A 72089-nucleotide genomic window follows, 5' to 3' on the forward strand; every position below is an offset into this window, starting at 1 on the left:
GCACCACTCAGCATCACCACATCATCACTCAGAGCTACCCCAGCATCACTCAGCACCACCACATTATCACTCAGCTCCACCACATTATCACTCAGCACCACCACAGCATCACTCAGCACCACCACAGCATCACTCAGCACCACCACAGCACCACTCAGCACCACCACAGCATCACTCAGCACCACCACAGCATCACTCAGCACCACCACAGCATCACTCAGCGTCACCCCAGCATCACTCAGCAGCACCCCAGCATCACTCAGCACCACCCCATCATCACTCAGCACCACCACATTATCACTACGCATCACCACAGCACCACTCAGCACCACCACAGCATCACTCAGCACCACCACAGCATCACTCAGCCCCACCACTTATCACTCAGCATCACCCCAGCATCACTCAGCACCACCCCAGCATCACTCAGCACCACCACAGCATCACTCAGCGCCACCCTAGCATCACTCAGCGCCACCCCAGCATCACTCAGCGCCACTACAGCATCACTCAGCACTACCACAGCAATACACAGCACCTCCACAGCACTACTCAGCAACACCACAGCATCACTCAGCATCACCACAGCACCACCACTGCATCACTCAGCACCACCACAGCACCACTCAGCACCACCACAGCATCACTCAGCACCACTCAGCACCACCACAGCAGTACTCAGCACCACCACAGCACCACTCAGCACCACCACAACACCACTCAGCACCACCATAGCATCACTCAGCACCACCCCAGCATCACTCAGAAGCACCACATTATCACTCAGCATCACCACAGCACCACTCAGCACCACCACAGCATCACTCAGTTTCAGTTTCAGTTTATAGTTTATTGCACAGTTAATTAAAACCAATGCAATACAGTAACACGCAATAAGGAAGTTAAAATAGTCATAAAAAAACATGCGTTTAAAATCAATTCTATGCTATAGTACAATAAGCATAAACAGTTCAACATAAAAAATGATTTTGTTTGCTGACCGCCCACATTGGCCGTTCTGTACTTCTCTTCCACTTGTAGGCCTGTTAGTCTATTGATGTTTCCCATAGAATTCATTAAAATTTGCAACATAGATAGTTCATCTATGTAAGTTAAATCATATGTCCTGTTTGATGAATTATTCATGGGTCAATTTTTGGTCGTTTTTTTTCCACTGCTTTTAAAAATTTCACAAATCTGCAGCTCAGCTGAGGGTCCTGTGCTGAGAAGCAGGTTAACACTGCATTCCTTCGTGTGCGTACCCCCTGTAGAATGAAATGGTGTTTCAGCAGGAGCTTCCTTTCTTCTTGCACTTCCTCACACGAGCATAGCAGGTGCAACATGTCTTCTGCCCCAATGCCGCATAACCTGCATAATATTCTTGCTTTTGATCTCAGCCAGTGAGGAAGATGTAGGATGCATGGTAGCAGGCCCAATCTATATCTTAAAAAGCACAGTTTGATTTTTTTTGTGTAATCTAGGGCAAGGTAAGGCTGGGAGGCTTGTGTCAGGTATGTATTTAATACCATCCATGCATGAGATCTTTTTGATAGGATGGCTTTATCCTGAACCCATGACTGTAGCTTGATCGATTTTTTCACCAATTTGTTTAGTTTTTTATGGTCTGCAGGGGACGCCCAGAGCTCCGCCAGCCCGGTGTTCACTATGCTTTTTTCCAGGTATTTTGCAGCTGGTGAGTTTTGGGTCTGCTCTAGCTCTTTCCATAAATATTCGTTCAGCGTCCCTTCGGTCATTTTTCTTACTTTATCCCAAGAGCAGATATATGCCCCCTGTCGTGCACACACAGCATCATTCAGCACCACCACAGCATCACTCAGCACCACCACAGCATCACTCAGCGCCACCCCAGCATCACTCAGCACCACCAAAGCACCACTCAGCACCAGTCAGCACCACCACAGCCTCACTCAGCGCCACCCCCACATCAACAGCACCACCACAGCATCTCTCAGCGCCACCCCAGCATCACTCAGCGCCTCCACAGCATCACTCAGCGCCACCCCAGCATCACTCAGCACCACCAAAGCACCACTCAGCACCAGTCAGCACCACCACAGCCTCACTCAGCGCCACCCCCACATCACTCAGCACCACCACAGCATCCCTCAGCGCCACCCCAGCATCACTCAGCGCCTCCACAGCATCACTCAGCGCCACCCCCACATCACTCAGCACCACCACAGCATCCCTCAGCGCCACCCCAGCATCACTCAGCGCCTCCACAGCATCACTCAGCACCACCCCAGCATCTCTCAGCGCCACCCCAGCATCACTCAGCGCCACCACTGCATCACTCAGCACCACCACAGCATCACTCAGCACCACCACATTATCACTCAGCACCACCACAGCACCACTCAGCACCACCACAGCACCACTCAGCACCACCACAGCATCACTCAGCACCACCACAGCATCACTCAGCACCACAACAGCATCACTCAGCGCCACCCCAGCATCACTCAGCACCACCACAGCACCACTCAGCACCACCACAGCACCACTCAGCACCACCACAGCATCACTCAGCGCCACCCCAGCATCACTCAGCACCACCCCAGCACCACTCAGCGCTACCCCATCATCACTCAGCACCACCACATTATCACTCAGCACCACCACATTATCACTCAGCACCACTCAGCACCAACACAGCACCACTCAGCACCACCACAGCACCACTCAGCACCACTCAGCACCACCACAATATCACTCAGCACCACCACAACACCACTCAGCACCACCACAGCACCACTCAGCACCATCACAGCACCACTCAGCACCACCGCAGAATCACTCAGCACCCCCACAGCACCACTCAGCACCACAACAGCATCACTCAGCACCACCACAGCACCACTCAGCACCACCACAGCACCACTCAGCACCACAACCGCATCACTCAGCACCACCACAGCACCACTCAGCACCACCACAGCACCACTCAGTACCACCACAGCATCACTCAGCGCAACCCTAGGTTGTAGGTGTCATATTTGCGAAAGTTATAGCTATTGGCATTGTAAATGACAAAGCTATTAATTAGCTAATTTCAAAACCAACACATAAATAAAAAAATTGTCATTTTCAACACCAATAGCTCAAACTTTCCTAATGCGAGACCTATTGCATTGCAAATGCTTGTTTCGAATTGAAGCGGGCTTTATCGTAGATCATCTCTCTAAGAAGGAAGTTTCCGACGTACACCAGAAAGATCCTTGGATGTCCTCCAGCCAGATTATGTTGTCGCTTTAGATGAAAAGGGAAGCAATGTGCCCTCTGCACCTCATGATCCCAATCCCATCCTAGTTCATCAGGGAAGGACTCTTGAAGCAGCTTGACGATGAAGCATCTTGGGTCGTCCCCCTCCTTTCCATCAGAAATGCCAAGTAAGCGTAAGTTGTTTTGATGCTGGCGATTTTCCTGATCCTCCATCTTTGTCATTATGTCGACCATGCATGCCGTGTTGGACTCCCCACGTTCTTTAGTGGCCAGGCTTTCTGTTTGTAGGTGTTCTGTTCGTGCCTCAACCATGGTAACACGATCGCTGATGTTGGAGAAGGTTTTATTCAGGCGCCTTAGCCCCCCTTTCAGTTTCTTGGCGGCGTTTTTAGCTGCGCGGTTATCTGTCCGGACCTCTTCGTGGACCTCCTTGATTGAAGCTAGTATGTAAGCTAAGGAGGGCTCAGGTGGTCCGCAAGCAGATTTTTGGAGCTCCCCCACTGGGTAGAGTTGTGGTCATCCTCATCTGGTGGATGTGACATTTGGGAGTCTGAATAATCCCACTTTAGCTGACTGCGCAGCTTGCTCTTGCTACTATGCTTTTTAGGTCTCTGAACAGTGCCAATGTCTTTATGTGAAACCTTACTGTCTCCTTCACTGGCACCTTCGGACACGTCATCATTGGAGGACGAAGGGGTACCATCTGAAATGGAGTAAAAATGTTCCAGTCCTGCCTCTGGTGTCCAGGGGTTTTGAGAGCTGGAGGGCACCAGCAGATTTTGAATAACCTTATCAATCCCCTCTAATTGAGAGTCATTGATCCCCGTGGGTTAGGAGCGAGAGTTGGAGTCTCCGGGCTGGGATATTTGCTACCTGCATCCAATACTAAACAAACAAGAAATGTGTGTGGAGGGTCCCAGGGGAATGTTTTATGACCCGTCTACTCGCTCCCCTTCTGTCAAGATATAAAACACACAAAAGAGTAGACCAGGTCGAGGGATGGTGTAGGACTGTGCTGGTAGTGGTAACCCACTTGTATGTATGTGTGCGTAAGTAGGTGAGGAACATACGCTAGATCCATACCCATCAGACCAGCCTGTTTGCTGGAGTTTACGTCATGTGGGTTTGTTTAGGTCATTCAACAACGCATCCGACCATGTTGTGCCGGTGCGAGCAATGAATGGCCGTGCTCTAGGCATGAGGCTCATCATGGAGTGACCCTAGATAAGTGCAGTGCTCAAAAAAAGAGAAATATGGTGATGAATAAAATTGGCTACTCAAAGTCACCAATGAGTTTGGGTGTGAGTTTGTGTGCCAAAAGTAAAAACACGCCGAGTAGTAAGACTACCCTCTGGCGCTGTGCAGGACGGTCGACATGTTTCAGCCAATAGGGGGGTTTCCCCAGCTTTCTTCAGGACCTTTAAACATGGAATGGCTACTGCAACTATAGAAAAAGTGTGAAGTGAAAAGTAACTAACATGTACTTAAGATAAAGGTACATATCTACCAGGGACTGTTGTCGGTAATGTGTCCACTGGAAGGAGAGAAGATTGTCTTCTTCCCATCTTTTTAGTGGGTGATGACCTCACCTCACCCGGCAAGCGCTCGGGACGATGAGGCCCCGCTCTGTCCGTCGGTACCTCCAGTCTAGAGCCGAGCGGAAGGGGGAGGTGTTTTATACCTGCATCCAATACCTGAGGTAAAGAGTGGTCGCTGGAGGTTTGATCTGGCAGGGAGTTTTAGGAAAGAGTATCTGTATTTTTAGCTAGGGACTGAGCGGGGACAGGAGAGCTACCTTGGAAACAAGGTGTCTAATGCCTAGGGCTGTTATCTCACACTCTGAGAAACCTCAGAGGTCAAGGATCACGGGGAGGACTGGTACCTGGCTCTTGACACTGACAGTTGTCATTGGCCTCTGTTGGTTGTTATCCTTATGGATCAAATTTTCCCTGGGTTAGGACCGAAGTCTGATCCAAGGGTGGAATGGGGCACATAATGTTATTGGCCATGGTGGTACTGTCTGCCTACTGGGATACATCTGTAAGCAAATCATGGTTAGATGCTACACAGTTGGGATCCACAGGTTAGGAGAAAGGTTCCCCATGGTTCAGGTCGGTGCCTTAGGGGAGTGTAGACAGAGGAATTCAACTGATTTCATAGGGGCAAAGAACTGAGACAGGCTGCAGGAGTAGAGGTCCAGTGTCCATGTTCTATCATCTAATCAGGGGAGTCCATTAAAGCATTGAATAATATTATGTGGGTTTACACTGGAAAGGGGTCATGTTGGACCTGGCCCCCTGTTCAGGGTTATCCCTAAACATTTTGTCTTCTTCCTTTAATTTGTATTCTGAATTAATGTTGTCTGCCTTAGGAGTCTGTGTACTTTTCAATTGATAGCCAGTGATAATGTTCTTGTGCTGTCCCACTAAAGCATGGTGCAATTGGTTTATACTCAAGTGGCATCATTAATTTACTTGAAGTCCCTTTTGGAGTGGTGTACCATTTGGTATTGCACCGTTACATTGCAACTTTTACAACGGAATTCCATTACAACGCAACTTTTACAACGCTGGTTCCATTACATCGCATGCCTTTACAACGCATGTCATTACATAGCAGATGCTATTACAACGCATGCCATTACAACTTAAGTATAGGTACGTATATAATTTTTTTAAATGTTATTTAATATTATTTATTTAATTTAATTAATATTAATGAATATATTTATTTATGTTTTTTTATATTATAAATTAAATATATTAATTTAAGTAATTTTAAAAATAAGTATGAGTATAGGAGTATATGTTTTGGGGTACTGAGGTATATGTTTTGGGGTGTTAGGGAATTTTTAGGTTTCAGGGCTGGGTTTGGGTTTTGGGGTACAGGGGTATTTTTACGTTTCAGGCTTGGGGTTGGGTTTTGGGGTACAGGGGTATTTTTAGGTTTCAGGGCTGGGTTTGGGTTTTGGGGTACAGGGGTATTTTTAGGTTTTAGGGCTGGGTTTGGGTTTTGGGGTACCGGGGTATTTTTAGGTTTCAGGTTTGGTTTTGCGTTTTGGGGTACAGGGGTATTTTTAGGTTTCAGGGCTGGATTTGGGTTTTGGGGTACAGGGGTATTTTTAGGTTTCAGGGCTGGGTTTGGGTTTTGGGGTACAGGGGTATTTTTAGGTTTCAGGGCTGGGTTAGAGTTTTGGGGTACATGGGTATTTTTAGGTTTCAGGGCTGGGTTTGGGTTTTGGGGTACAGGGGTATTTTTAGGTTTCAGGGCTGGGTTTGGGTTTTGGGGTACAGGGGTATTTTTAGGTTTCAGGGCTGGGTTTGGGTTTTGGGGTACAGGGGTATTTTTAGGTTTCAGGGCTGGGTTTGGGTTTTGGGGTACAGGGGTATTTTTAGGTTTTAGGGCTAGGTTTGGGTTTTGGGGTACAGGGGTATTTTTAGGTTTCAGGGCTGGGTTTGGGTTTTGGGGTACAGGGGTATATTTAGGTTTCAGGGCTGGGTTTGGGTTTTTGGGTACTGGGGTATTTTTAGGTTTCAGGGTTGGGTTTGTGTTTTGGGGTACAGGGGTATTTTTAGGTTTCAGGGCTGGGTTTGGGTTTTGGGGTACAGGGGTATTTTTAGGTTTTAGGGTTGGGTTTGTGTTTTGGGGTACAGGGGTATTTTTAGGTTTCAGGGCTGGGTTTGGGTTTTGGGGTACCGGGGTATTTTTAGGTTTCAGGGTTGGGTTTGTGTTTTGGGGTACAGGGGTATTTTTAGGTTTAAGGGTTGGGTTTGTGTTTTGGGGTATAGGGGTATTTTTAGGTTTCAGGGCTGGGTTTGGGTTTTGGGGTACAAGGGTATTTTTAGGGTTTAGTTTTTAAAAAAAAAAAGACTTTTAATAAATTAAATTAATAAAATTAATTAAATTAAATTAAATTAATTAAATTATATTATTTACAATTTTAAAATTAATTAAATTAAATTATTAAAATTAAATGAATTAAATTAAATTAATTACAATGTTATTAATTAAATTAAATTTATAGAATTACATTTATTAAATTAAATTAATTACAATTTTAAAATTAATTTAATTATATTAGTTAAATTAAAATAATTAAATTAACTTAATTACTTTTTTTTTAAAAAGATATACTTACCTATACTTACGTTGTAATGCCATGCGTTGTAATAGCATCTGCTATGTAATGACATGCGTTGTAAAGGCATGCATTGTAATGGTTCCTGCGTTGTAAAAATTGTGATGTAACGGTCTGCGTTGTAAAATAACGCGTTGTAACATCATAGATCCGTACCATTTACACAGGGTCTGTAAACTGAATGCTAATAGTGGACTTGCAGCACTGATTGTGCCACCTACTTGAGTAGCCCTTCAAACATGTCATAAGCCTGCCACTGAAGCCTCAATTCAGGTTTAAACTGCCATGTTGACTTGGAATTTAAATCCTCTTGCCAAACCTTTAAAAATTCCCCTATAATTACATATAGGTCACCTATGAGGTAGGCCCTAGGTTGATAGTGTTGATACCATGTGCCTGCTCAAACATGTGTTCCAGTGTCCCCCCTTAAGTTCCACAGGAACTCTTATTAGGCTTGACCATGATTTGTGTTGATGATGATAATGCCATGATGGTTGGGTCAAAGAAAGCCCATCTTTCAAATTATAGGTGGTTCAGAATACAGTGGCACTTTTGGTCTGTAATCTTCATCCTGGCACCCCATCAGCTCCCACTGCTGCCTGGCACAGAGAAGGAAGCCTAATCTGAAGAGGCAATGTGTAAAATATGTGTGCAACTCCATACACAGTAACACAATGAAGCCACCACAAACAGACTCCGTGAAATATATTAAGATTTTTTGAAAAAGACAAGACCAAAAGGACAAAAATCCAATACTTAGAAGTGGAGATGTGACATTTTTAAAGATTAAATACAGTTATAGTGCTTAGGAGAGAATAACACTTTAAAGGGCAGCACACAATAGAATGCAGGCTGGCTACAGGACCCACCCAGGGCCCGCTGAGCTAAATTCCCTAAGTCCTTGTCATAAACACGAGATGAGGGATGTGTCAATTGATGCGTTGATTTCACTCCCGTAGTTGAACAGATGAGTTCATTTTCTCCACGCACTGATGGAAATGCGCTAATTTTCGAGGATGAAACGCCAGGTCCGTGATTCATTGATTACAAGCCGATACACCAGGTTTCTCAATGCTTATCTATGGGATTTGTCAATCATCCTTCAGTGGTGAGAGCAATCTGTGTTGCATCAGTAGCCGATGCACCAGATTTCTCCACGCTTTTTGAAGGGATTTGTCAATCATCCTTCAGTGGCGGCATCGATAAGGTAGCTGATGTGGCAATTGCAGTGGCGCTGCTCGAGTTGCAAGTATAATGTGCTGATTCTGCTCTTGCAACAGGGTTGATGCGTCGGTATGGCTCCAAGCAGACAGGACATCAGCACTTTCTATGGTGAAAGCATATGGGCCCACTTTCAGTCAGCAGAGGTAGAAACGTTGATAGCCCATAGTCTCAAGCAGCATGAGGCAAGCCAAGATGCCCTTTGAAATCACTTTGGTTGCAAGGCAGAGTCCAGCTCTCCCTCAGCAAGGTTAAAGAGCAGAAGGCAGCAGTGCAGCACAGTAGAAAAGCAGGTCTTCCATATCAGCAGTCCAGCAGAGTGTCCTTGTAGAAGCATAGCAGGTCTTCTGACAATGATTAATTACAGGCCCAGCAGTGTCTGATGTGAGGTGGTCAGAGACCAAGGATTTATACCAGTTATGCCTTTGAAGTGGGTGTGACTTCAAAGAAGGGTCTTTGAAATGCACAGAAGCCCTTTTATCCGAGCCCTGACTCCAAACTATCTGCAGTGGGTATTCATTTCTTTGTGTGGGGACAAGACACTGCCCATTCAGTTTTAAGTGTCAGCTAGAGGGAATGCACAAAGTGAAGCTGTCACCTACCCCAGACCTGTATTGGGAACAGGCTGTTGACACACAGAGCTGTACGATCAGAGAAATGCCCACTTTTTAAAAGTGTACACATATAAGGAAACTCAACCCTCGTGGTGGTTCAATGCATGTTTTGAATTAACGCATTGAACCGCCACGAGAGTTGGGTTTCCTTATATGTGCACACATTTCTAGCCCTACCCGGCCCTTGTCCCTACTTGGGCCAAACTCCCCATTGCAGCACTTTTTAAAAGTGGCATTTCTAAAATAGTAATGTTAAATCGAACTATACCTGTAGAGAGGATATATCATTACCATTCAAAAGATATAAAACATAACTGAGCCACTCCTTTATAATGATAACCCTTAGTATTAAGGAAATCTCAATGTTAACCTATGAGCAAGCAGGCTCCCCCAGTAATGAAAACAAATTTAGGTGTTTTTCACTTCCAGGACATTTAGAGCTCAAAAGTACTTGTTCTACCTTTTACTTACCCAACACCCTGCCCTATGGGCAAATTAGGGCCTACCTTAGGGGTAACTTATGTGTAATAAAAGGAGAGTTTAAGACTTGACAAGGGGTTTTAAATGTCAAGTCAAAGTTGCAGTAAACTGCACGCACAGGCTCCGGAATGCCAGGCCTGGGCATGATTAAAGGGCTACTTGTGTGGGTGGCACAATAGGTGCTGCAGGCCCACTAGTAGCATTTAATTTATAGGCCCTTGGCATAGGTAGTGCACTCTACTAGGGTCTAGCAGGTAAATTAAATATCCCAGTTGTAAATATACCAAATGTAATCATGTTTTGGGGAGAAGCCCATGCACTTAAGCACTGGTCAGCAGGAGTAAAGTTCTAAGAGTCCTCCGGCTAACAAATAGAGCCAGCAAAAAGAGGAGGTAATCAGGCAAAATGTTTGGGGCAATGCCACCCTAAGGCTGGCAAGCCTAACAGTGGTCCTTGTTTAAACTTCTTTCTCTTACTCACAAATTGTTTGCTGGCAAGAATCAGATCTATTTACAAGGGAAATCATTCCCTACTGCCACCATAGACACTTTAGTTCTAATGACAAAGCCCTACTCCTTGCCCGGTGTATTCACACCTCAAGATTTGGTGGCTGGCCCTTTTCCTACTTTGCCCCCTTTCACTGTAATACATTATTTTTCCATATTTGCCCTTTTATGGACTTTTGCAGATTAAAATAAAACGTTTGGAGATTGGCTATTCTGATTCAGGAGTGAGTCACGTGTACTATATCAAGTTCAGTTAACATAGGTACCCATAGGGCATGGTGTGGTTTAATGTAAAGGTTGGCCATATCCTTAAAGGTTTTACATGTTCGAGTAGTGAAACACTCCCTGTACCAAAGTGGGTTTCTGTTTCAGTAACCCCCCCCCACACTTTTTGCCAGACTACTGATGCACTTTCACTTGATGTGCCCTGGGTCCCTGCCAATCAGGTTCCCAGGGCCTGTGTTCTTCCCCAAAACTAACCAAATTGGCATCTCTGGCCACAGGTCAGCCCCTGGTAAATGGTACCACTTGTACTCATGGCACTGGGACCAGGGAAGACCTCTAAGGGCTGCAGCATGTATTGCGCCACCTTTAGAGGCCCTGTACCTTTACACTTTGCAGGTTGAGTGTTTTGGTACAGAACAGAGTAAAGAATCGAATTTGCACACATCCCTGTGTGCTATGCCTACAACCCAATGCCCTGGCATAGATCAGTCACCCCTCTAGCTGGGTGTCCTATGCCAATGGTGAGGGTACAGGTGCATGATCCCAGTACCCCTACAGTGTCTAAGTCCATTATTAGACAGTGCACGTGCAGTGCTTCCATTAAGAGTATATGGTGCTGGGAGCTTGTCATTACAAACTCAATAGCACCATAATGACTATACTGAAAACTGGGAAGTTTGGGAAGAAACTTCTCAGTACATTAAACCCACACAGATGCCAGTGTGAGGATTAATGAAAACTGAACACACAGGGCATTTTAGAGATGCCCTCTGAAAAACGACCAGCCTCTGGTGGGTTCCTTTACTGGTACACACCAGCCTGTCATCACAAGACTTGTTTCTGGACCACTAGGGTGGGAGCCTTCGCTCCCTGAGCCCAGAAACAAAGTCTATTCTGAGTGGTGGTGTACACAGGCAGGGGAGCTTCACAGGCCAGGCAGCCTTTGTAATGCGACCCCCAGCCTCTCCTGCTAACAAGATCAGGCCCCCTTCCTGGCCACCCATCCTTTTCGGTGGCAAGACAGGTGGGAAAAACTAGCTATCTAGAAGGTGTGCCCACCTCTGCCAACTCCACCCCTCAGGTGGGGAAGGCGAGGTAAAGCTCCCTCTTCAGTGCCTGCCATTTTAGGGATGGCAGGCACTCCGCAATCAGGATTAGGGATTGTGCTTACTCCCCCACATGGGGTAAGCACACCAAGGATCACGTTGCCCTAAGGTCAGGAGCCCAGTGGCTACTGACCCAGAGACCCCTAAAACACCCCCTAAATACAGTATTTAGGGGGCAGCCCTGAACCAAGAAAGCAGATTCCCGCAACCTAAAATGAAAAAGGACAAAAAGAAGACTCCCAGCAGAAGAGACTATAGAGGACAACTGACTTGGCCACAGCCCTACCGACCCATCTGCAGTTTCCAGATATCCTGTGCCAAAAATCGTCTTGTCCTGTAGCCAGCAATCTCCAGAACCCGTGGGTGGACTGATTGCCTTCAACAAAGACCGGATTTCCTGTGAACAGCAGCCTTGTTCAAAAGAAACTCAAAAAACAGACTCTAAAGAAACCCAAACCTGGAACTAGCACTGCACCAGTCGCCTACGGCCTGGGTTTGAGTGGCCCACCAGTCCCAGCGAGGTCTCCCAGCCCTCCAGATTCTGAGACGACCTTGAATTGAACTCTCCAGGACTCCCTAATGTCACCTGCAGCCTCTGCACGGAGACCCCCCCAACTGCGAGTGGTCCGGTAAGGTGAAATCTGACCTCAAAAGACACCTCTGCATCCAGCTGCCCTGCACCCTAGAGAAAAGAACTTGAGTTGCACCTATGTCCCCGAGCTCTCCAACTTACCTGCCCAGCTGTTGGTTCCTCCCTGAAGTCTTCCTGGACCGAGCCTGCAGCTGAAAACCAAAACTAAAAATCCCCATTGAAAACAACAGGGCAACTAAAACCAAAACAGCACTGTGCACCCAACCGCATCAGCACCACTCAGGGTGCACCTTTTGTGTTGGCTTATTTCCCCATTTCCCCTGAGCTAAAGTTCAGGAGATTTTCCTAAGCCAAGTGGCCTGCTCGTCAGAGGCCACCAACCGGAGGCTCCCTATCCCCCATTGGATAACATTGGGCATCAACATTCTGCAAACGGCTGCCCTAGTGCTACTGAGGATGCAACAAGAGTGCATCACTGACCCTGGGGGACCCCTGAGTCTACCCCCAGAACCTCAACTCCCACTACCAAATACTTACATCAAAAACGATAACACAATTTTCCTTCATAGGATAACATTGACTGTTTTTCTGTGAAAAGTTTTTAAGTGTGGAGTTTGAAAACCTAAATAAATAATTTGAAACTGTACTGATTAACAAAAACGATGTTACTTGCCTGTTTGCAGGAGATGTCCCAGTGTAGTATCCAGGTATACTACACTGTATAAGAAAAGTAATCTCAAAAGTAACTTACCTGTAAACACTATTTTCCTCTATAGGATAAGATTGACTGTTTTTCTGTGAAACATTTTTAAGTGTAGAGTTTGAAAAGCTAAAATAATTCTTTAAAATTACACTGTTTAGCAAAAAACATGTACTTACCTGTTTGCAGGATATGTCCCAGAGTAGTATCCAGGCATACTACTCTGAGTAAGAAACGTAATCCAAAAAGTAACTTACCTGGTATATTACTGAAAATCCTATTCAAGTCTATGTACTGGATATACAAATCATTGCATTTCTCTGATACAATACTGTAAGTCAAATCAAAGTACATTTAGTATTGCAATCCAAACTATTTACAAACTGCATTACTACTGTAAAGTATTTATTGCTTACCTGTGCCAGGCTTGCTTGGTTCTAGAAAAGAAAATAACTAAAAGAATATTTTTATACAAAAACAATTGGTCTGAAGTTCAATTAATTTGCTGACTGACTGTATACAAGAAATGCTTAACACTGTCCTCTGATACTGCCTCACCGCTCAACCACACTACCACAAATAGAGAGTAAGGTTCTATATAGCTTTACCTATGCCTGGGGAGAGGTGTGGCGCCACGGCCAGGGCGACTGACGCTGGACGCTGGGGATCACGTTTCGATCCCCGGCTCTGGTGGCAGGGGTCTGCCCAGCACCATGCGACTCTGGGCAATAGCTCGCTTGGAAGTCCAATCACTTCAAAGAACCAATGCAGACATTTCTCCCATCTCCCAGAAGAAGGACACCAGAGTATAAAAATAGGGATTTCAGACCCACTCTTGAGTACACTTCTGGGCCTGCGGGAAGACTCCAAGAGGACTTGCTGCTGTTGTGACCAGGTGTGCACTGGAAGGACAGCTTTGGTACATGCAGCCTGTGTTGAACCCTCAGCGGCCAACCCTACAGTTGAGCCGTGTATCTACACCGTCACCCAAGACTACCAGAAGGGACTCCAAGACTAGTTTGTTGGACTCCTGTTTAGAGCTACAGGAACATAACAGGCTCACAACATCTTGAACCCGCACTTGGACCCAGCCTGAGTAAATCCTAAACCTCCAAGAGGTGTCCCACCAGTTGTTGACCCTTGGTTGTGGTAAAGGTGCAATTTCCAAAACTGAGGACAAAACTTGGCCAAAGTGTGCTATGAGAAACAGGAGTAGACCAGGACCAAACCTGCTCACCTATTTACCCAAGGGTCATCACCAATCAAATTGACTTCATGTCTTCTCCTGCTACATTCTTCTCTACGATTCAGAAAAGGGGGTGGTGATGGACAGAGTATCGTTTTTGGCCACTATAGGTGTGGCAGGGTATACTCAGACATGAGTTCCTTACTCACTGCTCCATCAGGATTCAAGCAAGCCGGGTCGACGACGGCTGAAATGCCAGAAACCGGTCCCCCGAAGCTTATCTCCTTTCTGGTGAAGAATTGGCTTGGTAGTTTGGTCTGCCCTGTTCCCATGATGCACTGGGCCAGGGACAGACTGATTTGCATATAGCCATGTTCTGAGCTGGGATGGGGCAGTGAGTTAAATAACGGTGATGGATCAAGCCCTGATCTTTGGACTGGGTAAGAGTGGTCTGCTTAATTCAGACACTCTGTTCATCACCACCCCCTTTTTTTAATCGTTTTTGGCCACTATAGGTGTGGCAGGGTATACTCAGACATGAGTCCCTTACTCACTGCTCCATCAGGATTCAAGCAAGCCGGGCCGATGACGGCTGAAATGCCAGAGACCGGTCCCCGGAAGCTTGTCTCCTTTCTGGTGAAGAATTGGCTTGGTAGTTTGGTCTGCCCTGTTCTCATGATGCACTGGGCCAGGGACAGACTGATTTGCATATAGCCATGTTCTGAGCTGGGATGGGGCAGTGAGTTAAATAACGGTGATGGATCAAGCCCTGATCTTTGGACTGGGTAAGAGTGGTCTGCTTAATTCAGACACTCTGTTCATCACCACCCCCTTTTTTGAATCGTTTTTGGCCACTATAGGTCTGGCAGGGTATACTCAGACATGAGTCCCTTACTCACTGCTCCATCAGGATTCAAGCAAGCCGGGCTGACGACGGCTGAAATGCCAGAAACCGGTCCCCGGAAGATTGTCTCCTTTCTGGTGAAGAATTGGCTTGGTAGTTCGGTCTGCCCTGTTCCCATGATGCACTGGGCCAGGGACAGACTGATTTGCATATAGCCATGTTCTGAGCTGGGATGGGGCAGTGAGTTAAATAACAGTGATGGATCAAGCCCTGATCTTTGGACTGGGTAAGAGTGGACTGCTTAATTCAGACACTCTGTTCATCACCACCCCCCTTTTTTGAATCGTTTTTGGCCACTATAGGTGTGGCAGGGTATACTCAGACATGAGTCCCTTACTCACTGCTCCATCAGGATTCAAGCAAGCCGGGCCGACGACGGCTGAAATGCCAGAAACCGGTCCATGGAAGCTTGTCTCCTTTCTGGTGAAGAATTGGCTAGGTAGTTTGGTCTGCCCTGTTCCCATGATGCACTGGGCCAGGGACAGACTGATTTGCATATAGCCATGTTCTGAGCTGATATGGGGGAGTGAGTTAAATAACGGTGATGGATCAAGCCCTGATCTTTGGACTGGGTAGGAGTGGTCTGCTTAATTCAGACACTCTGTTCATCACCACCCCCTTTTTTGAATCGTTTTTGGCCACTATAGGTGTGGCAGGGTATACTCAGACATGAGTCCTATACTCACTGCTCCATCAGGATTCAAGCAAGCCGGGCCGACGACGGCTGAAATGCCAGAAACCGGTCCCCGGAAGCTTGTCTCCTTTCTGGTGAAGAATTGGCTTGGTAGTTTGGTCTGCCCTGTTCCCATGATGCACTGGGCCAGGGACAGACTGATTTGCATATAGCCATGTTCTGAGCTGGGATGGGGCAGTGAGTTAAATAACGGTGATGGATCAAGCCCTGATCATTGGACTGGGTAAGAGTGGTCTGCTTAATTCAGACACTGTGTTCATCACCACCCCCTTTTTTGAATCGTTTTTGGCCACTATAGGTGTGGCAGGGTATACTCAGACATGAGTCCCTTACTCACTGCTCCATCAGGATTCAAGCAAGCCGGGCCGACGACGGCTGAAATGCCAGAAACCGGTCCCCGGAAGCTTGTCTCCTTTCTGGTGAAGAATTGGCTTGGTAATTTGGTCTGCCCTGTTCCCATGATGCACTGGGCCAGGGACAGACTGATTTGCATATAGCCATGTTCTGAGCTGGGATGGGGCAGTGAGTTAAATAACGGTGATGGATCAAGCCCTGATCTTTGGACTGGGTAAGAGTGCTCTGCTTAATTCAGACACTCTGTTCATCACCACCCCCTTTTTTGAATCGTTTTTGGCCACTATAGGTGTGGCAGGGTATACTCAGACATGAGTCCCTTACTCACTGCTCCATCAGGATTCAAGCAAGCCGGGCCGACGACGGCTGAAATGCCAGAAACCGGTCCCCGGAAGCTTGTCTCCTTTCTGGTGAAGAATTGGCTTGGTAGTTTGGTCTGCCCTGTTCCCATGATGCACTGGGCCAGGGACAGACTGATTTGCATATAGCCATGTTCTGAGCTGGGATGGGGCAGTGAGTTAAATAACGGTGATGGATCAAACCCTGATCTTTGGACTGGGTAAGAGTGCTCTGCTTAATTCAGACACTCTGTTCATCACCACCCCCTTTTTTGAATCGTTTTTGGCCACTATAGGTGTGGCAGGGTATACTCAGACATGAGTCCCTTACTCACTGCTCCATCGGGATTCAAGCAAGCCGGGCCGACGACGGCTGAAATGCCAGAAATCGGTCCCCGGAAGCTTGTCTCCTTTCTGGTGAAGAATTGGCTTGGTAGTTTGGTCTGCCCTGTTCCCATGATGCACTGGGCCAGGGACAGACTGATTTGCATATAGCCATGTTCTGAGCTGGGATGGGGCAGTGAGTTAAATAACGGTGATGGATCAAGCCCTGATCATTGGACTGGGTAAGAGTGGTCTGCTTAATTCAGACACTCTGTTCATCACCACCCCCTTTTTTGAATCGTTTTTGGCCACTATAGGTGTGGCAGGGTATACTCAGACATGAGTCCCTTACTCACTGCTCCATCAGGATTCAAGCAAGCCGGGCCGACGACGGCTGAAATGCCAGAAACCGGTCCCCGGAAGCTTGTCTCCTTTCTGGTGAAGAATTGGCTTTGTAGTTTGGTCTGCCCTGTTCCCATGATGCACTGGGCCAGGGACAGACTGATTTGCATATAGCCATGTTCTGAGCTGGGATGGGGCAGTGAGTTAAATAACGGTGATGGATCAAGCCCTGATCTTTGGACTGGGTAAGAGTGGTCTGCTTAATTCAGACACTCTGTTCATCACCACCCCCTTTTTTTAATCGTTTTTGGACACTATAGGTGTGGCAGGGTATACTCAGACATGAGTCCCTTACTCACTGCTCCATCAGGATTCAAGCAAGCCGGGCCGATGACGGCTGAAATGCCAGAGACCGGTCCCCGGAAGCTTGTCTCCTTTCTGGTGAAGAATTGGCTTGGTAGTTTGGTCTGCCCTGTTCTCATGATGCACTGGGCCAGGGACAGACTGATTTGCATATAGCCATGTTCTGAGCTGGGATGGGGCAGTGAGTTAAATAACGGTGATGGATCAAGCCCTGATCTTTGGACTGGGTAAGAGTGGTCTGCTTAATTCAGACACTCTGTTCATCACCACCCCCTTTTTTGAATCGTTTTTGGCCACTATAGGTCTGGCAGGGTATACTCAGACATGAGTCCCTTACTCACTGCTCCATCAGGATTCAAGCAAGCCGGGCTGACGACGGCTGAAATGCCAGAAACCGGTCCCCGGAAGATTGTCTCCTTTCTGGTGAAGAATTGGCTTTGTAGTTCGGTCTGCCCTGTTCCCATGATGCACTGGGCCAGGGACAGACTGATTTGCATATAGCCATGTTCTGAGCTGGGATGGGGCAGTGAGTTAAATAACAGTGATGGATCAAGCCCTGATCTTTGGACTGGGTAAGAGTGGACTGCTTAATTCAGACACTCTGTTCATCACCACCCCCCTTTTTTGAATCGTTTTTGGCCACTATAGGTGTGGCAGGGTATACTCAGACATGAGTCCCTTACTCACTGCTCCATCAGGATTCAAGCAAGCCGGGCCGACAACGGCTGAAATGCCAGAAACCGGTCCATGGAAGCTTGTCTCCTTTCTGGTGAAGAATTGGCTTGGTAGTTTGGTCTGCCCTGTTCCCATGATGCACTGGGCCAGGGACAGACTGATTTGCATATAGCCATGTTCTGAGCTGGGATGGGGCAGTGAGTTAAATAACGGTGATGGATCAAGCCCTGATCTTTGGACTGGGTAAGAGTGCTCTGCTTAATTCAGACACTCTGTTCATCACCACCCCCTTTTTTGAATCGTTTTTGGCCACTATAGGTGTGGCAGGGTATACTCAGACATGAGTCCCTTACTCACTGCTCCATCAGGATTCAAGCAAGCCGGGCCGACGACGGCTGAAATGCCAGAAACCGGTCCCCGGAAGCTTGTCTCCTTTCTGGTGAAGAATTGGCTTGGTAGTTTGGTCTGCCCTGTTCCCATGATGCACTGGGCCAGGGACAGACTGATTTGCATATAGCCATGTTCTGAGCTGGGATGGGGCAGTGAGTTAAATAACGGTGATGGATCAAACCCTGATCTTTGGACTGGGTAAGAGTGCTCTGCTTAATTCAGACACTCTGTTCATCACCACCCCCTTTTTTGAATCGTTTTTGGCCACTATAGGTGTGGCAGGGTATACTCAGACATGAGTCCCTTACTCACTGCTCCATCGGGATTCAAGCAAGCCGGGCCGACGACGGCTGAAATGCCAGAAATCGGTCCCCGGAAGCTTGTCTCCTTTCTGGTGAAGAATTGGCTTGGTAGTTTGGTCTGCCCTGTTCCCATGATGCACTGGGCCAGGGACAGACTGATTTGCATATAGCCATGTTCTGAGCTGGGATGGGGCAGTGAGTTAAATAACGGTGATGGATCAAGCCCTGATCATTGGACTGGGTAAGAGTGGTCTGCTTAATTCAGACACTCTGTTCATCACCACCCCCTTTTTTGAATCGTTTTTGGCCACTATAGGTGTGGCAGGGTATACTCAGACATGAGTCCCTTACTCACTGCTCCATCAGGATTCAAGCAAGCCGGGCCGACGACGGCTGAAATGCCAGAAACCGGTCCCCGGAAGCTTGTCTCCTTTCTGGTGAAGAATTGGCTTTGTAGTTTGGTCTGCCCTGTTCCCATGATGCACTGGGCCAGGGACAGACTGATTTGCATATAGCCATGTTCTGAGCTGGGATGGGGCAGTGAGTTAAATAACGGTGATGGATCAAGCCCTGATCTTTGGACTGGGTAAGAGTGGTCTGCTTAATTCAGACACTCTGTTCATCACCACCCCCTTTTTTTAATCGTTTTTGGACACTATAGGTGTGGCAGGGTATACTCAGACATGAGTCCCTTACTCACTGCTCCATCAGGATTCAAGCAAGCCGGGCCGATGACGGCTGAAATGCCAGAGACCGGTCCCCGGAAGCTTGTCTCCTTTCTGGTGAAGAATTGGCTTGGTAGTTTGGTCTGCCCTGTTCTCATGATGCACTGGGCCAGGGACAGACTGATTTGCATATAGCCATGTTCTGAGCTGGGATGGGGCAGTGAGTTAAATAACGGTGATGGATCAAGCCCTGATCTTTGGACTGGGTAAGAGTGGTCTGCTTAATTCAGACACTCTGTTCATCACCACCCCCTTTTTTGAATCGTTTTTGGCCACTATAGGTCTGGCAGGGTATACTCAGACATGAGTCCCTTACTCACTGCTCCATCAGGATTCAAGCAAGCCGGGCTGACGACGGCTGAAATGCCAGAAACCGGTCCCCGGAAGATTGTCTCCTTTCTGGTGAAGAATTGGCTTGGTAGTTCGGTCTGCCCTGTTCCCATGATGCACTGGGCCAGGGACAGACTGATTTGCATATAGCCATGTTCTGAGCTGGGATGGGGCAGTGAGTTAAATAACAGTGATGGATCAAGCCCTGATCTTTGGACTGGGTAAGAGTGGACTGCTTAATTCAGACACTCTGTTCATCACCACCCCCCTTTTTTGAATCGTTTTTGGCCACTATAGGTGTGGCAGGGTATACTCAGACATGAGTCCCTTACTCACTGCTCCATCAGGATTCAAGCAAGCCGGGCCGACAACGGCTGAAATGCCAGAAACCGGTCCATGGAAGCTTGTCTCCTTTCTGGTGAAGAATTGGCTTGGTAGTTTGGTCTGCCCTGTTCCCATGATGCACTGGGCCAGGGACAGACTGATTTGCATATAGCCATGTTCTGAGCTGGGATGGGGCAGTGAGTTAAATAACGGTGATGGATCAAGCCCTGATCTTTGGACTGGGTAAGAGTGCTCTGCTTAATTCAGACACTCTGTTCATCACCACCCCCTTTTTTGAATCGTTTTTGGCCACTATAGGTGTGGCAGGGTATACTCAGACATGAGTCCCTTACTCACTGCTCCATCAGGATTCAAGCAAGCCGGGCCGACGACGGCTGAAATGCCAGAAACCGGTCCCCGGAAGCTTGTCTCCTTTCTGGTGAAGAATTGGCTTGGTAGTTTGGTCTGCCCTGTTCCCATGATGCACTGGGCCAGGGACAGACTGATTTGCATATAGCCATGTTCTGAGCTGGGATGGGGCAGTGAGTTAAATAACGGTGATGGATCAAGCCCTGATCATTGGACTGGGTAAGAGTGGTCTGCTTAATTCAGACACTCTGTTCATCACCACCCCCTTTTTTGAATCGTTTTTGGCCACTATAGGTGTGGCAGGGTATACTCAGACATGAGTCCCTTACTCACTGCTCCATCAGGATTCAAGCAAGCCGGGCCGACGACGGCTGAAATGCCAGAAACCGGTCCCCGGAAGCTTGTCTCCTTTCTGGTGAAGAATTGGCTTGGTAGTTTGGTCTGCCCTGTTCCCATGATGCACTGGGCCAGGGACAGACTGATTTGCATATAGCCATGTTCTGAGCTGGGATGGGGCAGTGAGTTAAATAACGGTGATGGATCAAGCCCTGATCTTTGGACTGGGTAAGAGTGGTCTGCTTAATTCAGACACTCTGTTCATCACCACCCCCTTTTTTGAACCCCCCTTTTTTGAAACATTCTTCTCTACAGCATCAAATCTGTTTCAGAAGGGGAATTTGACCTTGTGGAATTGTCTTCTGTTTTATCTCACTGAAGTTTTTGACTTTCATTTCAGTGACTAAGTCCGGAGGTAGAAATCTTCACTTAGGCTTCGACCTAAGGCCATTTTAGTGGTGATGTAATGTATCTCTTTATTGTAATGTTAGCTAGTGGAATGTTATACATGTAATGTTATGTTATGCTTATGTTCTCGTTGTGCGTTCAGTAGCTTCAGTTGCTGAATGGGCTCCGGACAGGCTAGACGCTTCTGCTTGTGGGTGAATTACTTTTTTGGAATAAATCATCTTTTCTTCTCATATGTAATGTCTCCTTGGCTCATTGCATATTGGCGACGAGGATGGGATTATTTTACTTCACTCCCCGACCCACGCAAATAATGTTTACCTGTTTGGAGTTGAAACAAGATTGGATATACAACTCTTCAGAAGTCATCAACTGACCACGATACTACCTATGTCTGCATCAACATCGTTTCAAAGGGTAGGAATATGTGAGACACGTCGAATTGCGGTAGGACAAGGTCGAGTTTGGTGATATATGCAATTTTTGACTGTCTTGAAAGAATTGTCTTGAGAAATTGCTTTAAAAATTGGGGCTCGTGGACAGATGACCTACATTGTTCAAGAATTCAACCTCACATGGTAGTGGATTTGTGTTGATCATCGTTAATTAACTTTTGTTGGGCATCTGTTAGTTGGGAATTTAAAAGAATACAGGGCCCTTACCGGAATTTTCAGTTGCACACTGCTTTTTCCAACGTTCAGGAACCTGAGAGCGGTGGTGGAGTGCAGCGCTTCTTGGAGTCGTTCTAAGCTCTTCAGTGACGTACAGTGTTCTACGTTCTTCAGTGACGTGCAGCGTTTCAACAGCATTTTACAGCGCACAAACGTACTGTGAACCACCCTGCAGTACGTAAATAACGTACCGCCATTTCGTTATTCAGATGATCATTTTGTGAAACGTAAGAGCGTTTCTCTCAAGTTTCTCGCGACTTTGGATTGGGATTGTATGCTTCTCTCTGTTTTCCTTCAAGTTTTATGAACTTAAGATGTAAGACTATTTTGTATGTCATTTTGAACAGTTATTCAACTCTGTGAAGATCTGACTCTCATTCAAGATTTTTTTTTTTGGGTTGTTGTTTCTTCTATCTGTGTATAGGTATAATAGTTTATTACTAAGCATACTGTTTTCTACTATCACAAAATGGCTTCTGTTAAAGATATCACTCAACCACCTCCATTTTTGGATAAACTTGGTAAGCCTGTCATGCTTTGGTCGGAATGGTTTGGTTTATTCCAAAATCACCTAGTAGCTATTGACGCTACAGAGTACTCACCTCCTCGTAAGTTTGCTTTATTATTTGGTAGTTTGGGGTTAGCAGCTCAACGCATTTCCAATAGTTTAACGCCAATTCCTCCACCTTCTGGTCAATCAGGAGACAGACAATGGAACAATTTGAGGAATCTCCTAATATTATGTTGGAAAGACATAATTTTTATAAGCGTAAACAGAATGAAGATGAAAAAGTGGAGGAAAATGTTGCGGCTTTAAGGGTGTTGGCGATTTCTTGCGAGTTTGGTCATCGTTTAGATAATTATATTAGCGATCAACTTGTGTTTAATTGCGCTTCATCAAAGATTAAAGAACGGATTCTTAGTTGGAAGAACCCTACACTATCTGAGGTGATTGATTTAGCTTTAACCCCTTCGAAGCTAATGACGAGCTGGGCTCGTCATGGCGCTTACCTGCCGTGCGCGGATGACAAGGCCAGCTCGTCATGATGTATGGTGTTTTAGATTTTTTAGCGCAGGACGGGAAAACGCCTAGCAGCCATGTGGTTAAGCATTGAAAGGTCAGTTATTTCAACCAAAGCTATGATGGCGGATGTAACCCCAAAGGTAAGCTTAGTCACTGACGAGTATGATGAAGAGGGTTTATACGCCAAAAGTTCTAAAGACAAGTTAACTAAGTTTTCTCAGCATAAAGGTCAAAAATGTTGTTATAGATGTGGTTCAAAGTTCCATGTCTGTAATTTTAAAGAAGCCCAGCTTTAAATTAATGTTGTTCCTCATGTAAAAAGATTGGCCACTTTCAAAAAGTTTGCAGGTTTCAGAAGAAAAGCATAAAAGTGAACAATGTGGAGCTGGATGATTGTTCTGAATCTATGGACAATTTGTTGTTGACTTTGGACACAGGTAAGGAGAAAATAAAAGGTCCTTTATGTTCTTCAACCGTCAATGGTGTTCAATTGCAAGTTATGGCAGACTCAGGCTCACCTATCACCATTCTGCGTGATTCCCCATTTTATGAAAAATGGGGAAATTAAACTGTTCTTTTGGAAACGGATGTTAATCCTAAAGCATTCGGAGAGAAAGACATTGACATGCTTGGATTCTTCATGTGCAATCTAGAATTGTTAGAAAGATCCAGATGTACTAAGATATATGTAGCGATCAAAGGCAAAAACATTGTGGGTTGGAAGGATCTTGAAAGAATGGGTTTGTATTTCATGCAGGGAGATGACAATCCCATAAGAGTCAGAGAAATACCTATTTGTGTATTGAAGAGGCAAAAATTGATCGTAATGAGCTTTTAAAAGAATTTAAACATGTATTTTGTGATAAGATGGGTCTGGTAAAAGGTGCAGAACATAGGATTAAATTACCACCAGATGCCACCCCAGTTGTGCATAAGGTGTGAGTAAGGGTGGGTGTAAAATCCGTTTCCGCGATTTTGCGATCCGCGAATCTCGCGAAATCGCGGTAAAATCCGCGAATCAGCGGGGACGAATTTTCAGCCAAGCAAGGGTTACAGCAGCAGGTGCAAAAGTTGAACCTAATTTCTTTGTAACCTTTTACAAAAGGGTTACAAACAAATTAATTTCAACTTGGACACCTGCTGCTAATTGCTTCCTGGCGCCTCGTTGCCTACTTGCAACTATTCTCTGACCCTGCTCTGACCCTTGAAGCAGGGTCAGAGAATAGTTACAAGTAGGCAACGAGGCACCTGTCCAAGGAATTAAACCTCATCAGGAAGCACTTACAGATATAAAAAACAGGAAGAAGGGAGAGTGTGGCAAATACACCCATTTTGAGTTGTCAGGAAGGGTTAAACTAAAAGAGACCTTTACAGCATAATTTTCATATGCATTTTGCTAAAAATAAAAAGCTGTATGTTCTGTAAAGCAAACTCAGGAATCTGGCCCTTCAGAGATCCGGCCTCTCTTTCTTTCTCTTGTTCTCTCTCTCCCTCTCTCTTTCCCTCTCTTTCTCTCTCTTTCTATCTATCTATCTATCTATCTATCTGTCTATCTATCTATCTATCTATCTCTCTCTCCCTCTCTCATAAACGACTGCATGGGTAACTTCGCTATGCAAGCGGCTCGCGAAGACGCAAAAATCCCCGTGAACACGCAAAAAACCCCGCCATCACGCAAAAAAACCAAAATCCGAAAAATTCGCACAAATTCGCGAATTTTGCGGATCGCGAATTCGCAAATCCGCAAATTCGCGGATCGCAAATTCTCAAAATTCGCCCATGCTTAGGTGTGAGCTGTGCCATTGAGTGTGAGGGGAGAACTGAAGAAGATGCTAGAGGATTTGTGTTCTCAAGGGATTATTCAACCGACAGTCTTCACAATGGGTCGCCCCCATTGTGGTCGCTCGTAAAAAGAATAATGAGATCAGGTTGTGTGCTGACCTCAGAGGTTTGAACAAAAACACTAAGGTAGACTGTCATCCGCTCCCCAAAATTCAGGAATTGTTAGCTAATTTAGGAGGGGCAAAATGGTTTTCGTTAACCGCATGCGCGCTAGCGAAATTCCGCTAGCGCGATGGGTTTTTCAAAATCGCACTTTGCGTGACGAGCTGGGCTCGTCATCAGTGTGCGAGCGGGCTACGCCATGACGAGCCCAGCTCGTCATGAGCGTCGAAGGGGTTAATTGACTTAAGATCTGCCTCCCACCAGGTCCCTTTGTCTAAGGACTCTCAGGAGCTGACTACATTTGTCACCCCATTTGGGGATTTTAAGTTTTTGAGGCTTCCTTTTGGATTGGCATCGGCGGCCAGTGTCTTTCAGAGACTTATGGATACTTTATTCAAAGATTTGATCGGTGTGCAAGCATATTTGGACGACATTCTAATCTTCGCAAAGAGTTTGGATGAACACAATATTTTGTTGAGGAAGGTTCATTCTTTGCTAGGAACACAGGGCATGACGGTGAGAGAAGACAAATGTAAGTTTGGGGTAAATGTGTTAGAATATCTAGGCCACACGATATCAGCTTCTGGTATTAGACCAACACTTTCAGTAGTCAGGGCTTTAAAAGATGCAAAGGCGCCAACAGACAAGGACTCTTTACGTTCCTTCCTTGGACTAGCAGAATATTATGCTAGGTTTGTGGTTAACTATGGAAATGGAAATGGAAATGGATGTGAATTTATAGAGCGTGAATTGCTGCTCGGGGGCGTCCAAGCGCTAGAAAATAATAAAGGCAACCTCGTGGAGTGGCTAGCTGGGAATTAGTAGGGAAGGTTGAAGAGAAATGTTTTTAACTGTTTGCGGAATGAAGGGAGGTTGGGGTTGGCTCTAAGATGCAAGGGATGAGCATTCCAGGTCTTTGATGCATTGTAGGCGAACATCCTGCCGCCAGACCTGGTCTTTTTTATTCTTGGGGGGATAGCCATGAAGGTCTGGCTAGAGCGGAGGTTTCTACTGGGTAGGTAATGGGTGACTAAGTCACGGGTAATCATGGGACCTGTATCCCAGAAGGCCTGATGGGCAATGCACATGGCCTTGAAGAGGATTCTCTGGCATACTGGCAGCCAATGAAGACTGACCAGACCGGCCCTCACTGATTGTCTGCGAGGAAGCTCGAGCAGTGAGCGGGCCGCACAGTTCTGCACTGTCTGGAGTCTGCGTAAGGTGTAGTCTGGAGCGCCGAGGTATAACACGTTGTTAAAGTCAAGGCGAGACTGTATCAGACCCTGTATGGCTACCTGCTTAGCTTCCATGGGTAGGAGAGGCAGGATTTTCTTTAGCATCCTAAGGAGGCCTAAGCAGGTAGCAGAAAGTTTTGTAGCTTGAGTATTAAATGAGAGGGATCTGTCCAGCCATACCCCAAGGCTCTTGATGTTGTCCTTTGGTGCTGGAGGGGGGCCTAGACAGGGAGGCCATAAAGTGTTGAAGAAGTGGGGGTCGGAGGGGCCCAGGAGCATCAGCTCCGTTTTGTCCCCATTCAGTTTGAGGGATGATGAGGACATCCAACTCTTTACTTCTTTTAGGCATTCTTTAAGTCCGCCTGACGCAGGCGTGTTGGCTTCCTGCGCCAGTGAGACCACCAGCTGCATGTCGTTCGCATTAGGCATGAGCGGGAAATCTGTTACGCCCGCGGATTTTGCGGATTTTTGGGAAATCTGCAATCCGTGAATTTTGCGGATTTCCCGCAAAATCCGCAAAAAAAAATCCACGGACGTAACGGGTTCAAAAGTTGAACCCCCACTCATGTAACTATTTTACAATGGCACCAGCAAGCTACCAGTGCCGTTGTAAAATAGTTACAAAGTTAGCTTGCACAGGAACCACTAGATAAAACGAAGCAGGTGCTGCTTTATTTTATCTAAGTGCATATTACGGAAGTGGAAAAAGTATAGTTACTTTTTTTTATGCATTATGAAAGTAGCAAGTTAGCTTGCACAGGAACCACTAGATAAAACGAAGCAGGTGCCGCTTTATTTTATCTAAGTGCTTCCTGTGCAAGCTAACTTTGTAACTATTGTACAACGGCGCTGGCAGCTTGCTGGCGCCATTGTAAAATAGTTACATGAGTAGGCTGGGCACATAGAAACAACAAGTTTGCCAAACTGGCGACCCGACAAGTAAGTTCGCAATTTGCGAAATTGTACAAAACCCTCGCGAACTTGCAGAAACCCATGCGAACACACAAAAAAAAATCCGCAAAATCCGCGAGAATTCGCGGATTTTGTGGATTTTCGCAATCCGCAAATTCGCAAATCCGCAAATTTGCGGATTGCGAATCCGCAAAATCCGCCCATGCCTAGTCCGCATAAGAAATAATCTTAATCCCAAATGGGCGGATGACATCAGCTAGTGGCCTCTTATAGATGTTGAAAAGTGCGGGGCTTAAAGAGGAGCCCTGAGGGACTCCACACCTTAATGGTCTACTGGTGGACACAGACTCACCGTCGAAAACTCGAAAGGATCTGTCCTCCAGGAAGGATTTGAACCAGAGCCAGGCTTTGTCCTTGATTCCGGCGCTAGACAGACGGTACAGCAAGGTGTCGTGGCTGACCGTGTCAAATGCTGCGCTGAGATCAAGGAGGATCACTGCCACTGATCCTCGTTGATCTAGGATTTTCCTGGATTCCTCAGTGACCATAAGGAGGGCGGCCTCGGTCCCGTGTTTGGGTCTGAAGCCCGTCTGGGTGGGGTCTAAAAATTGGTAGTCTTCTAGGAAATTTACCAGTTGGAGATTAATGTATCTTTCCAGAATTTTACTCACCCACGGGAGCAGGGAGATGGGCCGGTAGTTGCTGAGGTCTAACGGGTCCAGATTGGGATTTTTTAACAAAGAACGGACCATGGCCTGTTTCCAGACTGGAGGGACAGTGCCGGAAATGATAGATGCGTTCAAGACATCCCTGATAGTTGGCAGTGTGATCTGGGATGCTGACATTATGATGTCTGGCGGAGCTGGATCATCAGGGGAACTGGATTTTACTTTCCGAGCTACGGATTCCAGAGTTGCAAGATCCAGGAGAGGGAAGTGAGCCAGAGTAGGTTGAGGCTGAAGGGAGTGAGTTGCTATGACTTTATTGGTCTGGGCTAAGGAGGTGATGCCGCTGAGGGGAAAAGCTGAATAGATTTTGTTAACGTTTTGATGAAAAAAGTCAGCTACGTTATTGCAGTGAGTTGCGGATTTTGTATCGTGCAAACTGGGTAGGGGTTTGGTTAATTTTTCTACAATTTGAAAAATTTCTTTAGGTTTTGATTTGGCTAGGAGAATTCTGTTCGAAAAGTATGTGGCCTGGGCAGCTTTGACTTCTGCTTTGTATTCACTAATTGACTCTCGGTAACAAATTTTGTTTCCTGGTGAATAATCTAAACGCCAGCGTCTTTCGGTTTTTCTACATTGGCGTTTCTTATCTCTGAGAGCCTCCGTGTACCAGTGAGCAGTTTTGTGGGAACTTTTCAACGTGATTTTATTTTTAGGGAGGGTGTTTTCAAGAGTGTGTGTGATCCAGTCAACATAAGCCTGGTTGGCTAGGCCTGGATCCTCATTGCCTGGCCTGGATCCTCATTGTAGAGGGGTTGGTTGCTGGCAGTTGCGACCAGTCGTGGACTGAGAGGCGAGACCAGGCTCGAGTAAATTTTGTGGTGGGTCCAGTCGGCGGGGGCTTAAGTGTGGTCCAAATGAAGGGTACCAGAAAGTGGTCTGTCCAAGGGAGCGGAATTGGCGGACCGGCTATGAGGTCTGCACAGTTGCTGAACACCGTGTCCAACAAGTGACCCTTGACATGAGTTGGGGTATCGACGTGTTGGGTGAGTTGCAGCGCAGCTAGGTCGTCTACCAACGTGGTGACTATATGATCCAATGCAGAATCGAAGTGAAGGTTGAGATCACCTAGAAAAGTGAAATTGGACGTGGTGCTGACGCGTTCCGCCACAATTGAAGGAAGAAGATTGTGGAATTGCTTAGGGGGACCTGGGGGACGATAGATGCGTGTTCCTGAGAAACAGTTATTAGGGGCGAGATTGATGCTAAAAGCAAGGCTCTCACAGTCGGGAATGGTTTCAGGAGTAACTCGGCACTGAAACTGTTCATTATGAATAATTGCTAGGCCTCCTCCTCTCCCATCAGATCGTCCTGCCGAGTGATTTGGAAGCCTGGAGGGAGAGCGGTAACTAGGGCAGGATCGGAATCTGTGGTGAGCCATGTTTCCGTCAGGAATACTATGTCCGGCGTGCATTCATCTAATAGCAGGGCAATTTCTGTCCTATGTTTCGGCAGGGATCGGCAATTTAGCATAACATACGGTAATCATGGGTTAGTGCAGCGGCAGGCTTGGGTTTGAGGAATAATTTGTATTTAGGGCAAGTTTGTGGAATGTTTTCGGCGGAATAGAGATGCCGTGGGCAGTTCGTAACAGGGGCCTAAGGCTGTGAAGGGTTTCGGCATTGTAATACCTGAGCTCTAGTGACTGAGGTATAGGGGATACGGCCCTAGGCCCAGACTCGGCACGGACGAGCGCAGACGAGCTTGCCTTAAGCGTGCCTTCGGCGCGCATTCGTCGCGCCCGCTGAGCTCGTCCGCTGCGCTTCCGATAGATACACATGTTTATAGTGCAAAGGGAGGGTACAGGGAGCGTGCCCTCAAAGTGGGCGTGTCCCTGGCTCGGCGTGGGTAATGGCGGGTGAAAATTGGTCCACGAATTCTCCCTCTCCAGCGCTAGTTCCGCTGTGTAGGGGTGCCTGCACACAGTAATCGGGTGACAGGAAAGCTAGGTGAGTGCGATTTAAAAACAATTTTATCACAAGTAAAAGCAAGCAATGAGCAGGTTCTGACTACTCCCGGCTGAGCCTCAGGAGGTTCCGACATTATCTGCAGCGCTTGTGTTTCAGCGCGCTTTTGTATTAGTTGCAGGGGGCGTGGCCTCAAAGTGGGCGTGTCCCTGGCTCGGCATGGGTAATGGCGGGTGAAAATTAGTCCACAAATTCTCCCTCTCCAGCGCTAGTTCCGCTGTGTAGGGTTGCCTGCACACAGTAATCGGGTGACAGGAAAGCTAGGTGAGTGCGATTTAAAACAATTTTATCACAAGTAAAAGCAAGCAGTGAGCAGGTTCTGACTACTCCCGGCTGAGCCTCAGGAGGTTCCGACATTATCTGCAGCGCTTGTGTTTCAGCGCGCTTTTGTATTAGTTGCAGGGGGCGTGGCCTCAAAGTGGGCGTGTCCCTGGCTCGGCATGGGTAATGGCGGGTGAAAATTAGTCCACAAATTCTCCCTCTCCAGCGCTAGTTCCGCTGTGTAGGGTTGCCTGCACACAGTAATCGGGTGACAGGAAAGCTAGGTGAGTGCGATTTAAAACAATTTTATCACAAGTAAAAGCAAGCAGTGAGCAGGTTCTGACTACTCCCGGCTGAGTCTCAGGAGGTTCCGACGTTATCTGCAGCGCTTGTGTTTCAGCGCGCTTTTGTATTGGTTGCAGGGGGCGCAGATTGTCGAACCTCTGCGAGCATTACTCAAGAAGGGTCAAAAGTTTTTGTGGTCTGATGAGCTGGAAGCAACTTTTAGGAAGGTGAAGGGACTAATTGTTTCAGTTTAAGCTCTTCACGCTTTTCCTGATGACTGCTTGTCCACCATTTCTGTGGATGCAAGCATGAATGGGTTGGGAGCAGTTCTGACTCAGGAAGTGGAAGAGGTGTGGCGCCGCGGCTAGGGTGACTGACTCCGGGAATCTGGGGATCACGGTTCGATCCCCGGGGCCGGCGGCAGATTAGCCCAGACCATGTGACTCTGGACAATAGCTTGCTTAATCTTCCCAACGGCCCCCAGCGCCTAGAGACCCTTACTGGTGATTGTGCGCTTTACAAAAGTGAGGATTATGTGGAAGTTAATGGTAAGGAGCAAACAGTTGCATTTGCTTCCAGGGCTCTGAAGCAGTTTGAAAAACACTATAGTACCATAGAACGGGAAGCGTTAGCCTGTGTTTGGGCTCCACAAAAGTTTAAGATGTATATTTAAGGGCCGAAAATTCATAATTGTTTCTGACCATAAGCCCCTTTCCTTTATTTTCAGTAGGGTTCCTGGAAATAATAATCTTTCTCCGAGATTAACTAGATTAGTATCCAAGCTTCAGGAATATAATTTTGAATTGAGACACATTCCAGGCGGAAAGAATTTCCGAGCAGATTGTTTGTCCGGAATGGGAATGACTCAGGATGATGATGAGGATGTAATGGAGGATGATGTCGAATGTGTGGTGTTGGTGGATACCATTGAGGAATGGAAGTTGCCATTTTCGGAAGAGGAGTGGAAGGAGGCTGGGGTGAAAGATCCCATTTTATCTAAAGCAATTGAATTTTCATCGAAAAAATTGCCTGAAATCAGAAATGTGTCTGGTGAGTTAAGGAATCTAGCTCAGGTGGCAGAGGAATTATCGGTGAAAGATAACATTTTGTTACGCTGGGATACATTTATTCCTCCTGCAGAACTTAGAAATGACATTATAAAGATAGTCCATAAAGGCCATTTGGGGGTTACAAAGACTTGCATGAGAATTAAGCTCCATTATTGGTGACCTAGTTTGGATGCGCAGGTTAGATCTCTGGTTGATAATTGTGAGGAATGTCTGCTTTCTGACAAGCATTGGAAAATTGCGAGTGCTCCTTTACACTCAGCTACTTTTCCTAATTCAGCATGGGAGAAAGTGGGCTTGGATTTTTATGGTCCTTATAATGTTTTAGCTGAGGGGATGAGATATTTGATTCTGGCAGTGGACTACTATTCAAAGTGGATGTATTATAGGTTTGTTGAAATTCCTAATTCTGAAAATACCATTTCATTTTTTAAAGGATTATTCTTGTAGGAGGGGGCTCCTCAATTCCTGGTTACGAACAACGGAACTCACTTTGTATCAAGAAAATGTGTAAGTTTTTATCTTCTCAGGATGTTAAGCAGTTGAAAGTGGCTCTTTACTCTCCTTCCTTGAATGGTTTGGTGGAAAGAGATAACAAATTCATGAAGGAAGGGATTCAGACGCTGTTGCCTCAGGGCTGGATGTAGTAAAATTAATTGAGGAAAAAGTTTGGAACTACAATACATCTCCTCATTGTACAACAGAAGTTCATTCATCTTTGTTACCAGCTTGGTTAGACAGGAAAAGTTCAAATACAGAGAAGTTGTGTAATAAAGAGAATTTGGCAGGGGTTGTTAAGAGGAAACAGGATTTAATGAAGAGAAATTTTGATGAAAGAAAATGTCTGAAAGAGATGGTAATTGCCGTGGGAGATTGGGTTATGATTAAAAAACCTGTTAAAGTTTCTGAGGGAAATTCGTTTTTTTCTAATTCTATTCAAGTGGTCAAGATGAGTAAAGGTGCTGCCTTTCTAGGGAAGAAGGATTGGTGGAATTGTAGACAGCTAGTGAGAATGTCTGAGGATCAAGCAAAATTAGTTTTCAGGGCTAAAGACAAGTCTAATGCGGAAATTTGTGGCTGGACTCACTGGCTGCAGTTTGAAGTAGGGGAAAATGTCTCTAACCTGAGAAATGTAAATAGTGTTTCTGACAATTATTCTTCTAGTTCTTTTACTCGCTGTGGCAGATTAAAAAAAGAACCTGCAAGTTTTAATGAATTTGTTAAATATTGATTTATAGGAATGGTCTATTTCCTGCCAGGTTCATTGAATTTGTTAAATAGGAAATGTTGTTTTAAGGATCAAGGGGGGAGGTGATGTAGTGGTGATGTAATGTATCTCTTTATTGGAATGTTAGCTAGTGGAATGTTATACATGTAATGTTATGTTATGCTTTGACTGTATGGAGTGTTCTGGTTCTCGTGGTGCATTCAGTAGCTTCAGTTGCTGAATGGACTCCGGACCGGCTAGACGCTTCTGCTTGTGGGTGAATTACTTCTTTGGAATAAATCATCTTTTCTTCTCATATGTAATGTCTCCATGGCTCATTACAGCCATCCTAAGAAAAAGCTCCCTTCAGAGACACCACCTGCAGCCTTGCCCCACTGAACTTTACCTTCTCAGACACGTTTCTTCCTAAACAATTTCTATGTCCAAAGGTAGGTGCTGACTGGCCCGAATTCACTACTTGTATCCGCAACCCACTCCATCATGGTCTCCCATAACTTTCGACTTTGTCTGGGTCTCACGTGACTAGATGTCAGTGGTTGGCACTTTGATCTTTTAGCCCCTAGTGTTCACTGAAAAGTTCACAAATTCATAACATCAGTTCTACTGATTGAATTTTTGTCATTTTGGTGTCAAATAATTAATTAAAATGTATCCCATTTGTCTAAATTGGATTGAGATTTTCCTTGTGTGATGTTTTCACTTTATTTCTCTGTGTGCTTTACACATTTGGCCCGATTCTGATGCGGGTTCGAAACCTTCCCGACCAAATCGGTTTGGAAATGGTTTCAGACCCACTCGGATCGAGAGAGTTCAACTGATGGAGTATGATGCATCCGGATGCTTCCAGGTACGATTTGGTTGAACTACCATTGCCTTCAATGGGAGCATATGTTCCTAACCGCATCATAATTGGGCCCAGGGTCGGAAGGACATGTTCCCGATCTGATTTGGAAGGAGCAAATGCCATTAGGAGGCCTTCCTAACCGCATCAGAATCAGGAAGTAGGAGGGAATGCTTTCCTAACCGCAACAGAATCAGGCCCTAGTTGGAAATGCTATCATAACCGTATCAGAATCAGGCCCTAAGTGTCTAAGTTAAGAATGACTATTTTTTGGGCTAGGCTACACAGCATTAACACATGTTAATTTAGGATTGGATTGCGCCTCATCCTGATAAAGTTTGCAGGTTGCAGTTGCTGCTTGACCAGGTCTCACATCCCAGTTAACCAGCAACCTAATTTCTCACAATAACATAACATAACTTACCATAACATAACAGCACATAACTGAACATGACGTGACATGAAATGACATGACATAACATAACATAACATAACATGACAGTGGTGTAGGATATGGTTTTGGCCATGATGAAAATAATTTACCTTGCTCACAAAAAAAATGTTCTGTACCACATTTGAATATTATTTTAACACAAAGATATTTTTACTAGATGGACATTCTGCATGAATAATTGAAAACATGTCAGCCCTAACACTACAGCTGACAATTTATTTCCTGAAGTACAAATTAGATATTTTACAAAATAAACTATAAAAGTCAGTAATGTGCTCCACATGGAGGAGTAACATTGCACAGATTTCCAAATTTCAAAGAAAAGGTTTTGAAGAGTGTGCCCCATAATAATATATTATACAACTGACTAATAATAACTGGTTATTATTGGAGGTTACGAGCAGAGGCACAAGCACGAATCATGGAGCACAGTGTAGCGAGTGGTATCAGCTGAGAGCAGAGGCAGCAAGCGGAGGCAGCCCGTTCATTTAGGGCTCCTCTAGTGGCCGGCCCCCTACGGCCCGATGGCCCGAATGGGATTGAGTCTCACCTGCAGGAGTCTTTTTGGAGTCGGAGCCGCCATGCCAGCGATGAGGGCTGGTGAGTGCCACGGCCACAGGAGGAGCGGGAGCAGGAGTGAGGACGGGTTTGGATAGGGCACTAGGCACAGGGCATGGTGAAGGCAGCCAAACAGGCAGAGTGCAGCCAGTGACCCGCTTGCGTGCCTCGCTCACTCGCTCGTCTTGCATTGCCTCTCCCTCTGCTTCCCCATGCACCTGTCTCGCAGTTGGCTTTGGCTATTACCATCATATACCTACAGTCTTAGCCCCAGCAGTGCCTACAGTGCCTTCAGAGACAGGGCAGAGGCCAATGGCAGTAGTGGGGTTGCATTGTTGCACTGAGGAGAAGGCGGCGAGCTCTGCTGCAACAATCAAGCACAGCTAGAAAAGTGGTCAGGAGTGACTTAGGACAATACATAGGAGAGAGCACGATGTAGTACATGTCGCATAAGTTATTTGTAAATATTGCCACGTATGCCCTGCCCTTCCCTGCTCAGCCATTGGTCTTCCTGGGACAAAAGCCGGGACTAAGCCAGGATTAAGACAAGAATAAGTTGGGACTGCAACAGGTGGTCGCAGTACGCAATAGCTCCACTGTACGACAGTATATCCTGTCAAGCTTCAACTCAGAACTTGAAAAACTAACTACAGTCAGTCAGACACAGAGGATGAGGTCGGGCATAAGTCAGGCGAACCCCAAAGCAGGCTCAAAAACCCCAAAAACTCAAAAGGTTTAGAAAATGTCTAGTGCCAACCCAGGGGGAAAAAGTATAACCCAGACAAAAAAAGCAATAGTAACAACCTTACAAAGCCCACTACTCTCTCTGATTGAAACATTATTCAGGAATCAGGAGGTGAGAGGTGAGAGGCACAACAGATATAAACAAGGCCTTCTTTTTCCTGAAAAACCCTGGGGCCTCACTTTTTTCAACTTCATGAGCCCTGCTAGGTCTGGCTGTCCCTCTTACTCCTCAAGGGGCGATCCAAAACAAAGAATCACACGTTATTACAACTGCTCAGGCATCCTTGCGACAAAGATAAATACTAGGATAAACCAGCCTATGACACCCGCAAAGAGACTGGGAAACCTGATGGCAATAGCTACGACTCCTATTGTCCTCTTGTCAAAGGTAGTAATTGGAGTAAGGAAGGAGAGAAGCAAGGCGTAATGTCCAGCACACCATTATCATATGCAATCCCGAAAACCGCTTCAAGTATTCCCCTAAAACTAAAATCCCCCTGTTCACTTATAAAGCCACCCGTCCCTAAACAGGCACTGAGAATTGAAGCCCAGATAGACAGGACAAGTGCAGTCCAACCTAAGGACTTGGAAGACTCATGGTTGAAGCTTCTAAACCCCACATCCAGCCCAACATCAAATAAGGAGACACCACAAGACCCAACCTAAACTGAGATAGTAGAGGCAAACAAACGCCCCAAGCAAAACGAAGGGGATCAGACCAACCTGGGGGAAAATCTGGAAAATAATCAGGATAAAATGAAACAGTAATGACATCAACTCAGAACAGCAGTCAAATAGCTTCTAGAATAGCTTGTCAAATTCATAACAGCACCTGGGCACCAATCAGACACCACAGCAAGAGAATGCACTTAGTGCCTTTACAATTCATCCAGAGCTTCTCTCGCCCATAATAGAAACACTCCAATCATCTGCAACGGCACTTAACTGGCAATCGGGCAAAGTGGACACCCAAATAGACTTAATGATCATTTTAGCCCTCCATTTATCAGGGATGGACACTAAACTGGACAAACCTAACAAGCTAATGACAACAGTACAATCAAAATACATGCTAGAACAAAGTCCCTGCACCTGTGGCCTAATTATTAACAAGATGAGCCTTCTTCCAACTCTTTTAGAACAAATTATAGCACTCAGACAATTAAGTCTGCCATGTTCCAAGCCCAAAGAAGCTGAAAGTAAACCACAACCAGCCTCCTTTAACAGGTGGACAAGGAAAAACAAAAAAGATAGGCATGGAAAAAGCAATCCCCACGTTAAACTTGCCTGCTCTATTCAATCCAACCAAACTAACAAGAAGACAAAAAAAACATGAAGGGAAAGCAAGGAACAAACAATCAGCAGGCAACATGGATCATGAAATCAAAATGTTTCCAATATTCACCACAACTAGAAGAGCAGATTACACATTAAACACTGCTAGATCGTCAGAGGGCTCAACAGACATACTAATTGAGGCCCCAAAAGGATGGTCCCTAGCTATACCAGGAAGGGAGGAACAAGTCCCCAGGGAACAAAGAGACTCTAATGTGAGTAGCATAGTAGAGCCTGCACAAAATGTATAGGAAATAGTAGCAAGGACCAGGAAGAGCGTAGAACTTGTAGTACAGAAAAAAAGAATACCAAGCATACAGAGCAGTATTCATATGGAGAGTGAAGATGAACCAAGTCCATTTAAAGGCACAACGGGATAGCATCAAAGAAGTGAACACCACAAGTGTCCGCAATTTATTGGGAAAAGGCAACAAGGAAAAAAAGAAGGCCAATAGTAAATTGTAGCTTGGATAAATGGGGGGAGGGAGCGAGTACTGAACCCGTCCAGGATCTCTGGAGCTGGCTAGCAGGTATGCTGAACAAAGGGAAAGCTAATTGATCCTTACAATAACAGATAACAAACAACAGCCAAGACACCCTTCACCTTATTTCATGGAATATAGCCGGAGCCAAGAAATGGCTAGAAGACGGCTGGCCCCTTCAGAATTGGGCATCATGTAACATAATACCCTTACAGGAGACTTGGGCAATAGAGAACCTGCCACTTGTAGGGTACACACACTTCAGCACACCAGCAGAAAAAACAGCAGGTATGGTCACCCAAAAGGGGGGGTAGCAGTCTATGTCTCGACTGACATCAACATCAGATCTGAGCAAATAGCTCCTTATGGTCCAAACGTGCAATTAATAAAAATGTCTTTTCAAGGCAGAGCTGTACCTGTACTACTAGCGTACACCCATCTGCAAAAGAGAAATGAGATCAGATATATCTGCTAACAACAATAATCAATGCCATATGAAACAGCAACCCCTTCTTGGAAATGATTTTAAAAGGTGACTTTAATTCAAATGTAATTTATACACCAGAAGAGGACGAGAAACTAGCAGCAGATACTAAGTTCTACAACGTACAACCTCAATACCAGCTTATGTCAGAGCATCCCGACCCAGTAGGACAGAAACTGGTAATACTTGGGTTTGAGGTTCCTAAATGGTAGAACACCAGAAGACTACTCCCAATTAATACTCATTATGGAGGGTCCTCGCTATTTAGACTCTACTACACAGCAGTTTCACTCCCACTATTGTCCTTTTTCAAACAGTTCTCAATTGAATTTACTACTAAAAGTGACCACTCATACCAGCATATCTATTTCAACTTAAAGCCTCCTAAGCATCAAACCAGTATGATAATTGCAGACAGCATGCTCTCAACCAATTTGAAATGACTAAAATGGTAAACAGATAACATTAAAGACCTTCAAGTAAAGGTACAGAGAATTAAAATGGAGAGCGAAATAAGTGAACGTAATCAGATACAAGACTGGGTAAGTTTCAAAGACAAATTAACAACTATTATGTCCGTTACACCCAAACAAGCTGCGGAGTCTAAAAATACCAAGTCAATTTCAACCAAACTGGTTAAACGTAAGCGAGAAATAAGGAAAAATGCAAGGTGATTGAAAATAACAGTGACGTCATGCCTAGACTGGAATCGAAGACGGAATCTCAAGAAAAGTATATAAAGATACTGTGGGAACACAAAAGAAGAAGTGAGGACAACTTTTGGGCCAAATTATTATTCAGCGCGAAGAACACCAACTCAAGTGCTTTTTGGGGAATGATAATTGAGCTAAAGCATCCTGCAAATTCAATCACCTCAAGCGTGCAAGAAGCTGATGGGGGCCACACTATTAACAAAGAGATTCACGGACACTGAACCATCGAATCACCCAGAATGGAGCGAGAGGATGCAAGTTTTGACTGAGGAGCGAGAAGAACAATTGAGCAATGACAGGAGTGTCCTACAATACACAAACAGTGCCCTAACTTGCCATTCGGTCTAATCTACAAAACACAGAGGAGGCACAATGGAGAGAAGCTTGAGGTGTAGAATCTGCATCTGGAAATTCAGGCTTCTGTGATGAAGATGTAAGAAGAATACTCCTGTAGGGTCGTGAACATGGGGCCTAGGTCCAAACGGTATCGCCACAATGATCTTCAAATCAGGTCCAGATATCTGGAGCTGAAGACTGAAAACCCTGTTTGAAGAAGTGGAGAGAAAATGGCAAACTCCTTCAAGCGAGCAAGGATCAGTAATTACTCTGATCTTTAAAGGAGGAGATTGAACATCTCCAGCAAACGACAGGCTGGTAGCACGTTTGGACCTGGATGCAAAGTACTATGGCTCACTACTATTGGAAGACATGATTAGCTGGTCCGATAATTCAAAACAGATCCCACTTAACTAAACAGGGCTCTGAAAAGAGTGTGGGATGATAACAAATATCTTAATGCTCCTGCTGACCACTGACAAATATATTCGAAGGAAACAAAAGCTGCACCTCTATTTTATCGACCTAAAGGCGGCTTTGACAGCGAGGACCATCATATTCTATGGGGAAAATTGTGCACATGGAACATCCCTGACAAAATACTTAGAGGAATATTGCTCCTATACTCTAATACAGTGGTTCCCAATCTGTGCCCCGAGGCACCTCAGTGCGCCATCAAAACTAGCCTGGGGCCCCGCAAACAGATGCGCACCGATGACACTGCAAGCAAAGTAGAGCAATATAAGTCAGGCTTTACCAGTGCACTTCAATCCCAAGCTTAACCACACAAAATAGTTCAGAGATGCAAGGTATCTATTTATCTTTATCGCCATCTACTGGATTAATTTTAGAATATTCATTACAATAACAGCCTTAAAGCTTTCAACATCGTCCAAAAAGATCAATAACCTTTACAGCAATATTCCTTATTCTGTAGCACAGAAACGAAAGGTTTAGTGGCAATAGGTTAAACTAGTAAACCTTGGTTTTTTTTCGTTTTACGGACATTTTTCACCCCTCCTTATATTTTGTAGTGCTCTTACCGATTACAAAAATATAACGCCATCCACTTTATCCTCCTATTTTTTAAAAAAAGCTGCTATAGCACAATTGAGATTTTTATTTTCTGAGGCCCGATTATGTCATGTAGAGTGTATTTTCAGACTTCTGGTCATGCTCCCAATGTATTGATTACCGCAAACGTATTTTATAATGAACACCAAAAAATCTGTTAAACAGCTTAATAAATACATTAATTTTGTAATTAAATGATTTCTTTTTTCCTCTTTCCAAAATAGTTTACATAAGTGTGTGCCAGTTTGTGCCTTTTGCAGAGTCCAGAAGCATGAAAGCCCTTAGGCAGGGGAGGGAGCCATGTTCTTTTTACCGTTGTTGGTATTCCAACTTAGCGGTCACACTGTTTTCAACTGGGTATTTGTTTGTATGTTTTTGAACCTCTGCCACCACAAAACAAAGGTGCACGCAAAGTTAGGCTCACACGCCAGACCTCTTCGGCACCGTGACAGCTCAGAGGCATGCGAGGTGGGAATGAAGGCACCCGCTTTCAGATAAAAGCCAGGTAGTATAATAAGAGATAGAAGAGGAAACCCTTTTGCCCCTCTGGGACTAGAGGACTCGCTAGAGAGCATCAAGGACATAACACGAGGCGTAGGTCGTAGGGCATGAAAGGAAGATATTAAGGAAGCTAAAGGAGCTTCTTAGACCGGCTGAAGGCAGAAGACTGCACTGTGCCTGCGTGTTGTGCTTCTTTATGTCGGCAGATGGTGCGATTTTGCCAGAACATGGCTACCTCTGCCTGAACTGAAAACAAGCTCAGAAGAAGAGCAAAAGGATTTAAAGCGGATGGACAGAATTTAGTAGGTCAGAAATCCTCAGATTGCAGGCCAGAGACCCTCGGACCACCATTCCCAATATCATTCAGTCTCAGTTTCTCCTTAGCAGAGCCCAAAAAATGTTAATAGGCTCTGCTTAACTAAAGTAGCTAACAGTAAAAACACAATCTGTAGGTACATGTTCCTCACCAAAGAAAGGAGTGATGACCTGTGTTGCCCTTCACTTGGCCACTGTAGTACCAACAAAATGTAATGACTGGGTGTTTCCTCGTAACTTTCAAAATTTGCTCCTTAGAGGTGTGATCTGGTCAGAGGGGTTTAGAGTTAATCACGTCTTCACTTCAGGGTCATTTAACAGCTCATCAAAAAGGAATCTGGTGTTTTCCTTCAGCAGCTCCTCGGACTTCCTTTAACACACACTAGTAGAGTGCACAGATGATTTTAGTGTTGGAATCTCAGCAGAATCTGTTACTGATGAAGTTCCATGTCGTCAGAGGAGCTCTGTGATACATATATAGAACAGTGTATTTCCAAGGACAATAGCCTCAAAGGCGCAGACTTATCTCCCAGATTTCTGTAGTATTGTTTAGTATTTTGGAAACCCATTAATCCATAGGCAGAACCCAGTGCTGAAGAGTCACCCTTGTATTGTTTCTGACTTAAGTAATTCAAGTTTTTTATATTAAATAACGGTTCTATTTTTCATTTTATTACAACTATGATTGTAATTTTTTTTTTGCAATTTGTTTAGCGCGCAAATACCCGGAGGTGTCTCGGCGCTATAATAGCGTCATTGGCTTCATCCCAATTATGTTCAGGGAGAAAAATGGAAGTACTTCAGGGGCTGGGCTTACATCCCCCACCCGCCCAAAAATAGTAACATATTGGGGAGCCACAGCCAAATGGCAATACGTCAAGGGAGCTGTGGGTTAAAAAAGTTTGGGAACCACTGCTCTAATAGATGGATGAGAGTAAAACTGGGAGACGGCGCAAGGCTATCAAGAAAAGTTATAACCACCAAAGAGCTCAAACAAGGATGTGTCGTTGCCCGCCATTTCCTTAATCTTTTCATGGCAGACCTTGTGCCAAAACTTAACAAGATCACATTCCATCCACCTAAATTAGTTACATTACCACAATCCCATTTATCATACATGGATCATGTTGTTTTGATGAGCCTAACTAAGATCGGCCTACGTAGATCACTTGATGGAATGCAGGAATTTATAGCCGACAACAAGCTAGAGATAAACATTACAAAAAGCAAAACAATGCAGATCAGCAGACATCAAACAGCTAAACAGCAATTCCGGCTAGAGGGCAAAAAAGTTTAGAAGTAGTATCTAACTACAAGTATCTGGGGTTCTACATCGACAACAGGCACAACCACCGGGAGCAACAAAAAAGCTGAAACGACCCAGAGAACTAACGTCTTATCATTCGCCTTCAGGACCTTATCAAAAAATCTTAAGGAGCCATTATTTAAACCCTTACTAGCAGTAATAAAAGCCGAAACACTACCAACACTATCATAAGGCAGTACGGCTTTACAGGGAAAAGACGCCGATAGTTGATCAAAATACTTTCAGTACGAGAAAACACGCTTGGATGGTATTGACTAATTACAAGACACTCACCCCAGCGCCATATTTAAATATCCCGTTCTCGGCCTACAGAAAGGAACAACTAATGGCCTTGCGTCTAGGCAAACTGCTGTCCGTTGCGGACCAGCCAACTTGGGTCTACAAAGGGTTGAAAGAATGTAGACTATGTTGGAGCAGCAAAGAGGACCTTGTACACTTAGGGTCAATTACAATGTCCGCCCGCCACAGTAATAATAAATGGGACCACCCGCCAGAGGTTCGACAGTCCTGCTGTGTCCATTAGGATACGACCGCCAACCTGGCAGTCGCATCCTGCACATTTAACATTGTGGCGGGCGGTGCTTTGTGCAGCATCCGCCAAAATGCAACATATGCATGTTGTGCATTGGCCTCCACAACGTGACAGGCAGCGCGCAGTGTTTGTCACCTTGGGCAAGCCAATGCTATCCCAAGTGCGCCCCCCGGGCCCCGTAACGGGCCCCAACAGTGAATTCCTGCATGTCTTTACATGGCAGAGTCTCCGTCATGGAAAGGCATCCAACCAGAGCCATAGTAAGCAAGGCACCACCACCATATTGTGTCCCTTTTCTGTGAGGTCGGTAATCTGACCGGTGGAAAATCAACGGACAGTCTTTCCGTCCGCTGCAGGGCAACGTGCCATACTAATTTGGAGGAGGTGAACCAGGGACATCTGGCGGGTGGATCGCCACTACCGACCCAGCAGTGGAGACCAACGGCCCACCAGCGGAGATCCACCCAATATACTAATGACCCCCTTAGTCTGCATCTGTCCTAAATTATCAAAAGCACGAGCCACTTTATTAAAACATGCCATGCACATTAGAGGTATAAGGACTTGCAGATCGGCAATTATAGCGAGTTTGGACCCAACAGACCCTTCATTGAACTGCCAACTATTAAAGTTCTTCTCCATGCATGTGCAAGCATTAAAAAAATAATCTTGTGCATTGTTCCCTAACATCAAATAAGAGGCAGATCTTTTTTTCCATACACTAGGGAGATCAATGCTAGAACATAGCGGACTACATGTCAATTAATGCCCGGATTGACTAACTGCAAACTACGCACTTTGGAAAACGTCTGCACTTTATTAACAATTAAATCCCCTGTAATATGATATATCTATATAACCTTTGAGTGTTAATAACTGCTAAACAAAATATTTTTTACCACTTTAAGGAAAACAAAACTTTTATTGCAGTGCTTTTTAGTAATTGTATTGGTATGGTAATAATTAACTGAAACCATAAAACAAAAATTGGGGGGGGGGGGACTAATAATAACTGACAACGTAGTCAGTATGCCAGGAGGTGCTCCAATAAAAACTGGGGGGAGGAACCCCGATAGCGCTTATAGCACCAACACTTGTCCCACAGCATGGGACGACAAGGTTGATGTGTGCTGCCGGTGGTGGTGCAGGGCTCCCCATGCCAGTAGTCAGCATGCCAGGAAGCACTTCATTTATGACCAGTGTGAGGATCTCCAATAGCGATCATAGAGTGGACACTTCCCCTCTCTCTTGGCTGATCTTTTTGATGGTGAATTTAATTGCTGTCCATCATGGTCAAAAGGAAAAAAAGCCCAAGGGTTAGCTTTCTACATTAATACTAAATATTTTGACGAGTGCAGTGATGAGTGCTGTGGGCTCAATAAACAAAGAGATCTCAGTTGAGGAGAGACTGGTAACTTGTCAGTGATCCACAGCTGACATGTAAGGTATTTATTCTTGCATGCTTCAGTTCCTAATGTTGTGGATTCTAGGGGCATGACAAGGGGCATAGCCACCAATGAGTGTGCTCAGGCCATCATTGAGGATATAATCTCTATTTATCCCTAATTCATGTTGTCATCCTCCTGAAAAATGCAAGAAACTCAAAATAGAAGTGGGGCTTAGACAAATTAAACGTTAATCAAGTCGAGGGGGTCCACATGTGTGTTAAAACTGCCCTCAAACACAGCAAGCTGTGTCATGCTTCATCAAAGGGCTGCTAACACACCTCTGCGAACACCAATGCAGGAGGAGGAGCAATAGGGGGGGAGACAATACAACATACATTACAATGCTGTGGGATCACAGGTGTGAACAAGTGCAGAAACAGTGACTAAAATTGGTATCAGGGAGTCCCTATCATAAATGTAATATTGGGTACCCCGACCAACAGTAAAAGAATGGTCACGTGTGGATGGTGGTAGGAGGAGCTTATAATGAGGCACCAACCCCTCCACTCTACAGAACCGTCAACATGTTTCAGCCAGCACAAAACAATACCCCAGCTTTCTTCAGGACTCACAACTAAAAGATGATCCCTAGGATGCTGACCCTACCGCCTTATGTTCCAGAGGTGAGGGTAAGCCACCTTTCTGAGTAACTGCTCAGGTTTAAAAGTGGTAGAGCCCCTTGCTCTCCTTGCGGTACCTGCAACAGAGTCAATAAAAGATACGTGAAAGGCAAGATGAAGTGTCGTATGTGCAGTGAATTAATATTAACACAATCACAACGATGTGTTCCCCAGATAAGAAGAACAGTTAATATCTAGTCAGAGACGTGAACACACCTGCTAGGGCTCAAGTCAAATATATTAGTGCCCTACAGGGCTTATGTACTGTTGTTTATAACACAACAATGAATATGTGCTTAAATTGCACACAAAGGAAAATGAGGGTGATACACGACCAAGGCCCGAGCTACCTCAACAGCCGAGTCAACTTCTACGCTCCCAAACGCCACCTCCGATCAGCCAACCACGCCCTCGCCGCCGTCCCCCGCATCCGAAGAGCGACTACAGGAGGAAGGTCCTTCTCCTACCTGGCCGCCAAGACCTGGAACTCCCTCCCTCCCGACCTGCGCCTGACCCAAGACCACCTCTCCTTCAGGAAGAAGCTGAAGACCTGGCTGTTCGAGCAGTAGCGCCCCCCCCCCAGCGCCTTGAGACCCTACGGGTATGTAGCGCGCTTTATAAGTATCATTGATTGATTGATTGATTGATTGATCATAGATGCATAAAAAAAAAAAAAAAAAATAATAATAATAATAATAATAATAATAATAATAATCAGGCATCATTGCTAGGAGACTACTAAGACACCATCATGCAAAGTTTTATGCTTACCGAGTTAATTAAAAGTATTAACTTGAACTGGTGGGGGAGTGAAAACAGCTCCCTATAGTCACACTCTGCCAGACATAAGGAAAGAGGAATAAAAGGTAAAAATAGGTTTGCAATGTTATGGGTACACAATGCTAATTTAAACAGGTGGCTTTCAGCCCGCCAAGAACAACAGAGAGGCCGAAGCCCTTGTTTGCCGTCGCCCAACAGTCAGGTCCACAAATATATCAAGGAGCTGAGAAGCTGCGCGGTAAATGAGACACCACTCGTGGCAAGAGAGAGCCTAGCTTCAAGTCGAGCTACCCCTGTCCAGCTCCTACTAAGAACAAACTTACTTTGTGAAGGTGAGCAGTTTGTGACCAAATGGGTCTCTCCCGGTGCCGCGTAGTCGTGAAGTGCGGACAGCCGTGCATGCATTTGAAATGCTAAGATTCTTGCCTCCACCCCTGGCAGGCCCACATTGCAAGAATGAAACTGGTGGTCAGACGTACATGGCAGGCGTGCGTTGGAGCATGCTCCAGAAACTAGTGCTCCGACTTAAAAAAGCGATCTTTGGAGGGCAGAGAGAGAGGGACACGGCGGGCCTGGGTGCATATGTGTCAAATAACACCTGCAGTGAGTAACAGACGAGGTTGCTATTACAAGTTACTCTGGTGTCTGAGTGCCATATGAGAGTAACTGGACAAAGGTGGTAACACTATTACAGTATTTGTTTCATCTGCTCAAAGGGGTTACATAGAAAAAACAATAGTGTGAAAAAGAATGTTGATCGAAATTGCAAAAATGCAAAGCTTTAATTAACAGAAAGGGCCAGTGAATAATAGAACTGCCAAGAAAGTTAGAAAAACATGGGGCGAAGAGGTCTCTTAGCCCGAGCTGGACAGAAAACTCCCATTGAAGATTCAGTAGAGAGGGGGAGGTGCAGGAGATAGAGCGCTCATCCAATGCAGGTGGCCAGATGTAAATATTAGTTAGTGGGAGACTGGTTGGGGAGAGACTATAAGGTATTCATACTATTCCAGGGAATTTTGTTGTTCAGGACCCTAGTATGGCTCAGAATTCTGTAAATACATTTTTGTTCCGTAATGAACAGGGCCCTATCGGGGATTCTCGTGGTAGCGCCCATGTAGGGTTTGTCTAAGACTGTCCACGAAAAATCCTCTGCTCCGTGATTTTTCTCTTTGAAGTGGGTGGTGAGGTGACTGATGCTCCTTTGGCACCTAAACATGGACCTGTGCTCAATAATACTGATTTTCACCCTCCTTGTCATCATCCCTAAATAGATAAGGTCAAATGGGCACCTAATCAAGTAAATCGAATTGGTCGAGTTACAATTTGTGTGCCGACGTTGTTCTCATGGATGGCGCAATCCCACATCAAAAGTTTTAGTCTTCACGGTAAGATGACACACATCACAAGTTCCACATCTAGTGTGCCCTGTCACCGGGGGGAGAGTCCACCCCTGGCATCTTTCTTCAGATGAGTTAGATCTAGTCATAGGGTTCACTCGTCTGGTGTGGACCACCATGTCTGGAGAAACAGGTCAGCGCTGGGATGCTCATCGAGTTACTACGCGCTTTATAAAACCATTAAATAAATAAATAAATAAATAGTGTGTTGACTCCTTCCGAATGATAATAAAGGTCTCTACCAATGTAGACCGTTGGAGTTAAGAATTCTCCAAATTCATAACACAATCCTTGGAATATTACTGGAGGCAGTGGTAAACGTGGTAACACAGATGGGTCTGTTCGTAGGTGGTTTTCCACTGTGTCTAAGAGAGCTTCCCGATGACAATTATTATCTCTTTTGTGGGCCCTTTTGATGGTCTATTGCGGGTACTTCCTTTGAATACGTTTTCATTGTACATTTTAATCACTGTTTCTGCACTTGTTCACACCTGTTATCCCACATTATTGTCATTTATGTTGTATTGTCTTGTGTTAGCAGCCCTATGATGAAGCATGACACAGTTTGCTGTGTTTTAGTGCAGTTTTAACACACACGTGTGTTCCCCCGACTTCATTAACGTTTATTTTGTCTAAGTCCCACTTCTATTGAGTGTTTGTGAAACTTGTGAAGGACGTCCAAGTGGAACGCTCTCCTCTTACCCCTTAACCTTTGTGTTTTTAAAAGCAAGAAACTACCACCCCCTCTATGGAAGAATTCGTAAAAAACCAGCAGATGGGTTTGGGGTATCTAATGAAGCTCTTCAGGCTTGTCAATAAATAGGGCAAATCGGCTACAATCCATCCATCTAACTCAGACAACACTAACTATGTAATTGGAAGCTCAAATCCAAACTACATTTGACTCATTGTCTACCAAATTAAAAACAGTTAAACCACCTTTTCTAGCTATTTGGAGATTCCTGCAGACTAATGTTAAATCAACTTTACCACCAAAACAGAGTTTAAACAAGTTTCCTGTTCCTGTTGGGCCTCTCCCCACACCAAAACTCATACCCATATTTCATGCATAACAACCAGCTTACCATTTCAGTATCCTACTCTGGCACTGCTACTGTAACTTCTGCTTTGTCTATTAATTTACCCTTGCCAACATGTTCCCGAAACATCCAACTTGGTATTAATTAATTTATTAAGCCCTGACCTTCCCCCAGAAGCTACACCACATGTTATCTTGGGGAGTGTTTCCCCTCACTCAGAACCAGACTCTGAGACATGGGCAAGCTTTAAGAAAAGGGCTATTCACTGTGTGGGGGATAAAACTGGTTTGCCTAAGGCCCTATTGTAAGAAGAGTGGTAAGGGACCGAAATCGTAACAGGTGGCTGTGTTGTTATGTGTTTTAAATCTTCTAGCCTGGTAGTTTTGATTGATTATAGAACTACAACCAGGTTACCATCTGCTCCCTCCGAAGATGTTATACCTCTTCCATTGGGCTATTTCTATCACCATTCTCATCCTAGAGAGGGTCCTGGGTCAGTCACTTAGGTTCCCCTGCGTGGTCTACTAAAGTCTATGCCCCACTTATTACCCACAATCCTTTCTCTCCTATGACTGAGTTGAACAACACTTATTGACAGTCAACCTACAAGGAGTTTGGCACCTTGCCTTTGGGTTCTGATCCACTCTCTCTTACGTTGACTGACCTTTTGGTTGTACCTTGCCCTTCTCTTTCCTTTTCCCCCATTGGCTTAGTTGGTTGTGTTTCTTCGTGACCTCTCCCTGTGACTCAGGAACCAATCCCATTCTATAAGTTTCTATTTTGGAATGTGGCAGGATTATGCCCAAAGTAGCTGGCTCCTTCTTGTATATTTTTTATTTTTTTATTTAATTTTTATAGATATAAAATGAAAGTACCAAAGTTAAATTTAGCATAAGGTGGAAAGCAGCGTAATAAAAACATATTATTAGTAGATGTCATAATAAAGATAGAACTGTCATGATGGAGGAAAGACATACAGAGAAACAACCTTATGCAGTAAAATGAGTAAAAAAAAATGTACATATCAAATCAAATAATAGTATTTTATATAGTTTTTAGAATAAGATTGGGAAAGGAAAGAGTGGGGAGAAAAGGAGAGAAGAGGAGAAGGGAAGGGAGAGAAATAATATAATAATGATTACTGTAAAGACGGGTGTGAAGATAAGAAAGGAGTGAATGGAAGCCAAAGTAAATCAGATTTAATTTTCTTCGATAACGCTGACACTGAAACAGTAGAAATTCTAAGTTCACTACATGTAAGCTTCCACCATGTTAACGTACATAGTTTAGAATTATCTTTCCTGCAATTTAAAATAACTTTAAAAGCAAGAGAAAGAAACAGATCAAACAATATCCAATTTAACAAGGTGTCTCAAAAATCATCAGACATGAATCCAAGAAAAACATTTTGAATCAATGATGGAATACAACATTCAAATATCCTAGAAGACGTAGACCAAATAGATTTCCAGAATTTAAACACATTAGGGCAATATATTATTAAATTTAGTACATGAACAACAAGACCAACAAAGGGTAGAGTAAGAGGGACTAATCTTATGAATAAAAACAGGTCTGGGAACCACTCTACTGTATAAGAAATACAGGGATTGAGTGATGTTAGCAGCTCTAGAATAGGTAAAAATGTTGTGCCATAGTTTATCCAATACTTGAGTTGAGAGGGATAATGGAAGGTCTTGTTCCCATGCAACCTCGATGAGAGAATTTGGTCTATCAGATATAGGAGTAGATAGAAGTTTATATATAAAGGAAGCTTTGGGGATGGAATCAGAGGATATATTGTTCAGAGGAGTGAGAGGAATGAATGGAGTTGAGTCATCAGGAAAATCTTTGGATAGCAAGAATGATTGAAGTTCCAGTGTTATTTATGAACATTGGGGTAGGTAGGATGAGGGTAAAGTGTAACGTTCTTGTAGTGTAGTGAAAGGTATGACAGAGTTATGGGATACCAGTTGATGAACATAAAGAATGTGCTTTTTCTTCCAATGTTTAAAGTAGAATGATTCATGGCAAAAAGTAATGAATGTATTATACCAGATGGAAGAGGCAAGAAAAGCTTGATAAAAGTTAGAACCATTTGTTAATAGTGAGTGTATCAAATGCTAGGAATATTTTAAAATAGGGTGCTTGGAAATAAAGGTACAATTGGACATTGAACAAAACGTTAGAAAACGAGAAATCACGTAGCAAAGAGCATTCATAACTAAGGGTATAACATCATCTAATCTGGAGGCAAGTATCTTCGCAAAAATGTTACAATCATATTTCATTAATGAGATTGGGCGATGATTTTGACATAAGGTGTGATCCTTATCTGGTTTGGGAATTATTACAATGAGAACATTTGAAAAGGAGCCTTCAGGTTTGGATTTAGATAGAAAAGAGGTATAAAGCTTGAGTAAATGAGGAGGAAAAATATATGAAAAAGAGGAGGTGAGTTTAATAGAAAAACCAACAGGGCCAGGGGCCTTGGCTCTTTTTAAAGATTTAATAGCAGCCACAATCTCCTGAAGAGATATATCCTTTTCAAGAAGAGCCTTATCATCTCGCATGGAGGGAGGAGAATGAAGATCATCAAAGAATAACTGGGTATTGCTTTTAGAAGGATGGGTATCATCCATATATAGCGAGTTGTAGTAGTATTGGAAGCCATTAACAATGTCTGAGTCAGCATGTAAAACATTATCCGTGTGGGTAATCAGAATAGGATCAATGGGTTTCCTTCCTGTTTTAACTTTTAAATAATATGTAAAAGAAGAAAGGGGAAGAAATATTAGTTCACGCTGCATCACGAGTCAGTAAGACTTCTCTCTCTCATAAAAGGCGTTTAGTAGATTGCACAAATCCCTTTTGTAACTGCAACCCTATGTTTCTGTGAACTGCAGGATTTGCAACTGTTGCATGAATGTGAATTTGCCTTTAAAAATGAAAGACAAAAGGTAATTGGCAAACAGGAACAGTTTTTATCCTCCGGCCAATCTACTGAGACCTTTGTAGTGGGATCAATCTGGGTTTTCCTGTTCACACACTTGTCTAAGCGTTATGTGTCCCCCACCTGTGATCCACGAGTCAATTGCTTTAGGCTTAGGTGGCAGGACCTGCCTGACAATGTATTTCTAACTCGAGGTTGATGGGGAGGACAAATTGGGGAAATTCAACAATGGACATGTGAGTTCATTAATATACGTAGATATATCATTGTGTACATCAACATTGTATCTATCAATATTAAACAACTGCAAAACAGGTGTGTACATCAGGTCCTAAGTGCTCTGTCCCATACAACCCAAAAAAGTGAATCACATGCTTCGTTTCTACTAATTATTTAAATTTCACCCCTTAACTGCAAGTGTTTTTTCCCTCTGATTCTGAGATCATTCAAGATGTTTGGGGTAGTTCGAGATTAAGCCTTCATGACTTTTTATTTTCACAAAAAGGTGTGTAGGTAACATTTGCATCCTTATTCCCAAATGTCGGGGATTCTAGAGATCCAAGAAGCCCAAAAGCTGAGAAAATAACCAAAATGGAGCATAATTTGAGATTGTTTGCAAAAAACTTTTTTTTGCCACAGGTGTGCAATTTTTAAAATGGTGGCACATTTTTCCTTCTTTTCTGGTGTCTAAATACTTGCACTTTGGGATGGGATTAGAAGTCAAAGTCATGGGCGGACCCAGGAACTTATACATATTTGAAAAATATACAACATTCAGAACTCAGACAGAGGTCGAAGAGACCCAAAGAAAATAATTATTGTATTAAAAAATTAATGAAAGAAGAAAGAACACAGACATGTTTTCATCTGTAATTTGTTGCCCCGATTTCTGATTTAAAAAAGTAATGCACTGGTACGTCCCTAAAACCCTTCTATTTGAAGAGACAGATAGCTTGTCTGTTGTGTTCCAAACCGTATCTACTGCTGCGTTCTGACCAATGCATTACGATGTGTGTGGTCCAAGGCAGCTGTCAGAGGGACCGACCGATACTTTCCAATGGGCTCATGGAGCCTGCGAGTCAGTTAGAAGCTCACCATAATCCCTTAAGGATGATGTTTTTGCCACCGGGATTAGGATGTTGGTTTCTGACAGCCTTTCCATGTTGGCCTTTCTGACAAGGAAAGGCTGTCAAGCAAAATTGTGGGCCTCTAGTAGGAACCCCTTCACTCCGCAGCCTCCACATTTGGGCCTTGGAGCACCCATTATGTCCCCCTGGATAGACATGCACCGTGTAGCAGGCACAATGAAGGAACTGCCCAAAGCACAAGCTCCCATTGAGAAATGGAAGTATCTGAACATCCCTGCACCGTGTGGCAGGTACCGTGAGGTGGTTTCCGCCTGCTGCCAAGATACTGAGTTTAACAAAACAGGTTATTTTGAACAACTCTAAATTTTTGGTTACTCATACATCAGGTGATTAAGAAAGCATTAAACAAAATATGCACTTTCTTGTACACTGTCTTAAATATGAAGCCAAAAATGGAGATAAATTTGATTGATAATAACAAATGGTCCCTATTCTCTGTTTCCACCTACCCCGCCCCAATGTGTGCTGCTTGTTTATCACCTGCAATAAGAAAGGCCACCAAATCACAATGCAGAGACAACAAATATTCACTTTGCAAATAGTAGCATTTTAGCAATGTAGGTAGCTGCTGTAGTAGTGTCATGGCTCAGCCAGCAACCAGGAAAATCTACCACTTTCAGACCTTTCTAAAAACTAGACGAGTTGATGTGACTTGCCTAGATCACACTACATTTTCTTACCAGAATGCCCTTCAAACCTCAAACTTTGCCTACAATCACATATTTTCATCACATTTATGTAACACAATAATCTGGCATCAACAGAGCTGCACACAAGTATAACCACCCAGCATATCAACTACCAATAAATATGGTTTCCTAATTGTCTAGTAAACCCTTACAACTAAAGAAGCTTTAAAGAGGCTTTCAAAGCGTCCCAGTTACTGTGGACAGAAGTATCACTGGGCTTATTAAATTGAAAGAATTCACTTATAAAGGAAGTAGCCTCTGAAATGTAAGTATGATCGGATAATAGGGAATTATTAAATCTCCATCGGGCATGCTTGGAGGTTATAAGGGACAAATCAAATGACGCAGAGACAGGGCCCTGGTTAGAAATAAAGATGTATTCAATTTCAGAAGATTGGATAGAGGGGAGTTGAGACTTTGAGACCAAAATATGATCAATATGTGACATGGTATGGAGAACATTAGAAAAAAAAAAAAACTTACATTTATCAGGAATACTAGTCTTCCATACATCATAAAGTGGACAAGAGGCAATAGCGGATTGAAATAATTTATGAGACGTATCAGGTTTTGAATTTACAATTTGATTTCCTGTCAGAAAAGTGATCTAGCTAATTATTAAAATCTCCAGCAACAATGATGTTGGGATTGGTAATAGAGGACAATTCTTGCTTAATCATATGCCAAAAGTCTGGATCAGATTTAACAGGGTACATAAATATTAAAAAAGGTTACCTGTTTATTATGTACAGTAACATTGAGTATTACACATTGTCCACTTGCATCACATTCAGTAGATAACATTTGATGCTTTAGGGACTTATGACATAATATGGCAACACCACCCTTATTATTGAGATCGGGTGAGAAAACAACTTGGCTCAACCATTGGCGTTTGAGTTTAAGTGAGTCAATGTCATTACAATGAGTTTCCAGTAAAAAAGCAATTTGAACGCTGGACAGGATGACACAGACCATAAACATTCCACAACACAACATTAAAATAATTATGACACACTGCAAAGACAACAATGAAGACAAAAAGACACCATACGTCAAAGATAGGGTATTGTTTAAAGATAATAAAAAACAAAAATAATTCAAACAAAAACACCCTTATGCGAATATAAAGAGAAAGAAAACGGATTTATGAAGGAAAAAGGGTTTAAGAGTCAAGGATAGATAGAGAGGAAATGAGAAAGGGATAAGGAAGATAGAAAAAAGAAGAGGCAGATCAAAAACATAAAGCCAGATCTGAGGTAAAAAGAGAGTGAGATGAAAAATGGGCATGCCAGCAATCAGAGACAAGAATAACAGTGAAGGAGAAAAAGAACAATGATAAAATAGAGTTATTCAACCATGTAGCCCATGCACGAAGAGCAAAACTAGAGAATAAAACAAGGAACAAGAGCCATATGCTAATAACAGCAATTTTCAATTAAGGTAATTATACATTTGTATCCATAGGTGTTCTGGTAATAGTTTGCAGAAACAACTTTAATTTAGTCGGATCTTCAAATGAGCGGGATACACCATCATAAGAAATTTTGCAGAGACAAGGATGTAATATGCCATATTGAATACACAGCATGAGTAATCATATTCATCACACCTCAGAATCAGGTAAGGAAGATGAAGGAGTAGAACCAATCCAACAATGATTTATGCCATTTGAGTACAGTGGGATTATACAGATATATATATATATATATATATATATATATATATATATATATATATATATATATATATATATATGAACAAATCCCTTTCCCACGGGAAGGGGAATGAGTCAGCACTCACAGATTTCAAGTTTCCCAATATTCTTTTATTCCGTTGTCAAATACTCCAAACAGTAACACAAACCAACGCGTTTCGCAACAGCAGTTGCTTGATCGCGGTCGATTGCTAATGTGGATACTCCTCCTATATGTTTGAGGGACCCGCCTTGTCTTTACGTTTACTTCCTGTTAGCCAACAGGAAGTAGCTGGGAAATGTAGTTTACATAAAATTATTCCGTTAAATAAACGGTGCGATCGTGAGATATGGTTTGAACAAACAACAGGTGATGAGCAATTATACAGTGCCTGTGTATATATATCATTGCTAGAATATTACCGATACATCTCTGTAATTTCGTTACTTTGTATTCCACGGGAATCAACGCCTAAAAGCAACCAACATTGTAGATTAACAAATCGCCCTCTAGTGGGCAAACTCTGTACTTCCAAGTAAGTTATTACCAATAAAGCCCTCTAGTGGGCAATTGTATGCGCCCCGTTTCCTTTTCATTACATCAATTATCCAAATTCAAGCATACACCACTTATAGTTTACTATTCTTTTTATATATAGCCATCACCTTCAATTCGTTCCTTAAGATAGTTTTGTCTCACACACCATTTAACCTTTTGAGTTACTTTCAAAGTCCCATTGTCTATTTGAAAAATTATTTAAGTCATTGCTTTCTCTATTTCAAACAAAAAACCTGTTATTTAAACACAACACTCCATCAGTCCTTCATAAGTGTACATACAGTTCCTCACTCTGATTAAGGCCCCACGGGGTCATAGTGCGGAAGTTTAGGATTTGTCGCGACTCCCTGCATCTTAGTTGTTTTTCCTGATCCCCTCCTCTTTCATGTGGCAAGATACATTCCAGGGCATATGTCTTTAGCAATGTCCAATCGCTGTTGTGTGTGATTTCCATGTGTTTTGCGATTGCATTACTGCGATCTTTATTGTTTGTTGCCCTTATGTGTTCCAGGATACGTTTTTTAAACTCCTTTTTTGTGCTCCCGATGTATTTGAGCGGGCACGGGCATTCAATCACATACACTACGTGAGTGCTTGTACAGTCAATTAATTGTTTTATTTGCCACATTTTTTTGTTTGGTAACCTTACTTCCTTCGTGTTTACAGCTATCTGGCAGACCTTGCAGTGTTGACACTTTATGAATCCTTTAGTGTTCATCCATTGGATTCCTTTCTTTCTTTTTGTGTGATCTTTATGGTGGCTCTGGATCAGTCTGTCCTTTAAGTTTCCGGCTCTTCTGAACGTGACCAGTGGGTGTTTACCCATTATTTTCCCAGTCGTGTTATCCAGGTGTAGCAATTTCCAGTTTTTTCGTAAAATGCTGATGACTTGTTTGGATTCCCTGCTGTACTTGAGAATCAATCTTATTTCTCTTTTTGGGTTTTCTCCATTATCTTTGTTTTTCTTTTTGGACTTGAGGGCTTCCCTTCGATTCTTCATGTTTGCTCTTTGCCATCCTTTCATTATGATCTTGTTGTTATATCCTCTGTTTTTAAACCTCCGTGCCATTGCCTGGCTAGTTCTCTCCCATTCTGCCTCTTCTGAAAAAATCCTCCTTAGTCTCCGAAATTCTCCGTATGGGATGTTTTCCTTCACTGATGGTTTATGAAAGCTATCAAAGTGTAACGTAGAGTTGGTGGCTGTTTCTTTTCCGTGTAGTGTGGTTTCAACTTTGTTATTTTTGATATAGATCTCAGTGTCCAAAAAAATAGCCTTCTTACTGCTGATGTTATATGTGAATCTGATATTGGAAGTCGACGAATTAAGGATCTGGAAGTAACACTCAAATTCTTGGATTGTTCCTTCCCATATGATTAGGAGGTCGTCTATGTACCTTATCCATTTTGCGATTTTATTTACATGAAGGTCATTATCCGGGTGCCATGCTACCTGTTGTTCCCACCACCCCATTGTGAGGCAGGCGTATGCGGGGCTGAAGGAGAAACCCATGGCACATCCATGGATTTGTTGATATATTTCTTCCCCGAATAAGAAGACATTTTGGGTCAAGCACATCTCTACCATGTCGATCAGCATTTGGTTAGGCCTGTTGTATTGGATGCCACGCTCTTTCAGAAAAAATGCTACCGCATTTAGGCCAATGTCATTTGCAATGTTTGTATATAATGATACAACGTCCATTGTCACCAATAAGAAAGTAGGTTGCCATGATAGATCTTCCAGGTGTTTCAGGAGATCCGTTGTGTCTTTCAAATAAGAACTCAAATTGGTCACAAACGGCATAAGAAAAAAATCAATATAGTTGGCCACTGGTTTCATCAACGATCCCTTTGATGACACTATTGGTCTCCCTGGTGGTCTCAGTGGATTTTTATGGACCTTCGGTAAAAAATAAATAGTTGCTGTTACCGGATGTTCTGTAGTTAGAAATTTCATTTCGTCCAGATCAATTAGATTTTGGTCATTCCACAGTTTGAGTTTTTGATCTAGTTTGTCCTTAAATACTTTTGTGGGATTTTTTATCAATTTGTTGTAGTATTTCCCATTATTAAGTTGAAAATGTGCCTCTGTTACGTAGTCTTTTGTGTTTAGAATAACGATGTTTCCACCTTTATCTGCACTTTTTATTGTAATGGTTTTGTCATCCATCAGATTGTTTAAGGCTTTTCTCTCATCCTTAGTTAAGTTGTCTCTATAGTTGGTTCTTTTGATTTTATAAATATCTTTTATGATTGCTTCTTGAAATAAGTCAATTTTATTTCCTTGGGGTAATTGTGGATAATATTTTGATGGTGCTTTCATTCCACTTATTCCTGCTCCTTTTTGTAGAACCACTCCCGAGGCAGAGATGGTATCCTCCTCATTGTTTTTGTCAAGATTTGTTAGATCCACTAGGGCTGGGAGGTCCGCTGCTGTTAAGCCTTTTTCAACTGTTATTACATCCATGCGTGTTCTCTTTTTACTCTTAGCATAGTTTGCCATCTTCTCATTTTCTTCAAAGGTTTTCGCTAATTTAATTTTTCTGATATATTTGTATATAACGATTCGAGTCTGTGCCATATCCATACATTCCGTGGGGCAGAAATTTATACCTTTTTTCAAAAGAGATATTTCATTGATGTCTATGTTACGGTTGGACAGGTTCATAACAACAAGTTCTCCTTCATTTATTTCTGTTTCTTTTGGCGCATAGCTCTCGTTTCTGTTCCCACTTTTTCTGATCCATCTTTTTCTTTGTCCTCTCCTTGTTGTTTTTTTGAAGGTGCTCCTGACCTTGGCACCCATCTGCGCCCTCGTCCTCTTCCTCGAACCGCTTGGTTTTGGTTGAATTCCCATGATCGTTGTTGGAGGACTAGCCTCATATCTCCTAAAAAATCCTTGCTGGTCTGATTTATGGTCTCCACTCCTTCTTCACTTGTCCCAGTCGATGTCAATGACGTCAAACTCGATGCGCTTTGATAATTCAAACCTTTTGTGCCTTGTTTTTTGAAGATGTCGTTTTTTCTGGCATATGTGAAGATACACCCCTGTGTATAATCTTCCTCATCTCTTTGAAATTTTGATTGTTTGCGGTTTCTTACTACCTCCTCATGTTTAGCCACATATTTCTCCAAGTGCTCCTTTAATTTAGTTTGTTCTGATGTTAAATCCAAGGTGGCTAGTTCTTTTTCTAGTTCTCCCAATTCCTCTTTTATTTTTGACAAAGCAATCTCCAGATGTTTTATAAGTATCTTAATCAAGCCTAATGATGATTCCAAAATATATTCTCCCCATTCATTTAGTAGGTCATCTGACACATCTTGTTGACTGGGCATTAGGGAAATCCTCAAGCCTCTGGGGACTCGTTGTACTTCCACATATTTTTTCAGAGTTATTAACTCCCACCATTTATTGATTTCCTTCTTACTTAGCTTCTCCCATAGTTTGAGTTTACTTTTCGTATCTGATTTTTGATTATCTTCCTTGTTTTTGATTTTTGAAGTTGAGGTTGTTTTTTGTTCGAAAAAACGAGAATCAAGCAATTCGGTTCTCTCTGCATCTCTTTTGTCCATTATTTAATTACAATTCTTGTGTTTTTTATGGATGGAGATCGTGTTTTCACTTTTGTGACAAAAACAAATTTGTTGCACATCTCAGACTTCCTCTTGTATGAGAAATGCGTTGTCTGGGAAAGTTTTTATGTCTGTGCGCGAGGCGATTAAATTGAGGTTACTCTACTCCTTTTATCCGTTATGTTATATCTTCAACCCAAATACGGTGTTTAGCCGGTACCTCTAAAACGTCTCTTAGTGCGCAATGTAACCAAACCTTTTTTTAAATTTAAACACAGCTTTTAAGGTAACGGTTGCAGGGTCTCACGAAACACTCATCCGTGCTTACCTCCACCTTCCGATGTCAGTCCGCCGGTTCGTGTTCGCGTCCCCTGTCCGCCGCTTCCAAACTCAGCTGTTCAGGCACAAGGTTGGCGTTCACCAGGACTGTTGTATGTAACCTCCAATTTGGCTCCGTTTTACAATCCTCTGGCGCACTCCTCACCGGTGCTAATACTCCAAAGCAGAGCCCTGCTTTAATTTATACGAACAAATCCCTTTCCCACGGGAAGGGGAATGAGTCAGCACTCACAGATTTCAAGTTTCCCAATATTCTTTTATTCCGTTGTCAAATACTCCAAACAGTAACACAAACCAACGCGTTTCGCAACAGCAGTTGCTTGATCACGGTCGATTGCTAATGTGGATACTCCTCCTATATGTTTGAGGGACCCGCCTTGTCTTTACGTTTACTTCCTGTTAGCCAACAGGAAGTAGCTGGGAAATGTAGTTTACATAAAATTATTCCGTTAAATAAACGGTGCGATCGTGAGATATGGTTTGAACAAACAACAGGTGATGAGCAATTATACAGTGCCTGTGTATATATATATCATTGCTAGAATATTACCGATACATCTCTGTAATTTCGTTACTTTGTATTCCACGGGAATCAACGCCTAAAAGCAACCAACATTGTAGATTAACAAATCGCCCTCTAGTGGGCAAACTCTGTACTTCCAAGTAAGTTATTACCAATAAAGCCCTCCAGTGGGCAATTGTATGCGCCCCGTTTCCTTTTCATTACATCAATTATCCAAATTCAAGCATACACCACTTATAGTTTACTATTCTTTTTATATATAGCCATCACCTTCAATTCGTTCCTTAAGATAGTTTTGTCTCACACACCATTTAACCTTTTGAGTTACTTTCAAAGTCCCATTGTCTATTTGAAAAATTATTTAAGTCATTGCTTTCTCTATTTCAAACAAAAAACCTGTTATTTAAACACAACACTCCATCAGTCCTTCATAAGTGTACATACAGTTCCTCACTCTGATTAAGGCCCCACGGGGTCATAGTGCGGAAGTTTAGGATTTGTCGCGACTCCCTGCATCTTAGTTGTTTTTCCTGATCCCCTCCTCTTTCATGTGGCAAGATACATTCCAGGGCATATGTCTTTAGCAATGTCCAATCGCTGTTGTGTGTGATTTCCATGTGTTTTGCGATTGCATTACTGCGATCTTTATTGTTTATTGCCCTTATGTGTTCCAGGATACGTTTTTTAAACTCCTTTTTTGTGCTCCCGATGTATTTGAGCGGGCACGGGCATTCAATCACATACACTACGTGAGTGCTTGTACAGTCAATTAATTGTTTTATTTGCCACATTTTTTTGTTTGGTAACCTTACTTCCTTCGTGTTTACAGCTATCTGGCAGACCTTGCAGTGTTGACACTTTATGAATCCTTTAGTGTTCATCCATTGGATTCCTTTCTTTCTTTTTGTGTGATCTTTATGGTGGCTCTGGATCAGTCTGTCCTTTAAGTTTCTGGCTCTTCTGAACGTGATCAGTGGGTGTTTACCCATTATTTTCCCAGTCGTGTTATCCAGGTGTAGCAATTTCCAGTTTTTTCGTAAAATGCTGATGACTTGTTTGGATTCCCTGCTGTAGTTGAGAATCAATCTTATTTCTCTTTTTGGGTTTTCTCCATTATCTTTGTTTTTCTTTTTGGACTTGAGGGCTTCCCTTCGATTCTTCATGTTTGCTCTTTGCCATCCTTTCATTATGATCTTGTTGTTATATCCTCTGTTTTTAAACCTCCGTGCCATTGCCTGGCTAGTTCTCTCCCATTCTGCCTCTTCTGATGCAGAGAGAACCGAATTGCTTGATTCTCGTTTTTTCGAACAAAAAACAACCTCAACTTCAAAAATCAAAAACAAGGAAGATAATCAAAAATCAGATACGAAAAGTAAACTCAAACTATGGGAGAAGCTAAGTAAGAAGGAAATCAATAAATGGTGGGAGTTAATAACTCTGGTTTAAAAGAAAATCAAGACGTGAGATTGCAATGCATGAAAAATGGTGAGGATGGTAAGTTAAGAAGAAAAGCTCGCCCAGGTAACCTTAGGTGCATGAGGAATCTGAGGAGAGAATATAACAAGCGATGCGCTGTCCAAAATGGTGGCCGCTCGCAAGTGAAGAGAGATTGCAACACAGCAAAAGGTAGAGAAAAATAGGTTATATTGAGTCCCCCCTTGACTCAATAGCTTGCCGCAACAATTTGCTGCAGGAGACCAGCTTATTTATTTATTTATTTATTTATTTTATGTATTTGTATGGCGCTCAGCTACCCAACAAGGGTTTTCCGGTGCCTATGACATATGGATGGTCAAGGAAAATACTGTATTAATAGTTTTGAGTACGCTGGGCATGGTCTCAATGCAGCGGAAAATGTATTCTGTTGCTCCGTGAACAAACGGAGTTCAGCAAATCACCCCCATCTTGATCTGATGCATACGCCATGCCCTTCAGATAATTTTATTTTTAATTTTGATTTCCTTTGTATTTAAGAGGCCTGGGATTTAGACCACATCCATATTAATAGATTTAAGTCTTATCATCTATCTGCTGTGCCAGCTAGTTCTGGTAGAACTAAGGGAGGGCTAGCCATCTATGTTCCGAATATTTTGCCCCATATCTCGAAAGTAGTATCTAATTCAATATACTATTTGATAATTGTTTGGAAAATGTATTATGATTTTGTATTATTGTAAATCCCTGTAACAACGTCTAATCATCTGGCACCCTTAATGTGTTACCTCAACTTAAAAACGATCTGAACAAGTATTGTCTTATTGGAGGGATGGAAACATTAATATTGTTGAAAGATAACTTTTACAACAGTGTATGTCAGGTTGCCCCTAAAAGGGTTTGTGGTATTGTGAACACTAATGACAATGATCAAACTCATTTCAGTCAATCTTTCTTTTTCCAATGAAATATCTATCTGTCTAGTACCCTTCCATTCCACCTTTAATGGCTCTGGTTTTTCACAGTTATTGACTGCATCCTTGTCTCTCACCAGCTTGAAAATTACTTTGTGATTTCACCACCCATCCTATTTCTGTGAGCAATCACTAAGCTTACCATGGTAACATGAGCTATGAATTACTTGCACGGAGACAGTGAGGCCGGGCCCTTTGCTCTGCAGCTGGAAGGATGTTTACCTAAACTACTAGACAGGAATGTATTTTTCGAGGAGCGGAGCAGATAACTTGAAGGCTGAATACAGTCTTGGCAGGCAACAGGCCGAGCCAAGCACCGTTAGCCGCGCAGGGAGTAAGACAAAGGTCACGGATACAGATGCAGGTCCAGGCTGAAGCATTCAGAGGCAGAAGGCAGGAAAAGGCTCAATGGCAGAATTTAGGGCCTACCTTGCCAGAGCTGAAAAACGTGTAAAGTACACCACATAAAGACGTTGGCAAGGCATACTTATGAACGGAATATTCGACCCATTCATGGTGGATCTGAAAGAGGACATGTTAACGTTGGACGCAAATGTATTTGCGTCTTCATAGCTGGAAGTGGAGAGAACAAAGCTCAGTGCATTAATGTTAGAACGCTATGGGATCTTAAAAGCAACCACAATGAACCCTTTCCTGACAACACAATGTGAACCACTCAGAATGACATATCGCCATGTTGGCCAGGGGTTAACCCTGACTCTTTTCTAAAACGTCTGAACACTACCCTGTTTGGATGACACAGCTAATGACCAGGATGTCAAAAGGAGTTTCCTTAAGAAATCAACTGAAATAAAACATGCTTTTTTTAGACCCTTGCCCCAGCCAGGTGTACCTAGACCTGGATGATTCAACAGCAGATGCACAAAAAGCTCATAAGTTTCTTATGCAAGCCCTTCCTAGGAATCTGCACTACCCAGTGGAAATGAGTGGGTGCATGCAAGGCTATGGATTAGCGCTGAAGGCCTGAAAGCAGGAGTTGAAAAATTAGTGTGGGAATCCCTGATCGCAGCTAGCCAGGCTAAGGACACGGCTACCTACTGGCGTGAAAATAACGGCACCCTATTAGAGGATATTTGTGGCTCCAGCCTAGAGTTGGTCATTAATAAGTCTGAGTGGATTGCCCACTTCTATGAGATTTATTTCATTCCCATTACGCACTCCTAGAGTTTAGACCCTGGTATAGATTAACGCATTTACAAGCTATCATTCTCACTGAACAAGATAACTTTGGCAGTGCTGAGCAATAAGGGTGGCGAAGCCCCAGGCCCGGATGGACTACCCATCGACCTGTTCAAGCCAATTTATCCCTTTGGGTCCAATTCTGGCCAGGGTGTTAGGGGCCTGTTGTCGCTCCAGGAAATTGAATTCCTGGTTAGTTTCTGTTATTGTCCAGATCTTAAAGAAGGGGGAACCCTTCAAAACCCACATAATATCATCCAGTAACATTACTTGATGCTTTGCTGAAGGTTACTGGTAAAATTGTACTGAATTGCTTCGAAGAATGGACTGACGATTCAAATATGTTTTCAAACTTACATGATGGCTTCAGCAGAGTGTGGTAAATTTAAATTACCTATACTTAATTTATGCGGTAAAGTTCAATAAAAATAACTCAGTCAAAAATGAGAGGCAGAATCCGTGATATTTGAGGTTTTAAAAGGGGTTTTATTCCTTAAAAAGGAATTGGTTCGAACCAGGGTAATCACACTTCCGTCACCGCGAAGGTTCGGGAAGGGACAGACAATACTTTATTGACAGTTAATCATATATATAGTCAATGCATTACAGTAAAGGCAGATGCAGAAGGCGTAACAGCTGAGAGGAGAGATAAGAATACACATACGTAATGAAAAGGCGTTACAATAGGCGTGCATGAAGGCGTGTACTAGAAACGTCATTAAGAGGATGTCACAAGTGGGTGGATCCATAGGAGAATCCTACAGTGTCAGCAGAAATATATGGCAGAGATGCGCGCGCAGCCAGCATGACGTGTGATTGTCGTGTAACCGGAGGGTGAAGGGGACTTGACATTTAGCCCTACATGAGGAGACAGAAGTCTGGGATGTCAGATCAACCTAATCCCAAATCGTATCTAATATCTTGTGTTTAAGGAACTGTATTATCTGGAAGGAAAGGTCTCTCGAGCAGAGGCTATTCTATACTGACTATTAGTGCGTGTATAAGCGTCTACGTGTCTGCATGAGATGCGAGGGGGCATGGGCCTACCATGGTAACAGGAGCTATGAATTACTTGCACGGAGACAGTGAGGCCGGGCCCTTTGCTCTGCAGCTGGAAGGATGTTTACCTAAACTACTAGACAGGAATGTATTTTTCGAGGAGCGGAGCAGATAACTTGAAGGCTGAATACAGTCTTGGCAGGCAACAGGCCGAGCCAAGCACCGTTAGCCGCGCAGGGAGTAAGACAAAGGTCACGGATACAGATGCAGGTCCAGGCTGAAGCATTCAGAGGCAGAAGGCAGGAAAAGGCTCAATGGCAGAATTTAGGGCCTACCTTGCCAGAGCTGAAAAACGTGTAAAGTACACCACATAAAGACGTTGGCAAGGCATACTTATGAACCGAATATTCGACCCATTCATGGTGGATCTGAAAGAGGACATGTTAACGTTGGACGCAAATGTATTTGCGTCTTCATAGCTGGAAGTGGAGAGAACATACATGTACTTGTAGCGCGTACATGGAGCCGTTGGGGTCTAAGATAGGGGACACAATTGATCATAAAAATTCATATTTCCTCAAGAGGTTTGGGAACCATTGTGCAGGGGCTGAATCTTAACCTGATTATAGGTAAATATATTTAAGGAAAAAGGCCTAGCTTTCTTTGACTTTTCAAGCGATGTTGACGTTGTCCTCCATAGCCCACTTTGGGAAATGTTATCTGAGGTTGAGGTGGACCCTCAGATAATTATTCTCAGTAGAAAAATGTATTCCAGGGGAAAGGCAAGGGTGCATTTTGGCCACAGTGGTGAATGTACTGGTGCCTTTAGCCATGAAAGAGGAGTCAGACAGGGATGTGTCCTGGCGCCCTTTCTTTTCACGTTGTATCTCAACAGCTTGGGTTCAGTATAAAGGAAAAATTCTAAAGACCTTCCGCAAACCGGCCAGAGATCCAGCCCTTGTTTGCTTTATGGTGACAAAGCTGTCCCCATGTCTTTTACCCCTTTGGGTTTACAGAGGTAAAGTACCTGTATTATCAATTGTTATTATTGTTTTAACCGATTTTATTAGGTTTCATATTATGACATGTACATAGATAGCAAAAAAGTATCATTATATATTTTTCATGGGAAATAAAGGTCTCATGCTTGCATTCCGGCATAATAGTACTAAGACTGTGAACAGTAAATAACAACAGGTCATGCAGTGACCTCATCACCTTTTATTTATTCTAGGTATATGATCTGTTTCCATCTATTCTTTAAATCTCTGTCTCTAGTTAAGTTATTGTTGGAGCCGAACAAAATAGGCATATAATTCAGTATTATGGGATACATAATGGGGGGCTGTATTTGCGCATTCATATGAGGGGGGCACCAAACCACAGAAGGCAAGGGAAATGGATAGGGTCACAGTTTCAGGTACTCAGCAGTCCAGACTAAAGGCCTATTCAGACCAGAGCTCAGTTATTTAGCCCCTCTTTGTAAGGTTGTAGGCCTTGTATGAGTGCTTCCAAATACACCACTAGAGGAACCTTGCTCAAACTGCATACCTCCTCCTGTCAGTGCCACCTTCTCCACCCTTCCCCACTTGACCATTGTTGCACACCAGTGGTGAACATTGGCAGGTCTTGAGCTTTCCAGTTCATCACAATACACCTAGGTACCATCAATAGTGCTAGACCTATAAACTGCTTTGTGGCTTTTGCAGCCCGGGAATCCTAACAGCCCCAATAGTGAGCCTTATATCATGCATACATATGTGAGGCCAGTGACATCTACTAATGATTTTGAGACTTCTTCTCATATTGCTTCATCTTTGGCAACCCTAGAGCATGGGTGTCATATCTGCCCGCATTTGACACACTCTAGGAAACTGAGTGGATGATTCAAACATCTGCTGTAGTTCTTTGGCCATGAGGTAGGCTCTGTGCAAAATGTTGTGTTGAATGTAGTGAAACTTAGCATCTCTCAACAGCTTCCTAGGGTACACCAGGAATCTTTTCCATATTTTCTGCGTGAGCTCTCTTCCTATGCTGCATTCCAAGCTTCTGTGGGTTGCAGCTAGTAGGGTGCGTGTAGTGAATGCCAGGGCTCAGACAAACCATGCGATAAGTCAGCGGCCTCAGCCCATGATGTGTTGTGTGCATCAGTGGGTGCTGATGAAACGGTGTAAGTACCCCATTGTGAAACAGGGCCCTCAATGTGCTCATCCCTGCGACCTACCACGTCTCCATACCCTCTCTCCCTACATGTCATGAATTGGGGCGATGGAGCCTACCTGTTTTATCAAATATATGTCTGACCTGGGCCTAATCGTCAATCAAAATAAGATCTGTGTCATGAAAAAAGTCAAGAAGTGTCTGAATTTCATGGCCGGCGATGCAAAGTCAAGATTTTCACCTAGATTTTTTTTATTTGGGCATCCTATTTGACCACGAGGGCACCTGGTACTCAGCAGTCAACAATATGAAATTGAACTTTAACAAATCTGTGATCGCTCACCTTAAGTGTGAAACTGAATTAGGCAACAAACCTGTGAGGGAATCCTAACAATTGTATATGCAAAATGTGTCACCATGGCTCTTTATGGGGCAAGAATTTGGGGCTATTATAATGTTAACCATCTCCAGTTGATTGATTACACCTTTTTTAAGAACCTTCTCTCTGTACCCAAATGTTGCTCTACATTTGTTTGTCACCCTGAACTGGGAGCTATATTTGTATTTGACCTGATCAAAATTCAGCCAATTTTCATATAGCATATGGTAGGGCCGTCTGAATTCTCAGGTTTTATTAACGGGTCCTGTAATCTGTCTAGTTCCCAACTCAGATCTTGCTTTAAATTTGTTAAACAGTTTCTACAAGACCTGGAGCAATTAGAATATTTTTCAACTCCTGAAGTATCACCATTTCTTAGCAGGAATGATTTAAAGAAAGAATGTTTATCCCTCCTTGAAAACCAAAGGTTGTCACAGGAAATCAATAAACCTAATGTTATTAGAAACAGGTGCTTCTTTCTAAGAACTGGTTGCAACCTTGCCTCACTTTTGTCAAGAATTGCCAGGACAGGTTTGTGCTAACTCATTTTAGACTTGATATATTTCATTGCCTTCTTAGTTTTCCTGTAATTAATGACTGGCCGAAAATTTTGATTAATTGCCGCTGCGGCAAGGTACCTTACACATTGCCTTTTTAGGCACCTTTTATGATATAACTCGGAGATATTTTGATTTTTGATTTTTTGATTAGTATTGCACTTTACATCTCTACTGTATGTAATGATGTTTTTTATGCATAAAAATCGAATAAAGCTGACTTTTGATTTTGACTCATAAAAATAATGAGAATAATACGTGATTAATGTTAAATACCGACATGTTTTTGTAGAATGTGCACTTACACAGTATGGATCAAACTTTGTTTGAGCAGAAACATAAGACTTCCCTGTCTCGTCCACTTATTGCATTTTCACTGCCATAATTAAAATATAGACCTACGTGGTTTACTTGCTTAGTATTATGTCTAACCATATAAATTAATTTTATTTACATCTGCCCATTTCCTCTCGACTCAGCCATAGCAATAATTTTCCAAATACACGTTGACATGCTTCTACAGAGTTGTTTATTCTAAAATGTTAGTTGTTAGGAACTCAGAAATCTCCTGGTTAAAATGAATACTGAAACCTCAGATAGGCCTCAAATAAGCTCCATATTATTCACACCAGCATGATGAATTACTACCACTCACTATAGGGTTATTAAATTCTTCACAAGCAGAGCCTATCTTGGTTTGTATAGGGCAGCCTCATCTAATACTGCTTTGTTTGCTCTCCAGTCATTTTACTTCCGAGGAGACTCATTGAAGCATCTGTTCAATTTGGGAAACATATGACAAAAATCTGAGTGACAGTGGAACGTAATTTTGTGAGAATATGTAATACATATTGCTAGATACCGATGTACTAAATTAGAGTTCCAGTACCCAAACCAGACATGCAATTTACACACTGATTGGAATGCGAATTTAAATAAATGCAATTTTCGATGTAACATTTACATTCATAGGACTCAACAAAATAGATGATTTGCAAAATAATCTTCCTAATAAATATTAATTAGGCAGGTCGCAAACCAGACATTCCTCCTTGCATTTAAAAAAAAAGTTTATTTTTCAAAAATATGTTTTTATTTAACAGTAGATGGGGGAAGGCAGCGGTCGTCTGAACCAGTCTCTTTTTTGCCTGACACCTTCCACATGAGCCCCACTAGGACATATTTCCCTCTCCCAATCAGTTACCATGCCAACTCAGAGGTTGGTAACTGATCAATGGTTGGTACAACAATTGTGGTCAAAAAGCACTGACACGTTCTTTTCTGAATCACAAATATGAGGGGATGTCAAAAGCTTCTTTACGAGTGATGGAGCGTAATTTTCTTAGAAAGATTTGTCTCGATCAATTCCTGCTCATTGGATAGTGTAATACTAATACATACTTAAGCAAACATGACTAACGGTGGGATTCGAAAAACACACGAGAGTTCAATCTGCATCGTAAAAGCAAGCAGTATGATCGCAAACCAGTTTCAGATGAACATCATTCATGAGAGAAATTAGATTTATAATGTTAATATATTCACAATGTATATATTCCAATGAAAACGTATAAATGCTAAAATATGTGAGGTAATGATGCAGTTTTTAACCAAATTATTGTAAACGTTGGAAGAAGTACTCATTTAGTAGTAAAAGTGGAGTAACATTAGTGTTTGAAAATGAAACAAGAAATTACTTTTCTTTATGTAGCAGTGCTATCATAGAAAACTGCAGTTTTCAAATGTCAAGAGAAACTGTGTTGCTCATTTAGAAATTATTTCCTAAATGAGTTAGTGCTATTGGGATACACAATGGTGTTTGATTATTAACTTTTTTGAAAAATTATTCACAAATGAAACAGCTTCATCTATATTTAATTAAGCATTTGAAAGGTTAGTACCTTTTCAGTAAAATTTTAATGTTTTAGTGGGGTTTTCATGTAGGCCTTAACATGCATTTTCATTTTTCCTTCGACTAGACTAGAATGTGCTAACATGACTTCACTACCCGCTGTGTGAACTTGTACTAACGTGTCTTTTATCTAGTTTTGAACAAAGGACACTCTCTCTCTAAGTAACAACTGTGTCGATGTTGTTGCACGCTCAGAAGTGAGCACTTGGGAACGGACATGATATCATGCAAATGAGCTACTAGTTCCGAGGAGAAATTGAACCTTTTAGTAAGACGATGAACATCGGACAATGGTATTACGTATAATTTCCGGATCAATTTGGTAAGGTAATGATCACCCCATGGACAGACCATAGACTTTGACCAATGGAAATCATGCAAACTGTATAAAGGATACTTTTGTGGGAAGGAGCTATGCATCAATTGATTTGCTTGTTTTAATCATTCATGTGTGAGTTATTCTTATTGATTAGTTATTGAAAAACGTTATAAGGTTTCTGTTTATTAGGAAGGCACTTCTTCATCCCAGGTCCTCAGGAGAAGTGGCCGTTTGTCTCTGGTTACCTGAGATTCTAGTAGCTTGATAAAAAGATCCATCGGAGGACCTAAATGGTTTGTAAATTTATAGACCTTGTTGTTGCAGAGTTTCTATTGGCCAAACTCTGTGATATTGTAGTTTTAGGGTAGTTAAGGTGAGTATCATGTAGTTTGTGATAAGTATGTAAAAGAAGTACTTTGGTTTTAGGTATTATTTTATACAGTACTAGCAGCCCGTCCCGACCTTGTCCGGGAGCAATCAGGCTTCCTGGAACCCCGCCCGCCCAGATATTGTGCAGCAGCCCGGCCCCCCGCCCGCCCTGACATTGTCAAGCAGCTCGGGTCCCCGCCCGCCCCATCCCCCGTTAGCAATCAGGCTTCCCGGACCCCCGCCCGCCCGACATTGTGCAGCAGCCCGGACCCCGCCCGCCCTGACATTGTCAAGCAGCTCGGGCCCCTGGCCGCCCCGTCCCCCGCCTGCCCCGACCCCCACCTTCCCGGAGCCTTACCTCAGCCGCCGCTTCTCCCCCACGCTCCTCATTTCACCGCTCCGCCGCTCCTCGACACTTACCGCTCCTCCCGCCTGTCTGCCGGTCCTCACCGTCATTTTGCCGTTCGTCACTGCTCCTCCCCTGCGCCATGTCTGCCGCTCCTCTTCCGCTCCTGAACGCCGCTCCTCCCCGAGCTCCTGATGTCACCACGCAGGTCGCGGCCGGCGCTACTTGCAAGGGACTACTTTTTTTATTGTCAATTTTTTAAATAACGTATATATTTTTTATTTATATAGCCTCTGTCCATCTGCACACCCTGACGATTACAATGATGTATCGGGTGTGTGGATTGGTGCTGTGGTTCCCGAGTTTACCCGTCTCAAAGGTGCAAAGTTCTTCCTTTATTATAGTAGTATAGATAGATATACAGCATCATAAAACTATATGTACATTCCTTTGAAGACAGAAATCTGGCCGAGTCACAGGGCCATAAATGTGGTCATTTGAGAAGAGGCGCAGGTGGGACTCAAGTTTGTGTGAACACAATGAAGGGCCAATGGATACGTGTCCAGATGTCTGGCATGGGGAGTGTGTGATTATTATGTGTAATGTGTATGTGATGTTCTGATTGGCTGTGTGTTCCTAACTCAGTGTGGCATGTGACTTTATTGTGTTTTTGGAACCTGCACCCCTCCGGCCAAACAGGTTTAATTGGGGCCAATCTCCAGAGACCATTGTGGTATGATCAAATTGGGTTTCCCTGTTTGCACGCTTGTCTAAGCATTATGTGTCCCCCCAAAAGTGATCAGTCAATCAGTTGCTGCAGTCCTAGGTCGCAGGGCCTGCCTGATCATGTATTTCTGACTCTAGGTTGATGGGAAGGTCATATTGGGTGAATTCAACAATGGAGATGCGAGATCGTTATCATGGTGTACATAGACATTGTATTTATCAATATTAACACAACTGCAAAACAGGTGTGTACATCAGGCCCTAAGTGCACTGTCGCATACAACCCAAAAAGATAATCACATGCTTCCTTTCTACAACTAAATCCATTTCAACCCCTTAACTGCAAGTGGTTTTCCCCTCTGATTCAGAGATCATTCTAGAAGTTTGGGGTGCTTTGAGATTAAGCCTTCATAAACCTTTATTTCCACAAAAGGTGTGTAGGTGAAAATGTTCATCCTTATTCCCACATGTTGGGGATTCTAGAGATCCGAAAAACCCAAGACCTGAGAAAATAACCAAAATAGAGCACACTTTATTATTTTTTGTAAAAAATAAAAAAAATCCTGCAGTTGTGCAATTTTTAAAATGGTGGCACATTTTCCTTTCTTTTATTGTTTCTACATACTTGCACTTTGGAATGGGATCAGAAGTCAAACTCATGGGCAAACCCAGGAGCTTATACATATTTGAAAAATATACAACATTCAGAATTCAGCCAGAGCTCAAATAGACCCAAAAAATGATTATTGTACTAAAAAATGAATGAAAGAAAGAAAGAAAAAAAGGTAAGTTTTCATCTGTAATTTTTTGCCCCGATTTCTGATTTAAAAAAGCAAAATACTGGTTGAAGAGACGCATAGGGTTTCATTACAAAAGATTGTTGGTTGCGGTCCAAACAGTGTCTACTGCTGCGGTCTGATCGATGCATTACGATGCATGCATTCAGAGGCAGAGGTCATAGGGACCAACCTAAGCTTTCCGACTGGCTCATGGAACCCGGCGGTCGGTTGGAAACTCGCCATAATCCTTTAAGAATGATGTTTGACATTGGGAGCCACTAGCATGGACCCCTTCACTCCACGGCCTCTGGATTTGAGCCTGGGTGTACCTATTTTGCCCCCCTGGATATCCCTTCTCCGTGTGGCAGTTACCGTGAAGACACCGCCCACAGCACATTCCCCCATTGAGAAATAGAAGTTTCTGAACATCCCTGAACCGTGTGGCAGGCACCGTGAGGTGGTTTCCACCCACCTCTCAAGCTCATATTGAGAAAATGGTGCAGTCGTATCGCAATTTTGTGCTCAGATTCGCCGACCTATGGTCAAGCAGCTCCCTCATGGAAAAGGTTTCGGTCAGAGGCAACTCCGAACAACATTGTAATCAGGCCCAATATGTTTGTTGTTTGTCCAAAAACACACAATACCCATAGACATGAACTATGCATCTGTTACCAGGTAAACGCTAAGGAACTAAAAAAGGATATGAGGGAAATCTATCCATCTTTTAAATGTGTCAAGATACTGAGTTTAGCAATGCAGGTTAATTGAACAACTCTAAAATGTTTGTTACCCATACTATCAGGTGATCAAGACAGCATTTAAAAAAATATGCACTTTCTTCCACACTGTCTTAAATGTGAAGCCAAACTTGGAGATGAATTCAATTGATAAGAACAAATGGTCTACCATTCTCTGTTTCCACCCCCTATGTTTTCTGCTGGTATTATCGCCTGCAATATGAAAGGC

This window comes from Lissotriton vulgaris, chromosome 7, assembly GCF_964263255.1.
Source record: "Lissotriton vulgaris chromosome 7, aLisVul1.2, whole genome shotgun sequence".
Lineage (NCBI taxonomy): Eukaryota > Metazoa > Chordata > Amphibia > Caudata > Salamandridae > Lissotriton > Lissotriton vulgaris.